Below are 71,942 nucleotides of genomic sequence, written 5' to 3'. Positions count from 1 at the left end.
TTTGAAAGATGGACGAAAAACAAAATAACTTAATAGTTGAGGGACTAAAAACATATTTAATCCCAAAATATATTGTTAGATTGGTCTTCATTAAAATATCTGTGAATTAGACTCCTATGAACTCTAAAAAATGACGATCAATTTTCACTAAATCACATTAAATAAGGTTTTAAACCAGAATTTACAAGGATTGTGATAAGATAAAATTGTGAAAAATATATGATTTATAACATATTAAATGAAATATGAGAAAAGAGAGAAACACGGTTTATACTAACTCTCTATAAGAAAAGAGTTATATCTAATTACTCAATCATTGTTACCAAGTCACAACTTTCAAGCTTTTACTACACTCGGAAAAATAATAAAGAAAACATATAAAAAACAATATCTTCAACCCTACAAAATCTTATCACAAGAATAATTTCATCACCCTGTAATCAAGCACAAACACAATATATGAACAATATAGAGATGTTCTTGTATAAAAGAGTTACATGTTTATTGCATTTTTTTTAAACACTCAAGATAGAGATACTATTATTATACATTTGTTATTATATAAAAAATAAAAAACAAAATAGAATGTCATTATTTAAATGTTGATTATAAGATTGTTATATACAATGTTCTTGTCAAATATTTTTATTGGCTATTCAATCTTCTATGCAAGGATATTTATGAAGCCAATAACGTGTTAAATTATTGGAATTATCCATAAAAACTCTAAAAGAATGTCAACACAAAGTCCTACTTGCTGACTCCTTAAAGGGATGCTTATAAACAATATATATATATTAGAGTGACTAATTGATGAAAAGTATTTAATGATACATTTAATTCTTCAACAAGCATTTTATCTCTCAGTTTAAAAGATTAAAATACCAAATTAGTTCTATAAAAGAATAATACTCTTCTGTAAATATCTTCATTTGTTTGATAAGATGTAAACCAAATACATAGAATAATTTAGCTGAAACACGAAAAGTCATTATTATGTTGTCTACTAAAACTACTGCTTAGAACAAGTCAAAATATAACTTCTAATTTATTGTTATATACAAATATTATTTCAAATTTTTTTGGCTGAAAGTTTATTTTTACATGTTAAACTATATTTTTTTAATGTTTGAGTTATTTACATTATTTGATTTTTTTTAATTTAAATGTCAATCTAAAACATATTTAATACATAAAAAAGTTGAATTAAAAAAATTATATTTATTTATTTTTAAAATTTAAGACAAAAATGTTGGACAAATTTTAATTTTTTTTTTCAAAGATTTAGATATTAAAAACGTATTTAACATGAAAGTAAAATAGTTATATTTTCATTTTATCCTTTAAATGTTAATTTAAATTTAATTGTTTTAATAATTATTTCTTCAAATTTAAATAATTATTTACAATAAAAAGAATTAACAATAAAAATTGTACAAATTATTTTGTAGTTTAGTAAATTTTTACAAGAATAAAAATAAAGTGGACATGTGTTTGCACTATTAAGCTATAATTACCACTAATTGTTTATCAAAATCTGTATGGTAAAGTGGCTCGTGGTATTGTTTTTTATTATTGTTTAGGTTAACTAACCTCGTCAAACATTTAAATTCTGTAAAGGTTTTTAGAATAAAATATTTTGTATATATTATTTTTAAAAAATTCTTTTTTTTTGGGAACATGTGAAGCTAGTACCATAAAAAAATTAAAAGAAAAGTTTGATATTTTATATTATGTTATAATTACATTCTACTATTAAATGTTATTTTTACTTAATATTAAATTGATAAAATTTGTTAGATATTTTATATTACTATAATTTTAATGTTCCTTATGTAATATCACAGTATATTATAACATATATAAAATAAACTTCTATACCTATGTATTAAAATATTGGCCAGACTATAAATTTGATCAATCCAACCCAATTTAAAATCCAACTCAGTTTAACTATATTTCAATCAATTATGAGTTTAGTTTGTATTTATTTCAATTAAAGATTATAGTTATGTTTAGTATCATATTCATCATTTCCAAAATTAATAATAATTATTTTTATATTCTCTCTCTCTCTCTCTCTCTCTCTCTCTCTCTCTCTCTCTATATATATATATATATATATATATATATATATATATATATATATATATATATATATATATATATATATATATATATATATATATATATATATATATATATATATATATATATATATATATATAACCCTAGCTCAAACCTTAAACTAGGTTCTTTGATAGCAAACATTGATTATTTCTTATCATTTGTGCTCATTCTATATCATTGTTTATTGTTGCTATTGATTAAACATAATCATTTATCTAATTAGGTATCATAGCCCATTAGTTCAACTAGTCTACACTTCCTTTTTTTCTTTATTATGCTCTTCCCCTTTCCTTCATTTTCCATTTTTAATATTTCATTATCTATTATTCATGTTTATCGTGCATTTAAAGTAATTATTAACTTTGTGTGATACATGTAATAAGTCATCGTGGACATGTGTTGTGTTTTTCTTTTTTAAATGATAGTATTGATTATAGAAAAATAATTCTACCCGACTGAATTAAACCCTTAAATTGTATATAATTTTATATTCATATTTAGTCTAAATTAATAAATAGAGAATCATGTGTTGCATTAAGTTTGGATTAAGATATTTATAGAAGTAGTTTTGGAATTGAGAAAGGAAAAATAATAATGTAGATGACGTAAGTGTATCCAAATAAAGAAGAATAAATAAAATGGGAATAACATGTGGATATTGAATATTGAATATGCATCATATCATCATCAATATTATAGATTGTACAGAATACTGCTAAATGTTAAGACACAGCAGGGTCCAAGCGTGAGCGTCCCTGTCAAATCTTACGTATTCTCTCTCTCTCCTCTCTCTTCCTCTCTTTCTCTCTCTTCACTTCTCAGAGAGAAGAATTCATACGACAGCCTTCGCTCCAGAGATTCCATTCAAGCTTCGATCTTTATCACTCTCTCTCTCTGGGTCTACCTCGTTTTCTTCTTTCAATCTCACCCAAAAGAAAAAAATATGTTTCGGTTTACCAAGGTAAGATTTTAGAATGATAATGTTGTCGCTAACATTACTCTTAATAAACTACGCAATAATTTGACTGGTAGAACTTTTACTATATTGCAACAAAAAAAAGGTGAATTTTGCTCTCCGCTCGCTTTTGGGTCGCGCATTGATTTTACGAGCTTCGTGTTTTTCATGTTTCGCTGTTGTTTTTCTTCTTTCTCGTCGAAGGTTGGAGATGCGTTTGAGCTTGGAATCATTAAACTCGGTTTTTGTTTTTTTGTTTTTTTTAAATTTGTTGTCCTTCGATTTCTGTGACCAGATGTTATACTGCTGCAGGTTATCCCAGTACGGATGGAACATTTAAATTTAAGTTTTGACGTCAATTGGAGATTGTTAAACGGGGTTTTGGTTTGGTTTGATTTGGTTTGGTTTTATTCAATGTATGTGCGAGTTGGCCGAATTTGGTCAATTATCTTTGGCATCTTGGACGGTTGCTTCTTTTGTTTTTGTTTTTCGTAATTTTGTTTAGAAAAGGTTAATGATGTTGTCTGTGTAGCAGTACCTTCATAGCCTCATATTATCATCTACAATGCATCATTGACTGATTTTTTTTAGTTTTTGTTTTTGGGTCTTTGAGCTTTGGGTAGCTGTTTCCTGAGTACAATATAAAAAAGTTCCCTTTTATGGAAATGGGATCTGCTTTTTCCCAACTCAAAAAAATAAGAATAAAACTGATTATTGGAACCTATAATAACAGTAACAATATGCTAATAGTCTGATTCCTCTGGAAAAGGAACTCATGGAGGTCATGATTTCTCCTACACTGCTTGTTGTCTCATCTGCCCAAATGCCATAAACAATTCCAAAATTAGTCATGTTTGTCTTTCTGTTGTGGTTAGTGCAGGCCGTTGCAGATAGGGGATATGATTATTAGTATGGATAAATTCATTAAAAAATGACTATGGTGTATTATTTTTATGTATACTAATAGGACTTTCTCACCCTTTGTTATATCTTCTCATCTCAGTTTGCACATAATGCAGGCCTGGTTCTGACCTGAATTTACTTCTTGCGATTCAAAGAGAGGAATGGAGGGTGACACATTCTCTGGCCTTGGCAATGGTGCTCAGATTGATGCCAACATCATGCAGACATTTCACAAGAGCTTTGTTCAAGTTCAGAGCATCTTTGATCAGAACAGGCTACTCATCAATGAGATAAACCAGAACCACGAGTCCAAGGTCCCTGATAACCTCACCAGGAATGTAGGTCTCATTAGGGAGCTCAACAACAATATCAGAAGAGTGTATGACCTATATGCTGATCTTTCAAGTTCCTTTACCAAATCCATGGAAGTTACTTCAGAGGGGGATTCCAGTGGTGGTGTGAAATCAGATGGGAAGGCAGGCCACAAGAGACACAGGCCTGTGTAGAAACTTTGTTTCCCTGTGATTCTTTTGCTTGATGGAGAAGTACAAGAAGTGTTGAAGGGTAGAACACAAGGTTAGAAGATTCAGTAGTTGAAGAAGCTCTATTGTGTTACAGGACTGCTAGCACATCACTTGTTCCTTATATTCCAAATAAAAAATTATATATTGATTTTTATCTACAATTCTCTCATTGTAATTTGTAACCATGTAATTTGGGATCTAATAGAAATCTAGCATGATTGTGCAACTAATTCAATCATGCTACTGTTGTTTAAAGTGGAAATAAGAGAGTCTTTCATTTTTTTAACTCTTTTTTTTTTCTTTGATCCTGTCATGGTAATGTAATTTAGTGATGAGCTTGATTTTATGAGCCTATGAGGTATACCTTTCAGCTTCCGTTAACTTTTTCTCTCTGTCAAATGGAGCAAGAGGGTCTTCTTAAATCTTTGTTCATCATTCCTTTTGATGGGAACCTGTCATCATACCTTTATTCCCTTTGCAAGTTCAACCCAAAATGTTGATCCAGTTCTCACTTTGGCTAATAGCTGAAATTGAGAACCGGTGGTAGATACTGTTTTAGGTTCATTCCCATGTAACCACAGCTTCTTTACTGAAAAATACTGTTCCTGATTTTAATATTCCTTTGTGTCCTTGTGGGTGTAAGACAGGGAAGAGTACACAGATACATACGTACATACACGAATACATGTGCGCGAAGATGCCCTGAAACAGTGTGAAAAAAGCAGCTTTAGTCTATCTTTTTGGTTCCCAATCACACACCACCACAGGAACAGAATCTCAGATAAGAAACGATGTGCTTTTGACATAAATTTTTAATCTTTATACCAAATGAATGGTATTGGCTGTGAACTTAAAGTATTATATATGGACAGTGATGTATCAACGCCCATCTGTTAATAAATATTCATAGATACAAAGAATTAGGAGAAATAAGTATCTACATGATATGATCAAGAAATATAAATTAAGGTGTCAACTGTTGAATTATCTGAAAATTATTATTCAAACTGAGCTCTACAGTGCTTTGAATCAGATATATGTAAAGAATAATGATCACAACCCTTGGATATACCCCAAGTGGTACCAGAGAAAATATCATATGATGTGATGAGAAAGAAAATGAAAATGAAAAGCGGTGAATAATGAAAGTTGAAATTGGAATGTAAAAAAGCCAGAGTTGATACGGAAATACAAATAGTGGCCCCAACAACAAGACAAGGGACCCAAAGGTTCTCTTTTTTTGGGATGAAACTGAACTTCTCCATGCTTATCTCTTTATTCTGAGCTACATACTCTTTTACTATTCAATTATTTCCCTTCTTCCTTTCTATTCAGCAATTGTTTTTGTACAATGCATAAACTGATAAGATGCATGACAAAAGAAAGAAAAATACAAGGCTTATCACTGACACTGTAATTTCTGTTTTCATTTCTATGTAAAATGTTTAGGTGAGTTATCCTTCAGAAACAAATAATGCTGAGTTATCCTTCAGAAACAAATAATGCTATGCAAACACCCAGTAAGCAAAAAAACATCTAAAAGATTCTTAATGATGTGATTTATGATACATATTTTTATCACCAAATAAAAACTGAGCAAAGAAAAATGTTTTTTAATGGAAGTTTGTGCTTTAAAAGGTGTCTATGTACTTTTTCTTAACGTAGAGACTCATCATTCTAATTAGCAAAATTCTTGAATCTAACTGAAATTGAAGCTTAAGTTATGTAGAATATGAGCATAACATTCTCCTACTATACCAAATTTTGTTAGTATTTGCTCTTTTTATACCACTGATGCAAAAAAAAATGTCCTTAGGGACAAACCTCATGGTTGGTAATTCTCTGGCTTGGATTTCTCTCTCTCTCTCTCTCCCTGATTGAGCAGATGTCTGTGTTGGAGGACCCTGTGAGTGGCAGCCTAATTTCCTGATCTCAGTAAATTGGCCCACATGAGTGATTGCTCAAAATGGCCTGTTTCTGGTTTAGATTTTGCACATACAAAAAATAGTACCTTTTCCTTATCTACAAAATTGATCCCTCTGTCCGTACCCCATATTCACAATCAATTTACTTGGACATCAAACTATAATTGTTCCACCATCATCATCATCATCATGATGTGTGTGTCCATACTCTCCATTTCTTGGCATTGCACTCAAGAAATCCAGTCTTAACATATCATATCATATACACAAATCATAAAATATATAGAAATAATATTATGGTCTTTTATATAAATTTGTTCTGATACCGAACCTTCGTGTGTCTTCCATAAAAAAACTTCAAATCATAAGCCTTTCATATGCTATACTTATCATCACTTCACTTTCTCTCAAAACCTCACATGTGAAATTTTCATTTCCTTGTTACATACTGGTTTGTCTGACTAGTTTTTTCATAGTATGAGGATCAAATCAAAATTTTCCTGCTTATCTTAACCTATAGACTGATTATTACAGTACAAAATTTACCAGTTTCTTGAGAAAAGGAGGGAGAATGATTATATGAGTAAAAACACATCTTGGGTGACATAGCTCTATGCAGATGTGTTAATGATTAACCTATATATATATATTAAAGAGAGGAAATTAAAAAGGGTTGGGGGAGGTTTTGGGAACTGTGCCAAAAAAATGCATAAGCATGCTAAGTTTGAGGTAGTGATGAAGGGGTGTGGAAAAATGAGATATATAAAAAATGGTTTGGTCCCTACACAGGCGAAGACAAATTAAACATTGTCTAGTACATAACATGTGCAGTGGGAATCTACTTTTCCCTTTCTTTCCCTTTGTTCCTTGCATTTCCAGCAAATAGGTTGGAAAGGAGGCCATCTCTAGTTTGCCCTAATAAAGCCGTTTCATAATAATAATGCAACCCATTGATATCTACATCATTGGTTGGACCAATCATACTTATTCCACTATAATAATCCATGCCCCATGCCGCAAAGGTGTTTGATTATATGACTAAATGACACTAACAATAATTTCATAGTTTTAGTAACTTTTATATCCTCTTTTTAAATCAAAACTGAACTACATTTAGTTTATGGTTCCAGAAGACACCGATTTATCAAATTTGAATACTTTTAAGAATATTAATAAACTTTATGACGTTGACCTCCCGTGGTCATCCTCAAAGGTTCCCAAATTATGTTATTAGGGTTTTATATTCGACCGTCTTCTGCAATCATGTCTTAGCACACTTTCAAGGAAGAATATATATATATGAATATGTTTGCGTAGCTAAAATAAATAAATAATATGTTTACAGTTATACATGTTTCATTTTCTTTATTTCTTAAAAATTGAAAGCGTAATTTTTTTTAAAACAATTATGCTTAGAAAAAAATAATAGAGTAAACAATTATTTTTTATTATTATACGACTAATTATATATTTTACTCCCTTTTTGACTTATCCAGTTAAACAGGAAGACACATCTCAATTTTTCCTTTATTTTTATTCAACCAAACAACATGTGTTATTTATATTTTATTTTTCTTGTATTTTCATTATTCATAATTTGTTTATCTTAATTTCATTTATAACCAAGCAGATCATTTAGAAAAAAAATTCACTCTTTGGCATGGGATGCTTCATCCATGCTCTTTATAATTTTTTTTTCCTTTTCCCTTTGACCAAAGGGAAAAAGTTGCTCACTCTCTTAAATTTTTTTTCCATCACTTCTTTATTTTAACCAAACTCATTAAAGCATCACGTTTACAATACAGAACTAATATAATTTTATTATAATTGTTGAAGATTTATATTAATTAACAATTTGATCAAAATAAAATATATAATAAAAAGATATTCGCTCGTATCTTTAATATAGGACATTTTATAAAAAAAAATACGAGAATAATTTAGTTAAATTTTCTTAAAACATATTATCAATATACTAAATTAATCCCCTTTAAAAATTCTCACTACTTGTTAATATAAAACACAAAACTCATAATATTTAATGAAAAATATATAAAATACTTTATAAAATGACCAATAACTTTTTAAAGTGTGTCCAACAGAGAGAGTATTTTTCTTTTAAATTAAACGAAACATACCACCACCACATTCTTGTGTGACGATAATTGCGTGTCGAATGCTTAATTAAACCTCAAATCGTAAATTATATTTGGGGTGTTGCTTCCTCCGCCATCATTCTATACTTTCTTCACCTCCCCACATTATTTTAAATATAATTATATCCTTCTTAAGTTAAAAAGGTTTTTACTTTTATCCTATTTTAAATAATTTGAAACTCTAATTTTACTTTCCTAGCACCCACCCACGGAACTCTTTTCTCCTTTCCCCATTTTCGTTTCACCTCCCCACCTCCCGCACTTCCATTCCTTTTTCTTTCCAGTTTTTTTTTGGTTCGAAAGCTTCCATTGCCGCCGTGGTGTGAAGGAGCGTCACCGCCGTGGTGTGGAGGAACATCGAGGAGCGTCCAAAGCATCAATCAGCGTGAGGAAGTATACATCAACTGTTGTGACATCCTTCAACGGATGTCCCCTAATAAAACAAACTCTAAAATAAAAAACGTAACCTTTAAACGGAAGTGTCATCTTCAACAGATGTTAACATCCGTTTAAGGTAAAACGGATGTCGACATCCGTTTTTCCTTAAACAGATGTTGACATCCGTTGAAGGATGTCACCTCCGTTTAAAGGTTACATTTTTTATTTTAGGGTTTTATTTCATGAAATACCATTAACTCTATGTGTGTTATCGATATCTCTATGTGTGCTTCGTTGAGACAGAAATTTTTTGATACTCTTTCCTATAAGCCTCTCCTTATATTTAATATTTAAAGTACAAAAAGAATCTATAAAGAATATATCTATATTCTTTTCGCATTTGGATTGAATAATTGAATCAGATAGTTATATGAGTGCAATAAAACAGCTTTTATTGAATATAATTTATAGAATACATACTCTATTACTGATAGAGAAAGTATGATTATTTCAAATTGCAGTAAACATATTGAGTCTAATTTTCTATGTATAAGAATAAGGTGAAAAAATCAATGAAATTCTAGAATTAGATTCTATAAGGTTTATTCGAATACGAGGAAGCACGACACGCACTGCACCACTCCATGCACTACACCACGAGAGCGACACTGCACCACGAGAGGGAGACTGCTTGATAATTCTTTCCACCACCACCAACCTTTGCAACTTGTAGTATCTCACAACGACGAAAGAAAAAGAGGAAGAAATATAATGTTAAAATGAAAGAAAAGTATTTTACTCATGTACGGAACTATAATAGGTTATTAGTGAAATAAGTTGTGAATGGATAATATCTGAGGAACAAAATAGTAAAGAGGAGATGGAGGAAGAAAGGTGTGGTGGTGGAAGGAGCAACACCCTTATATTTGCTTACTTTTTTTTCCATAAAAGATTTCTCTTGAAACTTCAATCTGGGCTGGCCTAATTCCATTAATAGGTCCAATTAAGTTATTCTTACTTTTGACTTTTGGTATTTTAGAGAATATTACTTCTTCAAATATAATATTTTAAGAGATTTTATTTATATATTTATTTGTTATTTTAAATTTAAAGATAATATCTTTTTGTTTATATATTTTTATCCTTTATTTAATATTTAATTAGTTCACATATATTAGAATAAAGTAATGATATAAGATAAATGATTAAATATTTTTTTATTCTCTCAATTTTAAGTGAAAATTAGAATTAGTTTTTTTTTTAAATTTTGACTTAATTAGTCTCTCAACTTTAGAAACATATAAATTTAGTATGTTTGACTAAATTTTGTTAAGTTTATTTGATATATCAATCACCATTGAAGTAAAAATATGTCAAATGATATAAACAATTCAAATGTTATCATGAAACATGTTTGAAACATCAAATAAATTTAAAAAAAAATACTTAAAAAGAACTAAATCTACGTATTTATAAAGTTAGAAGATTAAATTTAATCAAAATTTTAATGAAAGACTAATTTCATTTTTCACTTAAAGGAATAAAACATATTTAATCCTAAAATAAAATATGTATATGTATAATGACGGAGTTGTAATCAATATTTATGTATTTTTGAAAAATATTTATATGATTGAACTTTTCTTCAACGAGGTTTTTCCTTTTTGTGTTATTTGGTTTCATGCTTAATTTCAAAAACTAGAATTTTTTTAACAATTGATACCAACTTGTATAATGCAGTCGGATTTATTGGCTATGAAAAATGCTAGTGATAATGCTCAAGAAATGAAGGATGTTGAAGAACGTATATTGATGCTAGATTATTTTACATTTTATTAAGTTTCTCCTGTCAATACTTTATCTGTTATGCGATTTCTTTCTCGTTCTTGATCTACTTCGTTCTCGTTCATTCGTTCTCTAGTTAGCATTGTTCTTGTTCACTCATTCCAGGGTTGCCATTGTTCTCGTGTACTCGTTCAGTCGTTCCATCATTGAATGTCGTTGAGGAGGTTGTTGTAGTTGAGGTGGTTGGGTGAAGATGTTCTTCAGCGTCACTGGTGGCCATTGTTGAAGTTGTTTGTAATGTGGTTTCTTTCTTTCTTGCATCATTCTCTTCACTTCTCTCTTTGCATTGAAGTTTTTATTTCACTTTGGGAGCAAATGTTCACTTTGCGTTCCTCTTCAGCGTTCTGTACTGGCATTTTCAAGACCAGACACGTCAACACCAACGTTTGCAGCGATTCGCGTTTGCGGACCTGTTCTCTCCCCTACAGTCGACAACGCCTGCGGCGGACCATCGTATAGGGAAACGATGGATTTTGTGACGGTGAGGTATTTTTTTATTGTTAAGGTTTTCATATTTCATATATGAAAGAAATGGTTGATTGAAGTTTGCGTTGTATTAACGATTTGGGAATTGTTTATCTTTTCATGAATTTAATAAATTTTAAAGGAAACTATGAGTGGTGACTTACCTACTCTGGAAATGAAACGAAAACAATGGGAGGAGAAAGAGGTAGTGCAGATTTGAGACTATCACTTTCTACGGTGTGTCTCTGTTCTGAAGTTTGTAAGTTTAATTTTATAGTATATTTCCTCCTATTTGTTTGTATAAAACTATTTTGTGATTACAGATTGAAAATTTAGCAGGAGATGCACAGAAAAATTATAGACAGAATGAATGGTCGGACGAAAGAGGTCAGCCCTTCATAAATTAATAAAGTAAGTTTCTATGATTTTTACCCTTCTTTACACAACTTGCATTTGAATAATGTTTCCATTTTCTTTCACACCATTCATTATAAAATTGATGTTGTAGTGTACATATGTTAGAATCCTATAAAGAAGCAGGGATTGGATTTGGAGCTAATGTTCAATAACTTACCCCTTGGTACGGTTCTTTTCTTACACATTTGATACTTGACTGGATTCAAGAATTGTAATGCTTCTTCTGATCTTATCATGTATGGTTCTTTACCAGGTTCTCTCTGTCGTTTGGCTTCTTCAAGATGAAGTTGATCCTATGGTCTCTGTCATGAAGGTTGAAGGCACATTGGTGGTTTAGATGCCCAGATACAGGAAATTAAAGAAGCAGTTGAGCTTCCATTGACACATCCTGAACTGTATGAAGACATTGGTATCAAGCCTCCTAAGGGAGTCATTTTATATGGAGAACTTGGAACTGGGAAGACATTACTTGCAAAGGTGTGCTTTTTTTAAGTTCTAGGAATTAAGGGAGGAAATTGAGAGAATCGAAACTGAATAATTTTCCAAGTATTTTGATGTATTATGTTACAAGATATGAAACACTGGCATGTTTTTGTCTAGATCATAATCCTAGGTAAACGAGGAAATAAATTATAAGGTAAGTCTAATAAGGAAATATGGAAACTAATCCTAAAGATATAAAGTACGTTTTTTCATTCAAAAAATGGTCACTTTTTAAACGTTTTTTTATTAGGATAAAGTTAAATTGATAGTGTTAGAATTTAACAGTCCTATGTCAAATTCTTTATTCTTTGTTGCGTCAAACATCATTTAATTAAATCAAAAGTTGGTTAATAAGTAGCAGCTTGCTGTTCGCATATGGAAACAGCAACTGACAAAACTTGGAGTAAATTTTATCTATTAAATATTTGATGTTTTGCATAGTGTTTACTGTAATTATAGTTTTATCAGTATGAAATTATTGTTTTCATCTTTCACTATCTATTGTTTTCATTGATGAAATTGATGCTGCTGGTACAAAGAGGTAAGTTATTTAACATTAGCTTCAGGAATCACTACTGATGCATTGTACGAGGTGATTTTATTGTTTACGAGTGATTAATACAATATGGTATTTAATTGTGTATTATCTATAATTCAAGCTAAATATATTTAATATTATGAAATATTTCTTTGAAACATAAATTATTTTTAATATAAAATAACTCTCTATTTCTATAATTCATTATTTAAAATTCAGGATCTTAATTTTATTGTCATACCAACATACTCTGATATTTCAAATTTTTAAGAATCACGCCTTATGACTTGATATAATTCCTGCAAATGCATCCTTATATTCGTATAATTAAATTGATTTAATAAGCTATAACTTGATATATCCAATCCTTATAAGTTTAAGTTGGATTTAGTGTAGACTATAAATTTTAATTAAGATATCTTAATGTTTATTTTGATTTTGAAATTCTTTATTATGTAGTTTATTAAAAAATTTTGAAATATATAGTTTATTATGGAAAATTTGTTTTAATTACACACTTTGTTGTTTTTATTAGTAATATTAATGTTTTATAAGTTTTTAAATATGTATATCAGATTGAGGGTGGAGAGGAAGATGGGAATGAATAGCCGCCAAAAGCAAAAGTTGCCAAATTCTATTTAAGGGACTTCAAGTTCTTGATGTTTAAGTCCTTCTTATCAAACCTTTTTTTTTCAAAGATTATGCAATCATTCATTATGAGTAGCAATACTTTGAGAAAAAAAATATTCATAAAGAATAAAATCATCTCTTAACCTAATAAAATTTATAATTATGTTGATAATTTTTTAACTCCTAAGAGTTAAGATAAACTAAATCTCATCTCTGAAATTTTAAAGAAAATTTAAGTTCCCAAATTTAAAATATAATTTTAATTTTAAATATTAAGCTTAAAAAATTAAAATATTTTTTAAAAAGTATTTTGAATCCTTCAAATTTAATATTTTGAGAATAAAATCATATATTTTTAAACTTAAAACACTAAAATAAATTACTTTTAATATGATATTGAAACCAAACTAATCTAACATTTTTTTGGAACTAGAAGAACCATAACTAAATTTAGATAAATAATTGTACAATTGATATTAATAAATTTTATTTTTAGCACAAAAAAAGAAGAATCTTAATACAAAACATTTAATTTAATTTATTTGTGTTTAAAAAATTGAATATGTATTTCACTTTTAGTAATTAACCCATATATTTACTAAAATAAAATTAACCTTAATTAAAACCTTTTCTTATAAATTCAAAATCGTTAACTATTCTTTCATTATTAATTATATAATAATATTAATTATTTTCGTTAATTATTTTTTTCTCTTAATAATTAACGCCGTTGTTTGTACGAATTTAACAGAAAAAATTTCATTGATACAAATTTTATTAAGTGAGGAAGTAATTGACGTATTTTTTTAAAAGATGGAGTAATTTTACATTTTCGAACTGGGAATAAAATAGAATATTAAGCCATAATTTAATTATATTAATTATTAATAAAATTAAAATAAAAGTAACAAAAAAAATGAAAGACCCGGTCTGATTTTTCCTCCGCTTCCCTTCTTTCATATCGACTCGAATTCTCTATTTACTCCTTCCGTTTTGGAGTTGAGTTTGTTCGGGAAATCCACAATTGGAGGGAGAATGTCAGTGAATCTCACCGAAAACGCGATTCCGGCGATAATTAATGGCGACGTCGACGCCAAACCGCTTGTTCAGGTTTTGGACGTTACCTTAGTCTCCAACAGCAACAACTCGCAGCAGCAGAGATACCGTCTCCTGATTTCCGACGCCGTTTCGTCTCACCACGCGATGCTCGCCACTCAGCTCAACGACCGAATCCGGACCGGTCGAGTTCGGAAGGGTTCGGTTGTTCAGCTTCTCGATTATATATGCACTCCTTTCAAGAACCGCAAGTCTCTCTCTTCTATACAAATCTAATTTTGGATTTAAGTCATTTCTCTAGTTATGCTGAAAGTAGTGTTGTTGCGATTGCTAATATAATAATGTCCATGTGATTTCACTTTTTATGTTATTCAAATTTAAATATGGTTCAGATTTCACTTCTTAAAGCAAACTGTAATATAACCTTATTTGTCATGTTATGCATTTGCAAACCCTGATAATTCGAATTAAAAGAAGAAGCGGTTGAATTTTTTGTTGAATGAATTTTATCTATGATTGGTTAGAGTGTGAATAAAGAAAAGCAATGCAACCTACTTAGAGATTTGCAAAACCTTAGCATTTAGTTGTTAGGCTTAATGTGTCTGTGTATAGATGGATTCTAAGGAATAAAGAACATGTTGCTGATTGAATCTTGCTTCTTCAACTTTAGTTTTATCCTGTAAAATTAGTTTATATACTTATGTGTTTTTCTTTGCACAGGATTATTATGGTTCTAAACATGGAAACTATAATAGCTGATTTTGATATCATTGGGAATCCGAAGCCACCCTTGGATTCAGATTTACCAAGTGTGAGGGCTATAGCAGATAACACTGTGGAGAGTTTGGCCAGGAGTAATAATACTAGTAATACTATTAGTAACTCTGCTGCTCAAAATGCAAGTCATGATAAAGCCCAGAGTTTCAGGCCAACAATTCAACCTCCATACCAACCGCCTCCTGTTTACAAAGGCCGTGGTGCAGTTATGAAAAATGAGGCGCCAGCACGCATCATTCCTATAGCTGCTTTAAATCCTTATCAAGGTCGGTGGGCTATCAAGGCAAGGGTAACTGCTAAAGGTGATCTGCGCCGCTACAATAATGCACGTGGTGATGGGAAAGTCTTCTCATTTGATCTCCTGGATTCTGATGGAGGTGAAATACGAGTAACATGCTTTAATGCTGTTGTTGATCGATTCTATAGTGTAATTGAGGTTGGTAAAGTTTACATGATATCGAAAGGTAGCTTAAAACCTGCACAGAAGAATTTCAACCATTTGAAGAATGAATGGGAAATTTTTTTGGAATCAACTTCAACAGTAGAGTTGTGCCCGGATGAAGATGATTCTATACCTAGACAGCAGTTCTCATTCCGACCTATCAGTGACATTGAGAATGTTGACAATAACTCCATCCTTGATGTTATTGGGGTTGTGACATCTGTGAACCCTTCTGTTCCCATCTTGAGGAAGAATGGAATGGAAACCCAGAGAAGAGTTTTGAGTCTAAAAGACACTTCTGGCAAGAGTGTTGAACTTACCCTGTGGGGAGAATTTTGCAATAGGGAAGGGCAACAGTTGCAAGAGATGGTAGATTCTGGGTTTTTCCCTATTTTAGCTGTCAAAGCGGGGAAGGTGAATGATTTTAGTGGAAAGTCGATAGGCTCTATTTCTACCACACAGCTTTTCATAAATCCTGAGTTCCCTGAGGCCAATAGCTTAAGACAATGGTTTGATCTAGTTGGAAAAGATTCTGCTTCCCTTTCAATTTCTAGGGACGTTATTCCTGGAGGAACGAAGAATGAGGTTCGTAAAACTGTATCTCAAATCAAGGATGAAGGTCTGGGACGATCAGACAAGCCAGACTGGATAACAATAAGGGCAACCATAGCATTCATCAAGACTGATACATTTTGTTACACAGCTTGCCCTCTGATGATTGGAGATCGACAATGCAATAAAAAAGTGACTAGGTCAGGAAACACAAGATGGCAATGTGATAGATGCAATCAAGAATTTGAGGAGTGTGATTACCGATACCTTCTCCAAGCTCAAATTCTGGATGGCACTGGATTAACTTGGGTAACTGCTTTTCAGGAAGCAGGTGAAGAGATTATGGAGTATTCAGCGAAAGATCTGTACTTGTTGAAGCATGAACAACAGGATGATGAGAGGTTTGCAGAAGTACTCAAGAGCCGACTCTTCAAACAGTTTATGTTTAGGCTGAAAATCAAAGAGGAATTATATGGCGATGAACAGAAGGTCAAGATTACTGTAGTTAAGGTAGATAAGGTGAATTATTCTTCAGAGAGTCAATACATGCTTGATTCGATTTCCAAGTTTTGTAGGACGTGATTGTAGCTTGGTTTCAGCTTCTTTTAGTATTATTGAGAACCATACATGTAGTGTTAGTATTCAAGCTTTGCAAAGAATTAATCATTAGTCATTACTGACTGAGTTACTACGTCATTTGTATGCCCATTGCAGAGACATAGATTTAGATAGTATCAATTCGTGTTTGAATTTCCTGTTTCTTCTTTTTTGTGTGTGGATGTGCCTTTATATCACGCAGGATATATTCATTGCTCCTTGTATTACCTCGTATGACCGTGTAATCCCACTATTTTCGAATTATTAATCATCAAGTATCCTACTATCTGATTCATTCTAATTTAATCTCAGTCACATCTGTAGTTAATGTTATATAATCGTTCCTTAAAGTTGGATATTTTCAATATGTAATGTATCATCAGTCTGCCAGTTATTCCATTCTTATGCAGCAAAATGACGCAATCAACAAAAAAATTCGTTTTAAGAATTGAAGGGCTTCTGCCCAAGTAGAGAATAATAAAGGTCACATATTACACAACAGAGGGTTCACTTCATTTCTGAAGAAAAATACATTACAGATGCTGCATATCATTATAAGAGTTAAAAAAAAAAATAGAACACAGTGCCTCAGAACTTCATCAGCTTCGTTTGACGGGATCGAAATTGGCAACACCAATTACAGCACCAATAATGGCCACAACAACAACTCCACCGGCGGCGATGCTGAGCAAAAAGTTCTTGAGAGAAGGTGAGACAGCAGCCTCAGCCACATCAGGAGCCATCATTGAAGCCGTCAATGCAGCTGCTGTGAGCCCTGTGACAACTTTCTCCTTCATGGAGGCTCTCACTTGAAACCTTCCATTGGGATTTGATGCTGTCAGTGCCTTTGAAGACCGTAGAGGCAGTGGCTTGAAGAAGGCATCAGAGGTAGGAACGACCTTCTTGTGGCTGGCACAAGTTACCGGCATAGCCATTGAAAGTGCAGAAGTGGAAGCCATTTCTTCTCTGTAGTTTCTTTCTTTCTTCCCCTGCTAAGTCTTTCTTTACTAGCTAGAAGTTGGTGCGAACAGTGAGGAAATGGGTTGATTATATGTTAACGTGCTTTGAGAGAAATGGTGGTGGAGGCAGAAGTGGAATGAGAGGTCCAAATTTTGGGCATATTTGCCTCTATCTGACGTGGCAGCTTTCCTATTGGAAATTGATGGATAAGGTTATCTTATCTGTCCTATCATTACCCTTTGCGTTTTCAATTCTCTATTTATGCTTCTTCTTGTAGTAGTAGCTACCATTTGAGCCCTAATAAACACAACATGATTTTGATTGGCGAAGCTTAATTTATGTGTTGGATTTACTTTCAATTATCGAAATCTACAGTGAAATATCAATTAATATGATTTTAAAGTAGATGATTACTGTGTGATTAAGAAGAATTTATTATAAATCAAAAATAGGCTTTGAATTAAAAAAAATATTAGTAGTTTTTATATTGGATAAAAATTTAAACTAAATTGTGTTTTAACTTTCGCAGTAAAAACATTATAACATAAATTGGTGTACTTTAAAATTATTTTTATTAAAAATCAATTTTGTAAATATTTATCCATACAGTTACTAATCTTCTGAGTAACCTGTGAGTTATTACATATTCTTTCCTTTCTAGGAAAACCTCGTCTTTTATACCCTATCTTTAAAATTTATGTATGGATGTTTGTGTTCATGGTGCGGTTTTTGTAATTATACGTGATTTAGTTTGAATATCAAAATTTTAAATTAAATCTCATTCGTGTTTAATCTTTTCAATAAATTCTTTTAAAAAGATTCATTGGTGGTACGAGAATACCTTATAAGAAATAATATTCATAAACTCGGTATTTTAAAATTTTAGATTGAAGAAATGATTCTCTATCCATTACATTTTATCATTGATTATATCTCATTTGATACGAGCATGGAGGTTTATCATCATAACCATTCTTTTTACACTTAAACTTCATATTAGGCCATTTAGATAGAAATACCAAGATTTTTTTTTTATGTTGAACTCTCTTCTTACTCTTTTCTCTGCTTTCAATTTTGTATGGTGTTTGTGGTGGACATTTATTAATTGATGATAATATTTCATGGACTTTTGTAAATATTATTAGAATGTCGCTGTTTGATTTTCATTTAAGATGTCGTTGGAACTAAATACAAAAAAAAGTCAGAATTAATTTGATTCAATTTTAATTTAATATAAAACTTTAACCAAATTAAACTATAGTAGTATACATTGGATTGACTTCAACAGATTTTATTATCATAAAATTATTAATTTTTTTATAAAAAAACTATTAATCGTTGTATAATAAAAATTTTCAAATAAAAATCCATTATTTCTTATAATTATTCTCGTATGTATAATTCCAGTTTTCTCACATAGGCACAAATAAACTATGTAATTATATAATTAAAAAATACAGTGTAAATTTATTATTTTGTCAGAATAAAATTAAATATATTATAAATACAATATAAACAAATCGTAAAAGAATATAGTATTATATTAAATAAAATCAGTTGAATTTTGTTTTTTTTATTTTCAGTAATTTGATAAATAAAAAACTAAATCCAAAATAATAAAAAAAATAAATTGATTTTATTCAATTTTGGATCTTTTGAATTCTTTTTGAATTGATTAACTTTCAATACTGCTACCAATTACTATCAAATTTGAATAATAAATGAATCTATAACATATATTTTCATATGAAAACTATAAAATGTAGATAAAAACTTATGATTTTGATAAAAAATTATCATTTACATAGTTAATTTACGATGATAAGAGAACAAAAAGGATTAGTCTTTTTAAATAATATGTACCATTTACCAATATTTCTGTCTCCTTCGGATAATTGGATTGTGAGGAAAAAATTATCTTATATTTATGTGTGTTGGGGTTGACTGGATTTGTCATAGATTAGATGTGGGGTGTTGCTCCCTCCACCACCACAGCCTTCTCCCTCCACCTCCCCTTTACTATTTTGCCCCTCAGTAAAATTTTAATTTTAGAATTATTGTTTTTTAATTTTACTCATTTATAACATATTTCACTGATAACCTACGTAGTTCCTTGTATGAGTAAAATATTTTTCTACAAAGCTCAGTGATCGTGAAAAGAATTATCAAGCAATCTTCCTCTTGCTTTCGGTGCAGTACGTGGTGCAGTGCGTTTGTGGTGTAATGTGCTTGTCGTGGTTCCTCTCCAGGTACGTAGTCATAATCCTTCCAATAATCCTAAACCCTAAACCCTTCCAATAATCCTTCCAATAATCTTTCCAATAATCCTTTAACCCTAAAACGTAAAATGAAAACGAAGCCTAAATGGAACGGATGTTGACATCCGTTGAAGGATGTCATCCGTTTAAGCTTTGTTTTAATTTTATGTTTCTGTTATTATTTTATTAGATATTTTAATATTTTGATTTATTATTTTTGAATATCTTTTTAATGTATTTTAATAATGTATATTTATATTAGTTTATATTTAAATATTAAAATATTAAAATAATAAAATAATAAAAATAAAAAATTTTAACTTTAAGGATATAATTGGAATTAAAGATAATTGGGGAGGTGGAGGGAGAAGGCTGTGAAGGTGGAGGGAGCAACACCCTTAGATGTGTTGTGTTTATTTTTGGATTGTTTGCCCTCTTTTGCTTCTATATCTTGCTTTTAAGTCTTCAAGACACATGAAGCGTACATAATTACTTAAAAGATAAGATATTTTGATATCAAAGTCAGTAATATAAGATTATATATTAAAATTAATTTAACATTCTTTTTAATTATACTTATTTTAGTGTTAAGTATTTTCTTATCTTTAATATATAATTATTTGTGTATAATATATTTGGAGTACGAATAAAATGTTGTGAATATGATTAAGAATCCAACCATTCGTTTTTTTTTAGATTATTCAGACAATTTTCGTAAATAAAGATTTCTTTGTTCTTTTTTACGATGAGGCTTTTAAGAATAAAATAGCCGTTGAGTTTGAGTAGCTTTTTCTTTTTTCAAAACCTTTGAAAAGGAAAGTAAAAGTAGCAATCTATTCTTGCACGTGCTGATTTTACTATTCTGATAATATTAAAACCATTATTTTAAATGTCAGAATCAACGTGCCTGATCAATCAAAATTATGAACCAATCATCTCAGAATCAAAATTCTAAACCATTCAAAACTCAATGCCGAAAAAAAAATCATTTTTTAGTGTTCATTTAATCCAAAGTACTTTTTCAGATAAATATAAGGTTTAATTCAACATTTTACCAAACTATCATTATTTTTTGTAAATTTTATCACCCAAGCATAAATGTCTTGACTGAAAGATCTGTCATGACAATGGATGCTGTTATGAACACAACACAGATCACAAAAAAGAGACAACATAACTCATCTCACATGGTACAAAATAGTACAACATTAACACCAAAAATCATCATACTTAAACGTGTCTCTGGCTCTTACGTATAATAATAAAAGGAAAAAATATAAATAATGTGATTTGATCTTCTCCAATTCCTTTTCTTTATTATTTGACAACTTGGCATTCTTTGAGCAATTTGAAACTTCACACAAAGTGTGTTCTTTTTAAGCAAGAGCCCTTGGAGTGATCTTCCTCAGAACAATGCCATTGACCATCATCTTGGCCTCAGCTAATTCATTAGGAAATACAGTGTTCAAACCAATTTCACTTCTTATCATGAAATTTGTCACACCACCTGTGATCTCAAACTAGATACTCTATGGAGAGAATCATTAGGGTAGAACAAATTTAACAGCAAAACAACAATGTGCTACACACTTGCACCCTATGAAAGTACAAGATATCTTCAAAATGTCTGTGCTGTTGAGTCTTGTGACCTTACATAACTGAGATGAACTTCTTGTGGGAGCAGATGATATTTAATATTAAGATCTTCAAAAATTTTCTTTAACTCCAGGACTAATTCGGATCTTCGGTTGTTCTTCTCCCCGTAGTTTTGAAAATTTATGGTGTGAGTAACATATAGAGCTATTTTCAACTTATTCACATTCTCAATATCCTTAACCACTACATTGTGATTGGGACGCCAATGTTGAGGTCTACTCTCCAAATATCTGCAAATTTTGTCCAAACATATAAAGTGACTTGAAACAGACAGATAACTGAGACAATGTGTAAAGAAATCAACAATCTCTAGCTTAAACAACACTATGGAAAACTTTAAAAGTACTATACTATATCAGAAAAGTAAAAGTTGAAGTTAAACCCTTTGCTCATCACACCGATGGAAGGAAAAGAACAGTGGATTCAGACTTGTCTTACTTATAGCTATAACCCCTTTAATACTATAGGTAATCTTCGGGTGAACAAAAATCTAACATTAACATTTTTAGATGGAACATAGTAAAAACGTACACTTTTAACTTTGCCTTCAAAGCTCCAATACTTTCAACAGAAGTAGAAACATCAACAACAAATTCAACAGAATCACTCATTTCTGGACTCCTGTAGAAGTTACCGATTGGCTTGGTTGCCAGAACCGAATTTGGATAGAAAATCTTTTCATTGTCATATCTCAGAAAGACGGTAGTTAGTATGTTCATCTCTTCCACAATCATCTGGGAACCATAATAAATTTGTCAGTCAGGTATGTTTTCATGAATGAATGTTGAGAGTTTAGAGTTGAAAACTACCTGAACTCCATCAATAACACAACGATCACCAACATCAAAAGGGTGCATCACAAAAACAAATATAATGGCTTCAAATACAGTCTTAGCTGTGTTGCCAAACATGAAAACCACAAGTAAAAGCTGGGATGAAATAAAGACAAGAACTTCAGTTGTCAAGAAGCCCATTATAAGAAGCCACACAATAAGGATCACAATAAGCACAAGGAAAGAAGCAAGCATATTCAAGTCATCAACAGCTGTGTTGGTATCATTTAGTGAATGTACGAGCGACCGGCGTTCAAAGTAGACTTTTACCTGCAAATAAGAATAATATGTGACCATCATGCTTGTGGCATTGGAATGAGTTTTAACTTGATAACTTAACAAATATATAAGTGAGCATCAACTATATACATTCCACAAGTTTAGTGCAGCAAAATTGAAAGAAATTGGACCTCATATATTGTTCAACCAATTCATAGGATAAGACAACAATGTTAAAGGAAATTATCTGACAAAGGAAACATTTTGGAAATTGGAACTTTGTAAATGCTCTCAGTAAACATTATATAGACTATATGAAGTGACTTCACCAGCCAGTTCTTGAGAGACTTCCTCTTAATTCTTCTAGTCTCAACTGCACCTTCAAATAGTGGAAGCAAGTTTTCCACTTCTTCATTTTTCATGAATCGCAAGAGGTCATCCTTATCAATATAACTGAAATATTTGAGGGTGAAATGAGAACAAGAGGCAATTCCAGAGAAACTGAATCAGAAAAGAAAAAAAAAAGTTGCAGAGTTTTCAAAGGGTAACAATGTTACATGTGTCCTGGCTTGGCTACGTTCCCGAAAATTCTGTATGCAGCTGCCTTTGCTTCCCACTCGCTATTAATTTCATTATCTTTCTGGTCATTCTCATCTTCGTCTGGTGCATAGGAGATGGTAGACAACCCAGAACTCTTTATCACATTAATCAAACCTTTCATAGTCCAAGCAGAAACTTTTTCTGGTTTCATTTTCTTGAGCTTGTCTACATCAATGACTTGTTCTTTCTCCCCTTCATTCTCATTATTCATGGTCTTAAAACTGAGTTGCTGACTATTTGAAATCCAACCTACATTTTCAGCCACCTCCCTCAAGGGAGGACCTGAAAGAGTCTTGAGAATGTATTGATGAAAGATTGATTCTTGCACCCTGTCAAAAAATCTAGTAGATTGAAATTTTGAAGCTAAAAGTTTTATCAACAATGTTTTGACCAACCATATAGCTGCTCCAAGAAGACAAGAAGCAAGGGCCCTAGTAATGTAATTAAGAATCTTAGTAACCTTTCTGGTTCTCTCCACTCCATGGTTGAAAAGCAGTCCCCATGTCAGAAGAACCAAACTTAGCCATATAAAGCCCTGAACACTCTTCTTCACACCATAGACAAAATACAAAACCTTCTTCTTAAACAAAAAGTTCCTCTCAATCAAGAAAACCAAAATATTGATAAACCACTCAGTGACCAGTCTACCACAGAGGACAACCAAAGCCAATACACACCATTTCCACAGTTCCAATCCCCAAATCAACCTTTTTTTCAATTCATTCACAGTCAAGCATGCAACAAAAAACCCCACGATGCAAGCAAAAGCAAACAACTCTACAACTCTCCACTTCTTACCAGATCTCTTGCTCACTTCAACATTTGCAGTCTTGTACACTTCTTCGTCATCATCTTCTTCTTCCCCTGGTGTCCCAAGGAAGGGGCTTCTTGGGGTGACAACAGTAGCGTCAGGAACTTTCTTGTTAGGAGAATTCCTTGCAGGTGAACTTGTCTTTTGAGCCTTTTCTTCGACAAAGTTTGCATCTTTTGGACACGTTGGTTCCACCATTCTGGACTTTGGTTTTGAAAACTCCGACCGACCCATCAACCTCTTTGTAGTTGTCACCAACTCTGCGGATACTTGACCATTGCACTCTGTGATTTCACCATGAGAATCTGTAAACCCTTTACCTATCTGAGTATTATGCTGAGGAGAAAGGGAACTGTTTTCAGCTACTGGGAAGCTTCTGGAAACCCTTTGCTCCTTTGTATTAATGGCTTCTTCAGTGTCTGAAATTCGTAGAACCACCTCGTTCTTTGTCTTTTTCTTGTCTGCCACGTCTCCTTCTTCTTCCATGTCAAGGTGACAACTTTTTAGTTTCTGACTTCTCCAAAAAGCAGGTCTTAGATTTCTAGGAGTGCAACAACCGTTTTCTGCAACATTGAAGCTGAAACTTGGAGAAGGTTCAACTGGGGTTGGTGAAGTCAGAAAGAAATGTTCAGGAAGGTTTGAAACTCCCTTATTTTGGGAATATAGAGGGAAATGGAGGAATAGAAAATTAAAAAAATATAAAAACCATCAAAAAGTGAGATTGTTTAAGTTAAATACAAAAAATACAAAAATAAATAAGATGTGAAATAAGTTTATGTATTATTAATAGTTTTATTTCTTATTTAGTATGATTTTTTATTACTTTTATAATAAAAAATTGTAAATATATTGATAAATTATTTATGATAGAATTATATATAGTAAATATTCATAACATATAATGGAATGCTATATAATTAGAAAGATAAAATCTATTATAGTAACTTTTCATTTTCACAACTTGATGTTCTTTTTTCTGTAAATTGTAATTTTTATTGCTTATATTTTCTACGTATAATAGTTCATTGAATTTTTTCCCCTAAATTAAGAATTTGTTTTTTTAAATTTAACGTAATTTTAATTTAATTATGTATTAAAGTTTAATGTTTTATTTTTATGTGCATTTGTATACTATTATATTTTTTTCTATTTCTTACCTTAACTAATTTTTAGATTAATTAAATTAAGGAAAATTATGAAAAAAAACTTATTGTTTTAACGTTACCAAAAAAAAGTTATTAGTATTTTGTTTGAATACGATGAGAAGTAAAGGAGTAAAAAAATGAAAGAGAGAAAGAGAAAAAATATGAAAGTAAAATGGTTTATGTGAAAAGAAATAAAGTGAAAATATAGGAAAAGTAAAATGTATTTATTTATTATTACAGTATTATTATTTTTATTATAATAAAAAACAATAAATATGGTAAAATTATAAACATAAATATAATAAAATTTTAAACATAAATACAATAAAATGTTAAATACATAAACAATTTCCTAAATTTCCATAAAATTTTAATGTTAACACAGAAAGTTTCTTATTTTTTGTGTTTCTTATTTATTCATCCAAGAAATTTTGAAACCTTGAAACCAACATGCTTTCAAGGCGTCGAAGACGGGACATTTATAAAAATGTAATAGGAAAAAACAAACAACTATAAAGATGCGCATCTTTCCGCTTTTTTTCTTCTTATTTTTCTCAAAAGAAAATTACTCGTTAAAAGGTGATAAACTTATTTTTAATGGAATAAAATTTAATTTAAAATAAGTTTTTTTATCTAAACTATTTTTTTTCTCAAGATTTTGGTCGTATATGCAACTAAATTACAATCCAACCGATTATTGGAAAATATTATTATTCTAACTAATTTATTTTTATTAATTTGATGATATTTTATTAGCTTTATTCTAATATTTTTGTACTTTTAACATTTATTTGTTATATATATAACTATTGTACAAATAAAGCTATTTTAAGATGAATGTTTGATATTGAAATTATTAATCTTATTTTTTATATGTTTGATTTATATTGAGTAGTATTAGTGGTAAATTTGAGTTATAGCTACATTAAATAAATTATTATGTTATATTGTACCAACTCTTTCTTATACATAGAATTGTCTCCATGGAAACAATGTCACAACACCAAGTAAAATTTCGAAAATCATAATACAAGTGTCGATTATTTATTAATTTATTAATATAAACAAATAAGGGGAGGAGGGTGATGTGACAAAGTAAAGCATTTATAATGATGCTGTGTAAAAGCCGAAAGTGTCAGAATTAGTCAAGATATTTATATTCTTGTACAACAACTTCTTTGACTTTTTTCACTTGACCATTTAAAATTCTTATTTTCAAATATTGCATTTTATTTATGTTTTTATTATTTAGTGACTTTAATTCTTCTTTCATTTTTGTTGGATTTTTCTTCTCTTTAAAAAACTTGAAAGAAATTTAATACTTTTTTTAGAATTTGCTCAATCTTTATTTTGATGATCAGTTATACATTTTATTTAATTTTATGCTTTAAAGACCAAATACTATCTTTAAAAATTACCATAATAATATTCTTTGTAAAATTCAAGGATTTACCTTCTTTTTATGTTTAAAAATTTAAACTGAAAATAAAAAATCTTAGATTTTTAACTCAAATAAAATAAGTGTAGAAACCAAAATCACCAGTTTCCAAGAACCAACTAAATCATACATTTGTCACACCATTTCTTATTTCAAATTAGAAAAAAAGAGTATGTGGAGACAATCAGTCTAGAACCAAGATAATAACAGCACAGAAACTCTGCTACAGACTTGCACCTCTGAAAACGATAAAGGAAATTCAAACTGCTTGCAATGTTGAGTCTGGTGACCTTACATAATTGACATGAACTTCTTGTGGCAGCAGATGATATTTAATATTAAGATCTTGAAGAATTTTCTTTAACTCCAGGACTAATTCCGATCTTCGGCAGCTCCTATCCCAATAGTTCTGAAAATTTATGGTGTGAGTAACATACACAGCCATTTTCATCTTATTCACATTCTCAATATCATTAACCAATACGTCGTGTTCGGTATGCCAGTGTTGAGGCCTACTCTCCAAATATCTGTAAATTTTGTCCAAAAATATCAACTGACTTGAAACACAAAGTGTGACCAGTTTAAATTTTCTGCAGACTTTTTTTTCTGAGCATTCAAAATATCCGATAGTATCTATCAGTATTTTGGAAGCACAGAAGAAAAAATCAGTGTCTATCAATATATTTTAGATTTATGACCACTTTTTGCTAAAACTCAAGCAGAGGATAGACACAGATTACAGAACTATTGCATTAAGCTCATGTTTTAAGGAACATGTTTAACTAGTATCTAAGATTAAAATCTATAGCTGGAGAATAGTAAAACACGTACACTTTTAACTTTGCCTTTAAAGCTCCAATACTTTCAATAGAAGTAGAAACATCAACAACAAATTCAACAGAATCACTCATTTCTGGGCTCCTGTTGAAGTTACTGATTGGCTTGTTTGAGAGAACTGAATTTGGATAGAAAATCTTTTCATTGTCATATCTCAGAAAGACGGTAGTTAGTATGTTCATCTCTTCCACAACCATCTGGGAACCATAGTAAATGTGTCAGTCAGGTATGTTTTCATGAATGAATGTTGAGAGAGTTCAGAGTTGAAAACTACCTGAACACCATCAATGACGCATCGATCACCAACATCAAAAGGGTGCACCACAAAAACAAATATAATAGCTTCAAACACAGTTTTAGCAGTGTTGCCAAACATGAAACCCACAAGTAAAAGCTGGGATGATATAAAGACAAGAACTTCAGTTGTTAAGACACCCGTTAAAAGAAGCCACACAATAAGGGTCACAATAACCACAACAGCAGAAGCAAGTATATTCAAGTCATCGACAGCTGTGTTGGTATCATTTAGTGAATGTATGAGCGATTTGCGTCCAAGGTAGACTTTCACCTGGAAACAAGAATGATATATAAACATGTTGAGAATAATTCAACTGAGTCTTTATTCCACTTTAGGTAAAAGTGACAGTGAAAAATACATAAGAAAAAAGACTCATAAACTTATTGTCTCAGATTTTGGATTTAAAGTGGTATTAGTTCCTTCTAAAATGAACTTATGTCACATATTGATAATTTGAGAATCCCTATTGAAGGACAACTTTACATGCATAGTAGGGGATTGTGAAGTTATCAAATACAAGTGAGCAGCAACTATATATAGAAGTTTCAGTGCACAGCAAAATTTAGAGATACTGGATTATGATATATTAAACATGTGTTGGGCTAATGATATTAATGCAATATAGACTATATGAAGCACTTTACCAGCCAGTTCTTGAGAGACTTCCTCTTAATTCTTCTAGTCTCAACTGCACCTTCAAATAGTGGAAGCAAGTTTTCCACTTCTTCAATTTTCATGAATCGCAAGAGGTCATCTATCTCAATGTACCTAAAATATTTGAGGGTGAAATGAGAAGAGGCAATTCAAGAGAAACTGAATCAGAAAAAAAAAATTGCAGAGCTTTGAGAGGGTAACAGATGTTACTTGTGTCCTGGCTTGGCCACGTTCATAAAAATTCTATAAGCAGCTGCCTTTGCTTCCCACCCGCTATTAATTTCATTATCTTTCTGTTCATTCTCATCATCATCCTGTGCATAGGAGATGGTAGACAACCCAGAACTCCTTATCACATTAATCAACCCTTTCATAGTCAAAGGAGAAACTTTCTTTTGTGTCATTTTCTTGAGCTTTTCTGCATCAATTACCTGTCCTTTCTCCCCTTCCTTCTTATTAAGCATGGTCTTATAACTAAGTTGGTCAGTATTTGAAGTTGTACCAACCTTTTCAGCCATCTCCATCAAGGGAGGGCCTGAAAGAGTCTTGAGAATGTATTGATGAAAGATTGATTCGTGCACCCTGTCAAAGAATCTTGTAGATTGAAAACTTGAAGCTAGAAGCTTTATCAACAATGTTTTGGCTAACCACAAAGCTGCTCCAATAAGACAAGAAGCAAGGGTCAGAGCAATGTAATCAAGAATCCTACCAACCTTACTGGTTTTCTCCACTTCAGGGCTGAAAAGCATATCCCATGTCAGAAGAACCAAACTCAGCCATATAAAGCCCTGAACACTCTTCTTCACACCATATACAAAATACAAAACCTTCTTCTTAAACAAAAAGTTCCTCTCAATCAAGAAAACCAAAACATTGATAAACCACTCAGTGACCAGTCTACCACAGAGGATAGCCAATATAAATACACACCATTTCCACATCTTCAAACCCCAAAGCTCTCTTTTTTGCAACGGAGTAAGAGACAAACTTGCAATAAAAAACCCCATGATGAAAGCAAATGCAAACAACTCAAAAACTCTCCACTTCCTACCAGATCTCTTGGCCACTTCAAAATTTGCAATCATGTACACCTCTTCATCGTCATCTTCTTCTTCAGCGGGAGTCCCAAGCAAGGGGGTTCTTGGATTGTCTGTAGTTGCTTCGGAAACATTCCTGTTACGAGAATTCCATGCAAATGAACTTGTCATTCGAACCTTTTCTTCGACAAATTTTGCAAATCTTGGACACGGTGGATCCACCATTCTGGACTTTGGCTTCGAAAATTCCGACTGACCGATCAGCCTCTTTGTAGTTGTCATCCACTTTGTGGAAACTTGATCCTTGTTTCTCAGAGGCTCTGTGATTTCACCACCAGAATCTTTAAACCTTTTACTTATCTGGGTCTTGTGCTGAGGAGAAAGGGAGCTGCTTCCAGCTACTGGAAAACTTCCAGAATCTTTTATTTCTGCATTCATGGCTCCTTCTGAGTCTGAAATTCGTAGAACCACCTCGTTCTTTGCCACTTTCTTGTCTGCCACGCTTCTTTCTTCTTCCATGTCAAGGTGACTGCTTTCTCCTTTCTACCTTCTCCAAAGGCAGCTGTTAGATTTCGATCAACACAACAACCAGCAGTAGGGGAGTTCAACTGGGGATAGTGAAGTTGAAAAATTTCCGCCAAAGTTTGAAACTTTCTGAAAATGACCGTGGAAATGGGACAGTTGAGTGCTGTTGTTGGGAATCTATTCTGTTCTAACATTTTTTTTGTCGAAAGAATAAAGAGTTAGAAAACGCAAATGTGGAATCAGACAGTAGTGTGAAACATGGTTGTGATTTGCATGGCGGAGGCGAAAAGAAATAATGCTAAAGCTAATATTATGAGAATTTTCACTGTTAGAGAATAATTTTTATTCAAAATTTCACAAATACAAAAATAAATAAGTAGTTTTATATAAAAAAAAAAATCGAGTTTGAAAAATCGATATAATATTTTTAATTTTTTTATTTTATTTTATGAACCATACTTTAACTCAGGAAGTTTAAAGAAAAATATTTTTTTTAAATTACTAATCTTTTTAATAAATTAATTTTTTTATTAATAAATTAATTTTTATAAGAAAAAATAAAAATTATATGAGGAAGTGTTAATTCCAATACAAATTTGAATGCAAACATTAAACATCAGTATAACAAGATTTACGAATTAAAAAAACATTAATTTATACATTAAATCAATTCGACATCAATTTTTTTAATATTTCGTTTTACTATAATAAATTTGGTTAATGAATACTGAAATCTTCCCATCAACAATAAAATACTATGAAATATTGATTTGTAAATAATATTTAAACAAATTTAAATATGTACATAAATAATTAGTATACAATATTTACAAATAAAAAGACATTAATATATACATTTAAATTAAATCAATTTGACATTAATATTTTTAATATTCAGTTTCTACTCCAATGAATTTGGTTGATGAATATTGAAATTTTCTTATTAACAATAAAATAAGATAAAATATTGATTTTTAAATAATATTTAACAATTTCTTATTAATTAAAAACTTGTGATTTTAAAAGTTTTGAAGTTTAAAATAAATATCATATATATATATATATAGGGGTTTGCTAGCGCGTACGCCTGTTTTTCAGAATGTGTACCGGGTGTTTTAGTAGACAAAAATATCCTTATATATCATGGATTCTAAGTTTTAAGGTTAAGGGTATTTTAATAATTTTCATTCTCAAAACTAAAAAAAAAAAAAAGAAACCCTTACTCACCTCTCTCATTCCTCTCAAATATTACAATTGAAAAAATTAGAAACACTTGCTGTTAAACAATCTTACAAAAAAAAATGATTTTATAATGAGTTTTCATCTTATAATTTTTGTCTTATCTAATTTTATCCAATCTTCACAAGCATAAAGGAATTGGTAATTGACCTGGAAAAAATCAGAAATACTCGCTGTTAAACAATTTCTTACAAAAAATGATTTTATAATGAGTTTTTATTTTATAATTTTTGTCTTATCTAATTTTCACAAGTATAATGACATCAAAGGAATTGGTAATTGGCCTGGAAAAAAATCAGAAACACTCAGTTGTTAAACAATTTCTTACAAAAAATGACTTTATAATGAGTTTTCATTTTATAATTTTTGTCGTATATAATTTTATCTAATTTTCACAAGCATAATGACATCCGAAAGAATTGGTAATGGGCCTGGAGGGTTTTTTTAGAGATGATGATTCAACAAATACAGATGATGAAATTAGAGAGGTTAGTGAAAATGATGAAATTGAAGAGATCTTGAATGAATGAAGGTGAATATGTCAATGACTCAACTCTTTACAAAGAAAGGCATGTGTTTCTGATTTTTTTCAATTGGGGCTACAGTAGGGATGACAGAGAAAAGGTTGGAGTGAGAGAGATGAGAGAGAAAGGATTGAGAGGAATGAGAGAGGTGAGTAAGGGTTTGGGAGTTTCTTTTTTTTTTTAAGTTTTGAGAATGAAAATTATTAAAATACCCTTAACCTTAAAACTTGGAATCCATAATATATAAGGATATTTTTGTCTACTAAAATCCGGTACACATTGCTAAAATGTACCAACTGAAAAACAGGCGCGCGTTAGCAAACCCCATATATATATATATATATATATATATATATATATATATATATATATATATATATATGACTGCATAACAAATTCTTAGATTAAATTTGTGTTTGTTACTTGTATTTTTTGTCAAACTTCGTCTTGGTTCTTATGTTTTTAAAATGTTACTAAACATTACATTTACGTGTAAAAACTTATGTTAATCTAGTGTACCTGTTAGCTTTTGTAATAGTAAAATAAATTTTAAATACTAAATTTATACATAAAATAGCTAAAATCATATATATTCGAAATTTTAAGGAATAAATTCAATCATTTAAGGACTAAATATATTTAAAAAGAAAGTATAAAAAGTTTTTTTTCTAGATCTATGTACCCCACGCTTTTTCAATCCGAATAAGAGGCTTTCACGAATAGTAATATGATTTTTATGGAAGAATAATAGGGTACGATTTTCAAATGTTTATTAGGTTAAATTAATATTTGTGTTTTTTAAATTGAATTTGGAACTTTGATTCTTTTAAAAGATTGATGTGTGGTCATTTCCTTATTGATTTGGAAATTTAAAGAAAAATGAAAGGTTTTATGATTTATATATTCTTTGCGTAAAAATAATATTAATGTTAAATCGTTTCCCTTTTTTTTAGGAATTACAAAGTAATTTTTTTAATTAATTTTTTTTAGGAAACCATTCGCAACGTTAGTCGTGTTGAATCTGTTTTTCAATTTTACCAATCGTATGACTATAAGGCCTATGTCTACCGTTTGAATTTTATAACACTAGATTTTCTAAGGTTTTGTTGATGGATTTGGGTGAATGGGTTTTACTGAATTTAACGATAAAGTTTTTATGTTTTTTTTTAAAGGATTATGTTTTTTTTAAAAGAATTTGTAAGTGAGTAAATTTAAAAGTTAAATTTATGAAAGTTTGTGATGTGATAGATAAAAAATAAAGTTTTAATAAATCATGAAAAAAAATCATCAAAATGTTTTTGATGATAAAAGCAATATGAAATTATTTTTGGATGCGTGAAAATACTTTTTTCTTAAAAAAAATTCAATAAATTTGAGAAAAAAATTAATAAATGTAATAAATAAAGAATACATGTCATTTTTGGTATAAAAAAGTTAAATATTTAGAAATTAATTATTATTGTGAATAAAAAGTTTGTTGACATTTTGCATTCATGACCTTTATGCTTTTTTTTCTATTTATATAATGTATTATTATTGTTAAACATCAAATATTATTGTTGCAATTAATTTAAATAAAATTTTGAAAAATAACAAATATCATTAATAATTATTGTTCTATCCCACTTAGAACTGATTGCATTTTTCTTTATGTTCCATCCACCCATAATAAATTTTCACATTGTCCAAAACTCAATCAAGCATTCTTTGCTTGAACTTGTGATTTGAATGAAAATAAATTAGTCATTGCAATATTATTACCTTCAAATTTCCTAATTGATGCAAAGATTAAAATAGCGCTGCATTTTGCAAATTCATTTCTTCACAAATAACTAAAAACGAATAAGAAAAATATCTGTAAATCCACAACTCAGGTTTTTAGGTACCACAATTGCATAACTAATTTTTAATTTGATTTTTTATATATTTATTTTTAAAATTTTATAGATTTATTTTTAATTTGATTTTTTAGTTTATGAAGAAAAAAAATTAGTCATTTCCTGAAGTTGGAAAATTTTCACCAAAGTTTGAAACTTTTTGAAGTGGAGTTGATGTACTTGAGAACCTATTCCGTTCTATGAATTTTTGTCAAAAGAAGAAAGAATTAGTGTGATTTGCATGGGGGAAGTGGGAAGGAATAATGCTAAAGCTAATATGACGGCGAATTTTTACTGTTGAGAATAACTTTCATTTGAAATTTCACAAATACAAAAAGTTTAAATTATGTTTTACTGGTTTTATATAAAATAACTTTTTGCTTGAAATTTTTCATTTTGTTCAGCCATACTTTATAATTCACGGAATTTTAATTTAAAAAAAGTGTACTAAAACATGATTATTATCGTTTAAATAAATTATGTTTTGTTAGAAAAAAATAAAAATTACATGTGTAAGTGTTAATTACAACCACAAACTTGAATATATACATGAAAAATTCTCCCGTCAACAATAAAATACGACAAAATATTGATTGATACATAATATCTAAATAAATTTTTTGTTAACTAAAAAATTGTGATTTTAAAAGTTCAAAAAGCTTAAAATATAAATAGAATATTTAATTTAACATAAAGATTGCGTTTATTTTATTTAATAAATATTAAAACTTAATTAAATTGAAAACACCAAAATGAAATGAAAAAAATCAGACGGTAACATTTTAGTATAAAATTATTAAATAAAAGATCATATATCTTATAATTATTAAACAGAGAAAATATTAACATATAACTATTTTATTACCGTCATCCACGTAAGATATACCAAATAAAGTTAGTTTCATAAACTATGCTAACGAAATATAGGTTTTTGGAAAGGATCTATTTACAACAAATTCTAAGCAAAAAGCTAAGTGGTTGTATCATCTTTATCTAAGACTAACCTAATTCCTGCTTACTCGTTTGCTTACACCATTTAAGATATCATTGAAAAAATAAACACTAGACAAAAACACAAGAAATTAATAAGTTAATGTGTAAAAGACATTTTCTTATAACAATAATAAAATTAATAATTCATACAATTCATTCGTACAAACAAACATATCATAAACAAATAGTTAAACATGATTCAATTATTTGAATACATGCATTGATATTTGACAACTTATGCAATTGTGGTGACTTCCATTATTTTACAAAGTCATTATTAATGAGTTTCACCCTACCCTGTAAAAGGTTATAGTCCGTTAACATTTTAAGTCAAGGTAAAGTCTCATACCTATTATTTCTCTCACCAAATACTTTATCATTCCTCTACATGAGACGGAATGATTATTAGAGCATAACACAATTTCTAATACTTAATCCTTATATCAATGTATGCACTAAGAAAACTCTATCTTAATCTTCTTTGGACTAGCACCAAGCATCATAAGCATGACAATGGATCATGTGTGACATAGATAATGTATGTTTGCTATCTGACCCACAAAAAAAATAATTGTTCGTTACTCATCGGATACCCGTTTAAAAAATATTCACGGATAAATATTCGTGAATACCTGCTGATATTTAAAAAAATATTTTAAATATTTTTAAAATAAAATTACAAAAAATATATAATATAATAAGTTAAATTAAATAAAAATAAAAAATGATTTTTAATTAAATTTAACCAGATAAAATATAAAATATAAAATAAATTTAATTTTAATTAAATTTAACTTAATAAAATATAAATTAAATTATAACTATAATTTTTATTTTTTACGGGTAATCGATATCTAGATATACAAATAGTATGATTTCTGAACTCGATCAGTTATCCACCTCCCGCGAGTAATAAATACCGGTGAGTATCAACTTTTTATGGAATTTATCTCCATATATCCGCGGACACGAGTACTTTTGTCATCCAAAAATCATCCTTGTACATGTTATGCACAAATAATTCATTTAACAACTTATAATATTTCATCAAACAGACAAAAATAACGAACATGAAAATGACTGAAAGTTTTATTAGTTTCACTAAGCAAGAGTATCCATGAGTGAATAATGCCTAAAAGTTCACTCGTCTAGTTATTACACATCTCACCTAGTAACTGTTTTTTAAACATCATTTTAATGCTTTGAACAACTACTTGTTGTATAAAATATTTTAAAAATTATTAAAAGAAATTGGTATTCTAATCAAATATTTTCTATACATCGATACTTATTATTATTTTTTGTTGTTTAGAAATGATATTTTTTATAAAAAGTCGTAAAAACGTTTAAATTACAAATAAACAGATTTGTACTTATTCTAATAAAGCCCATTTTTTTTATGAACATATCGCTTCATATTTGTAAACAAATTTAATAGTGTCTAAAGTAATATTAGCCAGGAAAAAAAGGCCATGAGAATGGATATTATATTTTATCTAGAGTTCATTTTTTTTTCGTCTTGTTAGTAAAAAAGAATCATGCATTTTTTAATCAATTATAAATTTACGTTAGAAGTGAAAGAAATAGTTATTATGAAACATAATATTTTATTAAATACTCTATAGCTAAATAATAATATTGAAAAATGTTATATTATGTATGGATTTATCTTGCAGTTTTCTTTCTAGTCTATCTATCTTATAACTTTTTCTTATAGTTATTTATACCTACACGTTTGGTTAATTTTTTTTTAAAATAGCTAATTAAACAGCTTCTGTAAAAAATGTTCATTTTGCTTGTCTTTGAATCACCGATTATGAACTTCTCTAGGAATTTTAATAAAAAATGCTGTTTGTTAAATATTTTTTATCAATTATACGATCCACTAAAATTATTTTCTTTAAGGGTGTTTCTTCCTGTACTCACTTTTTTCTTTAAGGGTTTTTAATATTATTTAATCGAGGGACAAAATGGAGAATAAATAATTTATGGGGATGCAGAAGAAAAAAAAACGGAATACAGGAAGTAGCAGCATGTTTTCGAAAGCAAGACGGACTGGTCCATGTGCTATTCATAAGCCCAAAATTTGAACACAGGCCTTAAAATTAAATGATATTTAATATAGGTTTAAATCCTCATATGTTTCTTATATTTGTATGAGAATTTCAGTTGGGTCCTCATATTTAAAATTGTCTCAATTTGGTCATAATATTTGTAAAATTGAGCCAATTTTACTTATTCGTTAAGTTGTCCCAGACGGCGTTAAGTTAAGCTGACGTGGTGCACACTTTAAATGCTGAAAAGCAGTGTTATATTACGTGGAAAATTTTTTAGGTGAACAGTTTATGATATGGCACAAAATGTAATTAAAAATGTTAGAGATTCAGAGTCTTCATCGTCCTCCGTCGTCTTCATCTTTCCTTTTAAGCCTTAGTTATTCTCTATCATTTTTCCTTCTCGTTTTGGGTGACGGAGGCATAACTTCGGTGTCTGCTCAGGTTAATCCTCAAGGTTCTTTGTCACACCAGGGTGAGTTTTCTCTCATTCTCCATTCCAGAGGGGTTGCATGGGGCCAGGTTTAATTGGATCTTAAACAATGCTACTATAAGAAAAATCAATTTGTATCAATTGAGGTAGTTTACTTGATTTTCCTTCAACCCTGCGAGTCGTGCAGAGCAACGACTTTTGCTGGGGTCTTTCACTTTGTTCTTCTCTTTTTGGGAGCAATGGCTTAAGTGGGTCTTCCTTGTCAGAACCTGGATGTCAAACACAGAAAAAAAAGGGATTTGTAGTTTTTTTAGTCAGAAAAGCCGACGCTTTTTGGGTTCAATTTATATCTATTTGATGGGGTTATCTGATGGGGTTATCGGAAATTAGAGTTGTTGGGAGGGGATGCAGTAAAAAGGAGCTGAAGACCTTTCTATAGCAATAATGGATGCTTGGCCAGAAGAACTACATCCTTCACCACTTAAATTAGATATTAGGTCACAGCTAACCCGTGGCTTACCAATGTGAACAAAAATAGGTAATATATGCAATCTAACTAATAAATTTGACTTGGATCCACCATCTTTAGATATATCTAGATTCAATTCCTTGATCTCAACTGTAGATTTTGGAGTCTGCAATGTTCAATAGAGATTCCCAGTGAACAAAAAAGTTATAATAAGATTCAAATGGAAACAATAATAGAATCAAGTTTAAATTTAAAAGTAGCCGATGTGAAACCTATTTTATTTATACAACTTTATGGAGATGAACACCTTCAGAACCAGATCAGTCACACAAACTGATAAATATCTTGCAATATTGCCCACAATCATCCACTTCCCCTTGCCTGAAGCACGAGATTTCCTAGTTTTCTTCTTCCTTGGAGTTTTATCTGGAGGCCTCAAAACAACTTCTAGGTCACATATTAACACTTGTAGCTTGGGATCCTAAGACATGAAACCCACACCAAGTTTAACCAGGGATTGGCGTAAGCTGAGTTTAATTTCACCAATAGAAACAGATTCAACAGCACCCTGTACTTCTCGGGATTCATCACTTCACCTACACCATTACAATGAAGATTCATATTAGATTATTATGATGGAGTCAGCAAACACGTTGACGGTGGTGATTTATTTTCTCAGTCTCCTTTCTCAACCTCTGCGGCTCCAAAAATTCCAAGGCGTAAATGAACGGGGCAGCGGGGTTGCAGGTGGCGCCCTGGTAACACAATGAAAAATAAAACATTAGAGAAATTTGAACGCTTTGAGAAAAATAAAAAGGAAAAAATGAATTGAATCGGAAAATTGAAGAAAAATAAGAAAGAGATTGATAAGATATGGAAATTAAGAAATGGAAAAGAGAGATTCTGAAATGGAAAAGGGAAAAGATGAATCTGAATTAAGAGACTAACTGCTCCATCGCTTTCAGCTATATGGTTCTGCTTTTGTTAGACCCTTCACCACCTTCCTCGTTTAGCTTCTTGGTGTTGGGTGTTGTAGTATGGAATGGATTGGGGCTGGTTTGATTTTCGTGTTTTGCAGGTTTCGGTGGAGGTGCTACGCAGTGGCTACCAAGGTTCTGATGGTTGGGTCATGTTCCTGTGTTCGTCTTCTCTCGTGTGTCATGTCAACCACTTTTAATTTAAATAAAAAATTCCATGTAATATAACAGATTTACATTAGAAAAAAAATGTGTACCACATCAGTTCAAGTTAACGTCGTATGGAACAACTTGACGGATATGGTAAAATGGACTCAATTTTATAAATATTATAACCCAATTAAGACAGTTTCAAATATGAGGACCCAACTGAGATTTCCATACAAATATGAGATCCTCCGAAGATTTAAACTATAAATATTCATTACAGTAAATAAATAATCACGTCAATTTATCAAATATGTTATATTTTATCACATAAAATAAAAATAAAAAAGTATAAACTTTCTCCAATAACATTTTTTATTTCCTTCAGTCAAATAATAACATTAATTGACAATCATGACCTAGTGACTTCTTGTGTGATCCCGAGTTTAACGAAACGATAGCATATAGTTGCTTTAGGAAAACTACTTTTTAACACAGCAAAATGGATTTTCCTATATATGTTCTTAAATTTAGATTTATTCTTACTTTATTTGTATCTTTACTTCTGTTTAAATAACAGTTGCACATTTATATAAGTAATTATAAAATAAACAATTATATTTAATTAAAATTTTATGACAATTATAACTCTTTAAATGTTGAGAGAGAAAATATTTTAAAATTTGAGTGAACTCGATAAAGACCACAGGAGTTAAACCATTGATACATACCATGAAAATTTGTGCTCAGAAAGAAAATATATTTATATCAAATAAAAAGAAAGAGGAAATAAATTTCTTATATCACCTGGTAAACTAAGAGTTTATATTATTGAATACTTAAAATTCATAAATATTCTCAACTTACAATAAATAAAATATTAAAAAAACATAAATAATCAAATAAATAATTTAATTCATAGAACTGATGTTACGTTTACTAAAATCTACTAAAATGCAATACATTATTATGAATGAAACCTAAAAAATGTAATTGAAATTATGATAAAAAAGAAAATACCTTAAAGAATCTAAATAAATTTTATATGTATTAAATAAATTGAACAATTGAGAGAATAAAATATTGTGTAGCAAAAGAAAAATCTTTTAAATTGAATAAAATGAAAAACCAAATAAGATGGTCAAAATAAGTTTCTTAATTTAACTAATAAATTAAATATAGTTTAGTAATTTAAAATGAAGATAAGTGTTGGGATAAGTGTGAGGTAAGTGAATAAACACGTTCACCCTTCTTCATTCTCATATTCTATTTAAAAAACTAAATATTATCATTATACATATCCATATTTAATTGAATGTGAATTTCGCATAAAAAATTGGAATAAATTTAAATAATATTTGTGTATTCGAATTGATTTGTGTGTCATATGTTAAAATCTAGTTAATTTTCTATCTTAGAATCCTTTGGGTTTTCTTTTCCCTCCACCCTTCTCTACCTCCCTCTACCTTCCTCTACCTTCCTCTATCATGCAAAATATAATATATATTTTGCACCATTTTTAAAGCATAAAGCACTATCGCATTAAAAAGATTATCTTATTTACGCAATTTCAAAAATAAAATTCTCACAAAAACATAATTTTATACGATAACTTTAAAATCTCATTTTTATTTTCTCAGTTATACTTTGTCGAGAAAGGTAGTGGAGAATAGATAAAGATACAAGAAAAAAATGAGAAAAATTCAACGATAGAAGATAATTTATATTTTAATTAGAAATATTAAATTGACTCTATTTAACAAATTTTGAAACTCAGTTAAATAAAATAAATATAAAAGCTAACATAAATCATAAATATAAATATAAAAAATAAATTACTAACTAAACTTGATTATTATCTCTGCTTTATGTCCATGTCAATTGATCAAGTTGTACCATTTCACAAATCACACCACTTGTCCACTATTATATTGTTAGTGTAGTTGATTTGCTATTATTTTAAATGGTTATACTTGACTATACAAATAAAAATACCAATGAAAACATACAATTATTCAATATTTCTTATGACAATCTAAATATAATAAGGTAAACGTTTGATAAATAACCAAAAACTTTAAAATTATACTTTATATAAAGTTATCGACGAAGTAAAAAGAATATATAAAAATTTATTTCACTACAAATCTAAAAATATAAAAACACCACAATAATTAGATTTAAAACAAATTTTAATATTTAATTATTACATGTTAATTTTGATATATCGCAAGTATAATAAACTACTAATTCACTAAAAATCAGTCTTTCACTTTTAAATTGATTACCATAATGGATAATAATATCGTTATGTTTATTAAGTTCCATAGAGCATTGATTGATCGAACATTATATATAGTTTATAGGTATGGTGTCATTCTTTTACTTAACACGAGTAGTAAAATATCGTAATTTGATTATACTTTAACTCAATTCAATTCATTTCACTTTTATTTATGACACTTAAACCTTGATAATTGAATTATAAGTAGAAATAAAGTCGTAAATATAAGATATAAACTTTTGAGTTAATGATAAACATAACGTCTAACAATATAAAATAGTAATTTAAAATAATTAGTGTATGAAAAAGTATTGAAAACAGTAGAAGTAATAGTGAAAGGCCATTAGTAATGATGATGAAGAAGAGAAAAATTGAAAGTACTAGGAAGGAGTTTGGGTTTTGATGCGCTTTCAAAATCAAGGGTCCATGTGCACCAAAAACGAAATCTTGGTCCATTTAGAAAATGCAAAGTGGTTCAAAAATTCATAATGCAAGGTCATTTTCAGTGTTTATTGGATGGAGCAAGTGGCAAGTGGATTTGTTTTGAATAAGACCATGCTTCACCCAAATATTTAATAATTCAATAAACTATATCTTTATATAATGCATTTATGGACATAAATTTTTGTATGATAAAAATTATATTTGGTAGAAAAGAGAGATAGTAATGATATAAATAATAGTATGGAATAAAAGTTTATTGATAGCATAATGGAGAGACACGAATATGAAATAGTTTTGAAGAAAATAGTCATAGTTTTGACTAGCACTAGATTTTGTAATGATATTAAGAGAGTAACATATCCCAAATGGATAGCCAAATTATTCAACTTTTATATAATTGTGGGAGGTTTCACCGCTGTACGTCACTAAAAAAGGAATTGTACGGTTACGTTTTTTTTTATGATTTTTTAAAATTGTAATAATAGATAAATAACTGTTTTTTATAAGACATAATTAACCTATTCATATTTAACTCGAACAAATTAAGAAGATATTAATCGGTAGAAGTTTAATTATCTTATTATATCTTTAAATAATATAAAACAAAAATATTGAGTGACATTTAATATCTTGGATAACATGATACAAACAAAGTTTCATATAAAATAAAATAAGAGATAAATATGAGTTTATAAATACATAATTTATTTTGAATGAGATAAGTTATTCAACTTGTCTATCTAAGCAATTTTAACTCTTTCTTAATTTAAAATATTTTGTTTAGTTCAAAATAACCCTTGAGTAACTAAATCTAAAAGTTAAACCAATGAAAGACAAACTCAAAAAATTAGAGAAAAAACAAAAACAAAATCTAAAAAAATCTATAAAGAAACAATGACTTTTAGAAAATAAAATTTGATTAACCTAAAATTTATTTATAACTAAACTTTTTATAAATGAAATAATTAAATATCATCATTAAAACAAGTATTCTTAAACTATTTTGTAAGTCCTTCGAATTATAATATTAAACAATAAAATACATGAATATAGGCACGTAATATAATGTAAAGTTCAAAATGTAAATAAATCGATAAAATATTAAATAGTTCAAAATATAAACAAATATATCGTATGTCACTGCATGAAACAGCATACATCACAAAATTGTTTATTTATATTGTAACTCGGCAACCAAAGTTTATTTCAGAATAAATATAAATTTACTAACATTTCAAGAATACTAAATTAATATTCATAATTTTTTGTTTAGGAATAATTATACTTACACCCTTCCTAACTGAAAAAGCATTGACTTTTCTCTTGCATTTTTTAACTGTATTCCATTATATATATATATATATATATATATATATATATATATATATATATATATATATATATATATATATATATATATATATATATATATATATATATATATATATATATATTATGTGTATAATTCATACATAAGAATAGAAGAGGTGCCTAGATTTTTTAATTTCAAAATTTAAGAATAATATATAAACTAAAAATGTGATTATGTGTTTCAATAAAAAAAATAAACCACTAGTGATATGATCAAAATTTGTTTTAGTCGTCAACTTTTCTTTTTTTGTAATTGGTCTTGAAATTTATAAATATAGGTGAAATTGGTCCCACCTTGATTGTGGCAACATTTGTGCTAATGCGAGGAACTGTTAGCATATGGCTTTCACGTGTTATTAATTGTATAAAATAGCATCATAAATTAAAAAGTGATAATTCACACCCATCTTTGGATAAAAAGAAAACATTCCATAGTTATACTCTTATCATATATAGGATATCCCTTGTATTCATATATATATATATATATATATATATATATATATATATATATATATATATATATATATATATATAGGTTTCGCGTACGCCTGTTTTTCAGTTGGTACATTTTAGCAATGTGTACCGGATTTTAGTAGACAAAAATACCCTTATATATCATGGATTCTAAGTTTTAAGGTTAATGGTATTTTAATAATTTTCATTCTCAAAACTAAAAAAAAACTCTAAACCCTTACTCACCTCTCTCATTCCTCTCAACCCTTTTCTTTTTCATCTCTCTCCCTCCAACCCTTTCTCTGTCATCCATATTGTAGCCCCAATTGAAAAAATTAGAAACATTTGCCGTTAAACAAGAGTTGAGTCATTGACATATTCAGCTTCAGGCAAAGGTTCATTCAAGATCTTTTCAATTTCACCATCTTCACTAACCTCTCTAATTTCATTATCTGCATATGTTGAATCATCATCTCTAAAAAAAGGTCAATTATCAATTCCTTCGGATGTTATTATGCTTGTGAAAATTAGATAAAATTATATACGACAAAAATTATAAAATGAAAATTCATTATAAAATCACTTTTTGGAAGAAATTGTTTAACGAGTGTTTCTGATTTTTTTTAGGCTAATTGCCAATTCCTTTGATGTCATTATGCTTGTGAAAATTAGATAAAATTAGATAGACAAAAATTATAAAATGAAAACTTATTATAAAATCATTTTTTTTAAGAAATTGTTTAACAACGAGTATTTCTGATTTTTTCCAGGTCAATTACGAATTTTTTTATGCTTGTGAAAATTGGATAAAATTAGATAAGACAAATTATAAAATGAAAACTCATTATAAAATCATTTTTGTAAGATTGTTTAACAATCAATGTTTCTGAGGGTTTCTTTTTTAGTGTTGAGAATGAAAATTATTAAAATTGTAAAACTTAGAATCCATGATATATAAGGATATTTTTGTTTACTAAAATCTGATACACATTGCTAAAATGTATCAACTGACGTACGCGCGTTAGCAAATCCCATATATATATATATATATATATATATATATATATATATATATATATATATATATATATATATATATATATATATATATCCATCAAACATTTTTATAAATGGTGCTATTAAGTTAAAGTAGGTGTATGAAGAAAATTAATGAGGGATCCATTTATTCACTCTGAAAATTATATGGTAATTTCAAAATATGTCGGTAATTAAAATTATCAATAATATAAAAATAGTTGTTAAAAAAATTATTGATAAATTTTATTAATCAATAAAATATTTATTAGTAATTATTGATGTTAAAAAATTTGTCAATAATTATTAATAAAAAAATAGTTGATAAATATTTGTGATAATTAACAATAAATTTGTCTGGTGATAAAATTTATTGGTATAACTTGTTAATAAATATTGTGATTTAGTTTCTTCTTTTTTCTTTTTCATTTTTTTTTTTCTTTTCTACTTCTTTCTTCGACAAAGTTGTCATCACCATAATTGGTTCCTTCGACTTCGTTTATGTTGGCTCTTTCGACTTCGTCTTCACTAGCTCTTTCGACTTCGTTTTCACGGGCTCTTTCTACTATTTTTTTCTCCCACTTTTTCTTTTTTATCTTGCTACCACCACATCCACTGTTATCATCATTCAACTGCCTCCATTGCACGATTTTCAATGCACCGTTGTTGTCATTACTGCATCGCCTCTAACTCATCTATTTCTTCTCCTCCACCACCTTCTTCTTCTCTTTCTTTTTTTGTCCTTTTTTTTTCTCACACGTCTTTAATTAATTTATAAATGTCAAGAAATTTGTCACTTAATTCATCTACAATTCTTTTTGTTTGGTAATCAAAGTTTTATTTTACCGAATGATTTTACCAACACATTTTAATCAATTTAGCTACCAATAATTTTACCATGAAATAATCAAATTTCAAAACAAAAATGTAGCACCATTTTATCAACTAAACTTACTGACATAAAAATTTGTTGATAGTAATAATTATAGATTATTGATAAAATTTATCGGCAAAATATACGGACAAATATTTATTGATGGATATTTCTATTAGAAATTCAAATTCTAATTTACTAATGGATATTATCACATATTTATTTCTATTGGTAAAAAAATTTCGATAAAATTTGTTAGAAAATTCTTTTTTATCAATTGATTTATTTTTGTTGGTAAAAATACATTGATAGTTAAAGAATTTATTGTAACGTTTCAAATAAGAAGATTAACACACAAAAAGCAAATATTTGATCTAAAGATTGAGGGAAGAAAACGAGTTTTTGAAGAAGAAAAGGAAAATGTATATTCTGTTTTGTAGATAATGTAAAACTTTACTCTAAATGTTGAGTTTGAGATAAAAACGATTCATTTAAATCCAATACGACAATTGTATAATCTAGGATTTACCTATACAAACAATTCACATTAATTGAGCTTATTTTATACACTTATTTCGTTAAAGATTCACAGGTGTGTATATCATGTAAATATGGCAAAATTGACATTAGGATAAAAAATTCATAAACTTATTATTTTAAAGTTTTGAGTGAAAAGCATATAATCAATTTTTTGGATTCGTGTCTTATGTTATATTTTTTTAAATGAATTTTAAAAAAAAACTTATCCACTATTAAAAATATAATTCGTCTTAGTAATCAATTCAGACGAGTTATATTCACCATTAAAAAAAGAGTATTAATAATTGAAGTGTAAATTTCATAAATTCATTATTTTAAAAGAAATATTTTTTTACGGTAATTTTGTTTTTCTTTACAGAAAAATATTAACAATATTTTTCTTTGTCTAATCCAAAGAAAAATATTTGTTTTTATTTCTACATTAACTTGCATTAGTAATTTTGAGAGGCTGAAATTAAAAGCAAACATTTATGGTTGCTACTATTTTCGTACTCAAGCGAACAATTATTGCTGGAATGTTTGGCTCTTGGATCAAACAGACAAGGTACCAAAAATCTTGGGATGTAGAGTATACGCAGCGCAAGTTATATCTTATAATGAACAAGGTTGGAAATGGTATACATGAATATTAAGGTTGTAAATTAATTTTATTTTTAATTAATTCATATCTTGTTTGAGCAGCAGCAATAAAGGTGACAGAATAACCGAAGAAGTAAAAGATTTGTAGGCTCTGAAAGGAAATAAAGATACCTTGTTGGTCGAGTGGATATTTTTCTTTTTTAAAATAATGCTGATTCTACGAGAACAAAATCTTGTACAGTAGAAAACAGAAATATTCCTTTTTATCGAAATTAATTTTGAATGATGAGAGAAAAATTGGAAGTGTCCACTGCTGTTTTCCTTACTATTTTCAAACTCTGTAGTGCCCCTCCTTCTCACCATTGATGATGGCAAGAGTCCTTTCTAACAACTCAAATTGCACTAATTCCCAACCCCTCATTTCAATATAATAATGGAAATACTCATAATTATTATCTGGATTAAATATTTTTTACTCAAACTAAAATTCATTTGTTTCTGAAATTTTAATACATTTTAACATTCAAATTTTAAAAATAAATAAATATATTTTTTTAAATTTAATTAAAATATATATGTGTAATATAAAACAATTTAACATCTAAAAAAATTGCATAAACGAATTTTAGTGAAAATTTAGAGAATAAAAGCATGTTAAATCTTATTATTCTCACCTAAACGAATTTAGTGGTAGTAAATAATAAATTTGCAAAAATATAATTTAGGTTTTACCCTAAAAGAGGCATGGAAAAAGGGGAGGCAAAGAGAGAAACAGAACGTGCAAGAGAGACAGGACACTTATCTACAAATTCCTGGTCACTGCCCCCCTCATAGTACACTCCCTTGTCTCTCCTCTTAGTCTTCTCTAAAATAGTTAATATTCCATCACGACATTATGCTACTCGACTCCACAAAAAAGAAAAATATATAAAAATAATACCATGCTTAACATTATTTTAATAAATAAAATAAAAAAAAACCTTCTTCGAGTACATTCAAAATAAGTCTCTTTCTACTTTGAAATAGTCATAAAAATATAATAATACTAGTATGACACGTGTTTATATTTATTTAATAGGTATTATAGAAATTAAATAGTCAATGATAAATGATAACGAAAATTTTTAATTTTTTTATGGAAAAATTATGTTTGTTAATGCTTGTATTATTATTATATTAATAAGAATAATAGGTGAAATGGGATATATAAAGTTGGAAAGTAGGTAAAGAAAAAACTCAATAATCACATCTCCTAAATTAGAAGGCTATATTGGGTAGATAAGGGTGTACAGTGAGTTAGTTGATTAGTTGTCTACAAAATAATATTCTCCAACCAGTGATCTCTCTTTCTCTTTCTCTTTCTTTCTCTCTCAATCTCTCACCAAAACCCTATCTATCATCATCGTAACATGGGTGATGTTCTAAGCCCTTTCACAGTTTCATCTCCTCCTCCACCCTCTTCCTCTTCCGACAACAACAACAGCATGCCCATGTTGTACTACGGTCTTGTGGTGGTGGGAACCGCCGCCATAGTGCTGGCCGTGTACAACGTCTTCCTCCTGAAACGCAGCCACTCGCGGTCGCAGCCTCCGGGGTCGAGTCCCAATGGTGTGGGAACAACAATTGAAGGGGTTTCGGAGATAACGAGGAGCTTGGAGAACCGACAGAGACAGTTGCTGTCGAGCTTCAAGTACAAGAGAGAAGAGGTGGCAAAAGAAAAAGAAGAGTTGGAAGATTTTGAGTGCCCCGTTTGCTTATCGGTTTACGAGGAAGGAGAAGAAGTGAGGAAGCTTCCACAGTGCAAACACTATTTCCACGTTCTTTGCATAGACATGTGGCTCTATTCTCACTTCGATTGCCCCATTTGTAGAACACCCGTTGTCGTCGGCCACCTCTCTCCGATCGATGCCTTCATTGAATCCGGCGGCATCTCGTAGTTCTTCGGATCACAAAAAATTATTACATGCCACACTCAGTTCATTTTTCACCTCAATTTTTTACTAAATATATCATGTCATGTCAAAATTAATTAGGACTTTCATGGTTTATTTAATAATTTATCGTGGGTGGGTCCTTTTTCCCTTTGGTGGGACACTGAAGTCAGTGAGAGTGAGTGAACTACAACTTGAACAGCACCAGATTAGGGTCATTAGTCCTTCGGAGCAGTTCCCAGGATCGATTTTTACCTCTTTTCATTTCTTCAACATTCAATATGTGTAAACCATTTTTCAGAGATTAATACTGTAATTTTTTATACACTTTACCCTCTACTTTTTATATATATTTATCACAACTAATCCACATAATCATGTATGAAAATATTATTAATTAGTTTATAAAAATAATATTTTCTGTTCACAGCACAAAATTCTCTTCTTTAATATCGGTACTGAAATGAAACTTTGATCTTTAATCCTTATATTTACTTTTACCCTGATATTAAGTTTGGTTCTTTAAATAATAATAATTTTTATCACTTTTAAATTTTGTATAATAATCAGAAAGTTTTTCCATGATTAATCTTCATCACCTGATTCACTATATTTAGTATATTTATCTTTTTTGTTATTTTTTCCCACACACAAAGTTTGAATTTGAGTTACAGGAATTGAGTTATATGTTGTTGGTTAGGTTGCTGAATTATATATTGTTTTTTTAGTTAGTTAATGTGAAAAATATGTTTAAAATACGTGAGATATTTTAAAAAAATCTTGTAAATTGCGTAATTTGAGAAATGAAAAAAATGAAGGCTTTAAGGGCGGCTTTTGTAGGTACGTTTGATTGGTTGGGCATATACCATTGGATTTGGTCCACATAAGTCCACATCTTTCAACATTCATCTTTTCCTAATTCATTTATTCATTATTGCTAAACATATTACTACTTTTTAAATTCATAACCATTTTTTTTTATAAACCCTAAGATAAGAAAATGTTTACTACAGCCTACCAGAAAGGTTAAATAAATCTATTTGCAAAAATATCTATTTTTATTGATGTTCACTAAAAATATTTGGATGGAATATAAGTATAGATGTCTAAACCTTTTAAATTAAGCATAATATATATATATATATATATATATATATATATATATATATATATATATATATATATATATTAGTCTTTGTTAAGCTTATTATTAAAAATGATAGACTTAAATTCTAATTTAGTCCCTATTTTTATTGAGTTTATTAAATTTAATTTTAATTTTGTTTTTTTAATCATGTTCTAACTTTAAATTTTATCAATTTAATTATTTTGTGTAACATCATTTAAATAGTTAACAACATAGTGAGCACATAGTTTGTCTAGTATGACCTACTTTATCTAATGTGGAGAAGAGCTTCATTTTATTTAATATGTCAAATAAACCTGATTGTGTCATTTGTTTAATATGATGTTAAATATTTAAATGACATTACTAAAAACGATTAAATTGACAAAAAATAGGACTTGAAAAAAATATCAAATTCAACAAAAATAGGGATTGAATTAGTATTTAAGTCAAAATTATAAGATGTTTTTAATTTATTTGACGTTATATTTTTAAATTTATATAATTACAATTTTTTTTATCTAGCATTAGGAAGAAAAAAGAGAGGATGGGTATTATTTTACATTGAGTTCTCAATGGGTAGTATTTGATGAGTATTTAGATGGGTGTGAATATATTTGTTATAAGATAAAAACATACATAGATATAAAAAAATTCATATTCGTATGATATATTATGAAAGAAAATAAGTTTTAATTTCTACATCATTAACACAGATGAATATAATCAAACAAACACTCATCTCATTCCGTTGTTGTTTCTAATTCGACTTATTAATATCTTCATTAAGGTGTTATTATTATTATTATTATGATTAATAATATCCATGCATTTATCCTTGGATTTTTAAAATCCAAAACTAAAATTGTAAATTGAATAGAAAAAAAAATAAATTTTCAGTTTCTAACTTTAAAATGTAGTTCTGTTCAGAATAATTAAATGTAGTTCTGTTCAGAATAATTAAATTATTTATCGATTTTAGCGTGTAGCTATTGAACTGCATTTATATCAGTTGTCCTCAATGAAACAAACGAGTCAAAATAAGAAGTGGTAGCCTCTTCAACTTCAATTTGGCTCTATTTGGAAGATAATGTTCGCAAGGAACAAAAACGATGTAACATAAACGAAAACGAATACGTAAATTCTTTTTTCGTTTTCTTTTTCTTTTCATCTTTCACGAATTTTTATTAATTTACAACGAATATAGAGGTGTGGCTTTAGATTCGTTTGAAGTTGGAGAATAGAGGATAAAAAAACAATGGGTCAATTTGCCATGAAATCAAAGTGGAATTCTTATGTCATGGATGATTTTTCTATAAATATTTTTAGGAGAAAGAGAAAAACAAGGTTTCTCTATAAACTGAAACAAAATTATGAATAAGTTAAAGTAAAAATCATATGAAATTTTATTCTAGAAATTAATGTATATATAAGTTAATTTTAATCTGTGGAAGTTATTTTAGTTAGATTTTAATGTAATATAAAATTCGAATTAATTCAAATTAATGTTTTATGGTTGAATTTGGATCGACTTATGTAGTTTTTATTATTATAAAATTAGTAAACATTTTGAATAAATTGTAAATTTTTCAAACTTGTAGTTTTTTTTATATAATTACTGTCATATTCATAAATAAATTATGTAAACTTATAATTAAATCTAAAATTCATATTAATGAATATAAATATATTATAAATATAATACAAGTAAACCTCTTACTAAACCAACTTTCGATAAAATTCTCGTATGTGTTTATTGGTTATTAATTAAGTTTCAACATATAATATTATATTTAAATACAATAAATGTATTCCTACGTGAATGTAAAGTGGTATCACTGAATGAATTATTAGAAATTTAAAAAGAAAGTTTCTTTAATGATTATTTTAGCAAGAGAAATACAATTCTTAATGTAAAAAAGGAATTATAAGTGAGAGATCCTCTCCCTTTGGTTGTAAAACTTTTATGTTAATAATATAATAATCTTTCACGCTTTGACGATCTATAGAATTTAGCTAAATTATATAATTTAGCTAGAGATCCTCAAATTAGAAGCCAAATAATGGATAATAGACGAGTATCAAACAGAGGTACACTTCTAAAAACCTTTTCAATATTCAAATCAATACAAAAATATAAATCATATTGATAATATAATAAGTGACATGAAAAAAATCTTACATGTTCGTTAAAGATATTTTTTATATAAATAATTCACTTTGGAATAATAAAGTAAAAAAAACAAAAAAAACATGTGTTTAGTTATTCTTTCACACACACACACACACAGATATATATATATATATATATATATATATATATATATATATATATATATATATATATATATATATATATATATATATATATAATTATGTAAAACGTTATTTTACATTTACAAAATAATAATAAAATTAAAATATATGATTAATAATAGCATATTAATTAACTTTGATTTATAACATACGAGTATTTTCATAGGTATAAATTAGTTGGATTTAACCTTTTTAATTTTAATTTAAAATACACATAAATCGATATGCTGAAAAAATTAAATCCATACAAATCTATAAAAGAAATGAATGTTAACATATTCTCAATTTTTTAATCAAATTTTGATATTTTTTATTTGGTTTAGTTTTAACATTCTAATTATAAATAATATAGACTAATCTTACTTACGAAAATGAGAGAACAAAGAAGAACAATGAAAAGGAAAAAGGAAAAAGGAAAAAGGCTAAAAAGGTCTTTTAAGAAAATGTTACCCGTGATTTGAGAGGACCTTGGACTCCAGTCTACGGGACGCGTGTGTCCAGATATCTTACAAAAGTCTTTCAATCATTCATCCACTGAGAAATGTGAAAATGTACTAACAGCCCACCTTGAATTTCTCGGAAAACAGCTTCCACACATGCTTGGCGGAGAGAGCAATATCGATGTGGGAGTCGGAGTAAAATTCAGAGCAGAGATCGTCTACTTAGAGACATGATAAATGCAATATCCGGACAATTTATTGGAGGAGGATCGCTCACAGTCACTCGGAAGAGATCGTCACTCAAAACGGTATATTTGATTGAGAAAAGGAGGAGAATCATGTTTCCCGACCACTTCGGAGATAAAAACTTCTTCAAAGTTTTTCATTTCAGTTAGACAATCACATATCGATAACGGTTGAGATTGCATATTACGATATCGGCAAAGTGTTAATTGATAAGAGTGCTTATTCAATATTTTGTATTGAAAATCATTAAGAGTTTTTTCACTTGAATGAATTTTGGAAAGAGTGATTGAATAAATTTGAAAGAATTTGAAGATAAATTTTATTTTGTTTATTTGAGTGAATTTGGAGGTAAGTGAAAGTGGATTTGAAAGTAAATTTTTTTAATTTATCACATCAATCAAATCCTTTACTAATTCTCACAGACTTTACTTCTAAATTCACCTTCACTTACCTCCAAATCCACTCAAATAAATCTTAATGTTTTATATTAAAAATAATAACAATATCTTATGTAAATATGTTCATGTTTTATTGGTATTATATTTCTGTAACAAATATTCCTAAAAAAATCAATTATTAATTCTCTTATTTTAAATAACCAATATAAATGATTTGAAACATTAAAGAAACACTTAATAGAAATACTTGATGTGTTGTCGTTGTTTTGATAGATCAAAATCTTTAAAATATGATGGAAAAGTTTGATAAGCTATTTTATTTAAATTTTAAGTTGCATAATTTTACTTTAAATTGATGGTTTAATTCAAATTCTGAAATTTGGAAGAAGGTAAAAGAGAGAAAAAAAAGAGAATTTTGATAATAGACATGTGAGGTGTGTATTCCGTGAGGTTCTTCGTTGGTAAACATTTCACATATAGTGTCGGAGATGGTAGCCACCTATATGACACCATAGAAACTAGGGACACACCTTCTCGACGTCTCATGTCACATAAAACGCCACCTAAGTCTGCTTTTTCTTCTTTCAAACACCACTCATGCTACCATATTATCAACTTGGGCACGTGTTTATTCAAATGATAGAAATAAATAGGTTTAAACCCTTCCTTGTTCCTCAAGTTTGTATGAAAATCTCAGTTCGGTCCTCGTTTTTTTATCTGTCTCAATTGGGTCATATTTTTTGTAAAAATGAGCACATTGTACCATAACCGTTAAGTGGTGTGAGACGGCGTTAAATTGATATGAGCTGGTGCACAGAGAATGTGGTGATGTGTGTTGATGACTTACGTGGACTGTTTTGATTAAATAAATAGTGCTAATGTGGCATATCAGAATTAGGGATTTGAAATTGGAATTGGGGATTTAATTTTTTGTACCAGACTTTGTCAGAGATGGAACAACATTTTCTTCATCCAACTTTGTCTCAGTCAAGCTCTCCACTTTCTCCTTCTTCAGTATCTGTGCCATGTCATAAGAGGAATGCAATCCCACAAACAGGTAATACACCAGCAGAATCGCAGTCCAGAATCCAAATCTTCTGAACGAAGCTTTATCCAACGAACCAAGAAGGAAAACGTTGATGCCAATGGAAGCTGATGGCAGGAACAGCACCAGTGGCACACCCCAAACCTTTGGCTTCTTCGTCATCGGAACCGAAAGCCAAATCCCCACTGTTCCCACAAGCCAAAGCGGCACCATGATGGTGTAACCAACCCATTTCGTGGTGTTGGCCCAGTAAACAGCTGATGCAACAGAAGAACCCAATATGAGAGCAATGCAGAGAACGAATTTCACAATGTTGGCTTGTGTAGCCACCCCTCTTGCACAGTAGCGGCGAACCAACAGGGCCAACGCCACAAGGGAGAACAAGAAGAGAGTGGAGATCGAAATTAAATCTCCAATTCCAATTTCAAATCCCTAATTATGATATACCTAAAATGAATAAGGAGTACTTATGCCACATCAGCACTATTTATTTAATCAAAACAGTCCACGTAAGTCATCAACACACATCACCACATTCTCTGTGCACCAGCTCATATCAATTTAACGCCGTCTCACACCACTTAACGGTTATGGTACAATGTGTTCATTTTTACAAAAAATATGACCCAATTGAGATAGATGAAAAAACGAGGACCGAACTGAGATTTCCATACAAACTTGAGGACCAAGGGAGGGTTTAAACCAAATAAATAATACAAATTATAAGAATATATTTTCTTTTCACATGTTTAAATTATGAAAAATGGTAAATAGTACTAAATTTGGATTAATTTATTGTATTGAAAATTTTCATGTATAAACAATGATTTTATACAAGTAATATTGAGTCATATTAAATTAATTAGTTTTACATATAATTAGTTGATTCTCTACAATAAGATATTTCTCTCATTCTACTTTTTCTACAAAAAGGTCATACTTAAAATTTAAATGTATTCTATTATGTATGATTTCTGTATTCTCATAATTATTTTTCATCATACACATTCTTGTTAAATACTTCCTTCCTTATCTAACTTTTATGTTACGATTTCTCACTTTTATTCTCAAATTCTTGACATTTTTATATTTTTTCTATATATCCTTACTTAAATATATAATAATTGTCATATTTTTTTGTGTTATAATTAAGATTAGTTAATAATTAAAATTGCATATATTAAGTGAGTGTATTTTAGATCAAATGTACATTTGTCAATAAATTAAATGTTTTTAAATATTGTACAATAATTTTAAACATTAAGAGTTTTAGAACGGAAAGAGCATTACTGAATCCAATTATATATATATTTTTTTCAAATATGTGTTTTCTTAAAGTAAATACGAATATATTTTTTAATAAAAATAAATATATTTACCATAGTGAATAATTGCGATATATTTACTAACATTATTTTATAACTAACAGCATTAGCCAGAAGTGTTCTAAACATTTAATTTTGAATTAAAATATTTTATAAATATAATAAATATATGTATTTTTATTATTTATTTATAATTTCATTTGGTCAAAAGATCCAAAATGACAAAAAGAAAACAAATACGTGATAGTCACGGAGAATGCGTCTTCCATTAATTTGCAGGTTCAATTTCTTTACGTCATTATTAATTTTCTGAACCTACCAGCCCAAGTGTCACAAATGAACGAAGAACCAACAAATATTGACATAAACATTCTTTGAAATTGCGAGCATATATATATATATATTTATATACATATAAAACTTGTATTCAGTTAGTATATTTTAACAATGTATATAAATAAAAATACTCTTATATATCATGAATTCTAATTTTTAAGGTTAAGAGTATTTTAATAATTTTCATTCTCAAAACTATAAAAAAAAATCCAAACTTATATATATATATATATATATATACACACACATGTATACTTATTATATCATCTGTATCAATATAGTCAAATTAAGAATGAAATAAATTTTAAGTATTTTTAATTTATTTTGTGAAATTGATTTTAGTCTATATGTAACTTTTTGTATTTTGTTATAACTTGAAAATTTTATATTTTATCTTAATATTTTAAATTTGATTAAGAGAAAACATAATTAATTCATCTTAAGTATTAGTGATATAATTGTAGCACACTAAATAATATAAATACTTTTGAGAACATATTAGGTGAGTAAAAAATCATAAAGCTTCCTCTTTCTTTTTCTTAAATTGTATCTCATACTTTTATCTCTTTCTAATTTTTCTCTCTTTTTTTCTTCTAATATTCTCACCTAAATTTTTATATTTTATAAGATCAAATTTCATCTCTATTAATTTGTGAACTTAAGATTATTCTTAACCATATAAAAATTAAAATAGAGTAATTTTGAAAAACCCTTTTTATTCTTCTATTTATTTGGATCTAATATCAATATTGTTTTTGATAATTGAAAAGAGTCATTATCTCAATTAGTTTAGTCTTTGTTTGAAGTTTGATTGTTTTCTGTTGTGTTGTTTATATCTTTAGAATCTTGAAGTTTTCTCAATTTGTCCTTTTGATTTTTTGAGCTTTAGCATTTAATTTTTCAGGAAGGAAAAGATATCATTATTGGCTTCTCTAAATGACACTTAAATGTTCAAGTTGATACATGATTATCGAAAGTTTATCCTTTAATTGAAATATTAGAATTTAGGAGAAATTTTAATAAGATGCTTTTAAGTTGATTTTTGTACTTTTGTTGAATTGATTGAACAATTATGCATGTGTTATGAAAATTGTTATTGTTGATAATGAAAGTTATGACTCAATAATAGTATTAGTTATGATGAATGTTGGATTAAGTTATAACATTTGAAATTGGGTGTGATAAGTTCACCTTAAAAATTTATTAGTTTGTTTATGGTTGTATAATTGAATTTGGTATAATTAACTTTGATTGAGTTGATATAAACTTTGAAACAATGTTTCATGTAGTTGCTGTTAACCGAGCAAGTAAATGTAAGGATTTTACTTTAGTGATTATATATTTAGAAAATACTTGAATATTGATAGTTTAACTTGTTTAAGGAACCAAGAGAATTATTAAGGTTGAATAATAAACTTTGAATTTTATTCTACTTTTAAATTTGTTTAGAATTGTACAAATGATTTTGTGGTAAAAATGTGAGTGTGATAAAGTTAAAGTTATACAAGTCAAACTTGTTGGATTTGTTAAAAAGAAATAGATAATTTTAAAAGTTCTGCAAAATGATAAATTCTAGATAATTTACAATCCATTTTGATAACCGAAAATGTATTGTTTATTTATTCAAAAAACCATCATATTCAAAATAAATAATTCAAAGGGGGAGCAAAATTAAATTTATTTACTTTAAAAACCGTCATTTTATAATCATGAGTTCATCAAATCCTGGCACAACTTCTCAATTATACTATGGTACATATGAGCATCAATTTTCCCAGAAAAACTGGAGTTTCCTGAATAGAGGATAGACTACATTTTTCTCAAATTGTCTAACCTTGCCTGTAGGTCACTATCTATCCCTCCATCATCATTCCCAGAAGTTTCAACTTGAGCTACCTTGGTCTTTGCAGCTGGGGCAGCAACAGCTGATGATGGTGCATTTACAAGCTGCATATCAAACAAAAACAACTCATCAGGCTTTGTTGTAGAGAATTTCATTCATTTACTTTCAGTTGACAAGAGATGTTGAATGGGAAACCATAATCATATACCTCTTGGTTGATGTCAATTCCAATCTCATCAAGAACTTGGTTCACTAGATCCTCAGTTTCTTCTTCATCTTCTTCTCCTTCCAAAGCATCATCTATTGCATCTCCCATCATCTCAGATGTCAATTCCATCTTCTCATTCTGTCTCTCAAATTCCTGCATGATTTTCTGCAAAGATGGCAAGTTCATCTGCCTATTCATTTGCCCCATGGCCTTTGTCACGCCTTTCATAGCCTCACCCATTGCTTGTGTTGATTTCAAAGTCTGAAAAAGTGAAGCACAACAGAAACTACCTTTTAGCACTTGAATATCATAAAGACGTCTGTTTTAATCAAAATTTTGTGACTGTTGGCCAGTTAATCATATATCAAGAAAAAAAATGCCATGGACCTTGGGGAAGAACCATTACCCTATATTAACAATACATGACAGGAACAAAAATTACAAAACAATAGATACAGTCACCACAATGACATACCTGAATTCGGAGGGATACACCTTGGAGCTGAGATTTTAGCTTATAAAACTTCTCAATCTGATGCCGTGTTCTAACCAGATCTTTTGCCATGACTCTAACAGCTCCCTGAACAACCCACCTTAAAGGTTAAATCAATAGTTAACTATAAACAACAGACATACATATATGCCACTACAGACAAATCTAGATTTGCGGTAAATATCTAATCTTATTGGTTAAAAACATTGAAACCAAACTGAATTCATCAAGGGCAAGTCACTTCCACTATCTTGAAATAATCAAATCGCTAATCATTTCCATATAAATGTCATGCTATTAGACATCTGTGGTAGATAGAAACCGGTATAAACAAGAAAAAGAAAGGGAATATAGAAGTGTTCCTCCAGCAAATTAGAATGAATGTAGCCATTCTAGTTTATCTGAACAATCAGCCTGGCAATCAGTCAATTATTTATTAAGTTTTACAGGTGTGACTACGGCAACTACCTAGCAGAACCTAAGCTATAGAAAACCATGAGTTTCTACTCTATCAGCATCCACTCAAACTCAAGTGGGCTCAACAATTAAAATTGCTCAACCATTATTGAGTTTGCTTCTTCACCATGGAATCTGGTGTTGTCTGTGGCTTGGTAAGTATATTAGAATCCAATCATTAAAGGGTACATACATGACACACAGAGGCTTCTGCTAATATTGATAACCATTTCTCTGACAAAGGAGACACCCAAATGTGTTTGATACGAGAGTGAAGTACTGGATTATGAGCCAGTGACATAGAACCTAGTTAGGTTATCACAGAAGGTAGCAGTGCTAGAATAGGAACGTGAAGTTCTTGAAGAGACCGAATAATAGGATCTTAGCTGTAGCGTCAATGACGTTTGGCCTCTACATGAGTGAGCAACCAAGGTCTGCTTCTTAGACCACCATGAGATCAGATTCGGGCCAAGATAAAATATGCATGTCCCGGATGTTGATCTTTAGCTGTCTGGGTCTAAGGCCAATAGAATGGGCCAATAGTTGGGTTTTCTTGGGATCGGGAGGTTGAAACAGTAATCCATGGTTGACCACACATTGGAAGTATCTAAGAATCTTCCCAATCATTTTCCAATGTATTGATTGACAGACGTAATTCCCTTTTCTGTTGACATGTTGGCTTTGGCAAATAGATCACAAATTTTACCTTTTAGATAAGCAGATGGAACTACAGGGGAGATATTTAATTTCAATTCCCAAGAAGTAATCCAAATTCCCCAATTGTGTGAGGGCTAACACTGAGTTAAGCTCAATCTTAAGCTGCTGAACAAGGATAGAATAATTCCCTGTAATGAAAATGTCATCAACACAGACTAGGATGTAAACACAGTGGCAAAAAGTGGTTAATATGAACAGAGATTAGTCATTTTTGCACAGCTGACAAGACTACGCAGCGTGTTAGCGAACCTCTCAAGTCAGGTCTGTTTTAGGCCAAATAAGGCTTTGGAAGCAAGAGAGTTTTTAACTGCTTCAAATCCTGAAGGCTGGACCATACAGTTTCTTCGTCTAAGGGTATTGAAGTCCAAGTACTATTGGCAAAAAGAGCTGAAAGTTCTTGCACAGCTGAGTGCCAATTGGGGTTTAAGAGAGCTGTGGCATGCATGAGTGCATCTTGTTGCTCCTGTTTCTGGTAAGCTTTATAGGTTTTTCCAAAGTGGACTTCCTGAATGAACTACACATTGATACAAGCAATGATAGCTTCAACTTGCTGTTTAAAGAGAAGAAAACTCTTCCGAGTCACTGAGACAGATTGTGAAAACATCAATGGAGCAGTAGAGAACGTTGATGATAAAGCCCCATGATCAGCTGAGTTGAACAGATTGCAAGTGTGGTCAATGGTCATGGCTCAGGATCATTCGCAAGTTTGTGATACCATAATAGAATTCAGTAGTAAAAACAGAAAGATATAAACTAGAGTGGAAAAAAAAAGTGAAGAGAGGAGAGGAGACTTCCTCAAATGATACAGAATGATTTTATTATGTTGTTCTAAAGCGATGTTATGGTAATTATATACTCATGATTCATAACAATATCGCCAGCCTGGCAATCTGTCAGTTATCAGTTGACTGTTACAGCTGTAACTACTGCAACGACCTAGAACCAAGTTAAATAGCTAAAGTGAGTGCTTCTACTAACACTTACTATCAATACAACCAAAGAGGATGTAGTGGAGTTCCAATTAACGAAAATGGTAGTCCCATTTATTTATCTTATGGATTTTTGAACAATAATTGAAAAATTAAGCACCACAGTTGATCTGCAACAGTAATTAGCAAATGCATTAGAGCAACAGGCATCACATTGAGTCTGCAATAGCGCTAGGGAAGGAGTTGCTCGTGGAAAAAACAGCAACAACAAAAGTTTCATCCCAAAAATCAATGTGAATTTGGTTAATACAAGTGATAACATTTAAGTAGAACAAACTTCCCCAACCACAGGTATCAGTTACAAACAAGACACAGCAAAGAACAAGGAAGTTGTGAGAATTAGAAAAACAATATCATCACAACAGCTAACACATTCATGCCTCTCCCTCCTTCTAGGGAAGAGCAGAAAATTCCATTCCAAATCCTTTACCAAACAGCAGACGTTATGTGTTATAGATTTGCATAATAAAAAGGCTAAACTAACATATTGACAAAAAGATATGTTAACCATATATACCACTAAAAACTAGACAAATAATAGACTTAGGACACAATCACTATACCATCTGGCCTTGTTTAGCACTTTTCTTTATCTCCAAAATCAATTTCTTCTCTTGTGTTTGCAAACCTTGCCGCTCGCGCTCAATTTCTCTAATTGATTTGTCCAGCATCCTCTTATTTTCCCGCAGAAGTTCTGAAAGTCACACACTATATGTTCAGGTACTATGAAATCAATATGCAGTGTTACTGAATGAGACCAAATCAATCAAAGACATGTTAACGCATGTTGGATACTTGCAATAACCCTCTCAAAGACACCTCTCGTTTGAATAAAGTAAACAACTTCACGTGCCCGCCAGTGGATCACTAAAATCATAATTCCAATAGTTCAAAGCATAATTCTAATTGAAATTGAAAAGAAAAGGAATATAAAGTACAAATCTTAAGGAAATCTCTGAATCTTATCAAAACAAGGAGACAAGATAACAAGAGAAAAAAATACAACAGATCGTAGTTAAACATGCAATACAGCAATCACAACAGAAAGAAGAAAAATAAAATCAAATGGTCGGAAAATAATCATCCAAAGAATTTAACTTTGCATAAACGACCGAACAAGTTTTGCAGTGCATCTGCTTTGTTCAATTGAACATAATATTACAAAAGCAAAGATTTTGATGACGAGTGATAACTCTGTAATCAAAAGATAGCAACCCCATTTTGAAAAATCACGGAATTCGATTTTTAAACAGAGAAGGCGATGATTTACAAACCTGCGGGTGTTTTTCTCTTTCCGAAGATGAAACTCATGGTTATGGAGTGGGAAGAACAACCTCAGCAGAGATCCAATGGAAAATCCAAAAGACGAAAGAACAACGTAAAAGCCTCCGATCTCGTTATGTTATGCGCTGGGTTTGGTATTGGGTGATTATGCTTTTGATCGAAGGTTGCTTACGCGGTAAGCGTTGAATGAAGGAATCATCGACGAACGATTATCACCGCCGTTTCCCACACGTGCTGCACTCGGTGTGGGACCCACAGTTGCGTTGTTGTTTAATCAGTTTCTACGAAATAACCGCACAACTTTTCTGCTGTATTGCCAGCGACTTCTCTTCTAATCTTTGCGAAATCAATTTGGAAAGAGGCGAATTTTAAACAGCGGAATTTGTTTCTCTGTGATAGTTTAATAAAGTTTAATATTTCGTGATAGTTTTTGCTTTAATTCGAGTTCATTATCTTTATTTTGGTGAAGTGTATAACAGATAAAATATAACGGTTATCTTATTTTATTATAATATGATTTTATTTCATCAAATATAATATGATAATACTGTCTTATCAAATAAATATAATATATGACTTTTATTTTTTTTTTCAGTTGTATGAAAGTATAAGACTTTGTTTATGGATTTTGAGGAGAGTGATTAAATGGATTTGAAAAGGAATTTGAAAATAAACTTTTTTTGTTATTTATTTGAGTGGATTTAAAGGTAGGTAAGAATGAACTTTGAAATAAATTTTTTTAATTTATCTCATCAATCAAATACTACACTAATTCTTACAAACGTTGCTTCCAAAATCACTCTCACTTACCTCCAAATTCACTCAAATAAATAACAATAAAATTTATCTTTAAATTCACTCCATCACTCAAGTGAACAAAAAGTAAAAGTTCGTAAAATACATTATAAAATTCAAACATGCATGAGAAGATTGGAACATAAAAAAGCAAATATAAATTCAAGTTAGTTATGAATCACTTTATTTTTTGTATTGTGAAAGTCATATTACAAAAAGTTTAAATAAATTAGGTGTAGCAAGATAAGAGAAAAAATATAACAAGCAAAAAAAAAATTATTTAATTAAATAAATTTTTATTCAAAAAGAGATACAAAGAAAATAGAAAAGAAAAAAAGAAAGGAAAAGAGCTCGACTTTTTGTCGGCCTAGCTCTCTCTTTAAAAAAATAATTATTTTACTTTCTGCACCCCTAAATTTACCATTTTGAAATCTCACTTGTTTTTCATTTTTACTCTTTCTTTTTAACGGTAAACTAATTCAATATATTTTTACTGTTTACACCCCTTTGTCAAACCCAACACATTTTTAATAATTACACTTATCCTATATTTCAATTAACCACCCTGATTATCCCACTCATTTTTTTTATCATTTTTTTTTTCATTTTCTCAATCCAATTACCTCACTCATTTTCTATTATTTTTATTTTTATTTTTTCCATCTAATTTTTTCACCTATTTTTCTGTATCATTTTTCTGCATCTAATTATCCCACTCGTTCTTTTTATTATTTTTCTCCAATCATTTTCTTCATTTGATTTCTTCACCCATTTTTCTTTATAATTTTTCTCCATTTAATTATTCCTTTTATTATTTCTCTTCCATCTGATTTCTTCATCACCACCATCTTATTCCCTAAAACTTCCATTCTCACAACACAAGTTCTTCATCCTCTATTGTCTTTTTCACACTCTAGTTATTTTCCTTTTCTTTTTCCGCTTTTATTTTTTGTACCCCCATATTTGTTTCCTTTTCTTTTATTTTTTGTACCTCAATTCTCTTTAATGAGTTCTTACCTTGAGAGTTTTTTTTTGTAGCGTCTACCCTTAGTTTGTGAACTAGTTTGGTGAGTTCTTTATCTTTTCCACCATAACCATTTTTTATTTTCAATTTTACCTTGTTTTATTGTTTACTTTTGTCTTTGGTTAAAAACCATTACTGATCATTCATGAAGTTTTCATGCTATCTCCAAGAGAGACCTACATCAAATTTCATTGCAAATTGTGATTTTTCTAAACTATCATTATGCAACATATAGTCAAATTTTGGAAGAGGTATAAGGTCATAAGGTGGTGTCACTAGTACAAAAACAACTTATAATGTCACGCGTTTAACGTTCAACCACTGAATAGCTAACATTAAAAATGAGTGGTGACATTTTTGTAAATAAATGTAATTATTAAACGTTGTTTAGAATTGTAATTCGACGTCAAAAGGTTAGTGAATTCAATAAAAGTTTGAGCGGGAGATTGAAAATTCATTCACTTTATCTTAGCGCGCGATACCCTCCTCTCTTCTCAAGCTTTTCTCGAACGAAGTTTGACGAGCATCACATGTAATCTTTCTTTCATTTGATACAAATGCATGTTAATTAACTGCTTTATGTATGATTTTTGTTTGTTTTAACCGATTATTTTCGTGCTCTTCTCCTTCATAGGCGCATTATGCTTTCTCTCTCACTAGTGACGAAACTTTATTCCGATGAACCCACCTTTTGAATGTTAGTTTTCGTTTTGAAGAACTTATGAACTTGTTTGTTGTTTCTTTTATGTTGAACTTGTTTGTTGTTGTTGTTTGGTTGAACTTGTTTGTTGTTGTTTGGTTGAACTTGTTTGTTGTTGTTTGGTTGAACTTGTCTGTTGTTGATTATTATTGTTTGTAGTTGATACTACACTACACGTTCATAGTTCATGCTTTATAAAATATCAAACACTGAAATTTGTTTTTTTTTTTTGCTTTTCAGGCCCTAATAGAGTTGTAAAAAAGATCATAATTAATTTAAAAAAAACAAAAAAATTTATTAAGGTCGAATATTGACAAAATTCGACGTTAAGTTAACATCACATATTAACAAAATTCGACGTAAATTTAACATCTCCTGATATGACGTCGTTCGCAAATTCGTCATTAAAAGCCCAAAATATTCGACGTTGTACGCGATTTTTGTACTAGTGTGTCAATGAATTCAATACACGACATTGAGAAAAGAATGATAAATTGTTGTCTTAATCACTCTAATAAATGAAAACTTCATAAGAAAAAAAGTTCTTGTCACTTTCTTAGGTTCTTAAAAAGTTTAGCTTTGTTTAACAACTAATTTGTAGATGACAAAGTGATAATAAAAAGAAGTTTATTTCCAAAATGTTTTTATAAGATCTTCCAAAAGTGACCTAAAGTTTTAATTAAATATCTAATATACATTATTATATTTCCATGAAAACCATACAAGCTAACAACTTTCCTAAATAAGATATTTGAAATATGACATGCATCACCAATAATATGCCATTCAATAAAATCTTTAAAATATATTGTCACCTATAAAGATTCCCTTTATTGACCTTGGGAGCTAAAATTAAATATTTATCCAATCTATGCATTTTTCCTTATCATTTATGTTAGTTTTAAAGGACTAAGTTCGAGAGTAAATAAATTGTACTAACTCCAATTTTATTAAACTTATTAAGTTTTCTAATTTCAATATTTTGTTCTTTCAAATTTATATGTAAAAATAAACCAAACCATGTTAAGAACCGAATGATAAAGAGAGATAACAAAATTTTATATCGATTCACTTTTATCTAAGAGCTACGTCTAATTATTCAATCACATTAACTAAGTTCACACTAAAAGTTTTACGGTGTTTACAAGCATACAAACAAAAAAAATATGAAGTAAACAACTCAAGAAACCAAATCTTGAACCTTAGAATATTTTATTACACTTTGAGTAGCACCATGTATTATACTATAACTGGAAACTCTATATAGAGACAGTATAAAGACTATTGAAAGTCCCACATCGACTAGAGATAAGACCAATTCATAGTTTATAAGTGGGTGCAAACCTCACCTTACAAGCCGGTTTTGTGGGGTTGAGTTAGGCCTAAACTCACTTTCTAATATGGTATTAAAACCAGGTTAGAGCTTATTTACAAGTGAGTGCTAACCTCACCCTTAGAAAAGATTTCAAAAACTTTGATTTTAATCTCATATCAAATGGTTTGGTTTGAAAATGAGAAAGTTATATAAATTTTAATATATTTGTTTTAATGGATTAAAAATATGTTTTAGCTCATTAATGTCACTGAGGAGTCCAAACTCTTCAATGAACTGAGAATATGTTCATGTCTATCAAAATATCTTTCCAGAAAGTTTGTTAGCTATTACTTTAGCCCAAATTATTTTAGTCGTTCTATATTTAAAATTTATAAATCTTCATTGCAGAAGTCATTATAGAAGATCATAAATTTAAGATTTGAGTCTTTTGCATCGAAATATTGACATGACAATAAAACATTAGATCATAAATAATAAACAAATAAATAAAACCTTAGATCATAGGAATGTTTCTTTTTTCAAAGTAGTCTTTATTTCAAAAGAATATCCCATAATAATAAATATTTTAAGTTGAACTGTAAATAATATTATCATTAAACGAGATCTTATTATAAGATCCTTGAATTGAAAAAGAAAAGTATATATACGAAACCTTAAAAGTAATGTGATATAAATAGAAGTCACAAAAAGTAAATTAAGACCTTCTTAGTTAATAGAATAGAGTTACTAATTCAACTTTACTTAAGAGCATTTCGTCATTTTGGACTAATTTAATTGAGTAAACCCACAATTGCTCGTGTTCATATCTTCAATTCTTCTTCTGATACTGCTAATAGTAATATACGACCTTTTATCAATAGCTTTTTCAACCTTCCTTAAGATGTTGTATCTTTGAAGGCAAATTGTAGTTGAACAGTTATAATAAATGTAGAAGTTGCAAGATAAAAAGAGTAGAGTCATTCTTTGTGCCCAATTTAAGATCTATGTGATTTACACTCATTACTTATGAGCATGGAACAAAACAATTGCTACCTGGTTTAAAGAAAACAACTGGAATAGATGACATACATATATAGCAAAAACATATAGATCATCAATAATTAAGAAAATTAAAAAGAGAGATCACCTCCACAACCACCACCCCTTTAATGAATCTCACAAGTACTGTTCATGTATTCTGGCACGGTTCTCTTCCCACCACAGTCTAGCATACACCTCCCCAAACTTTTCTCGACTGCAACAAACAAAACACATAAATTCTTAAGAAGTAGACTTTAAATTCAATTCAACCTCTAAGAACTAACTTATAAAGTAAGATTTGTATTTATATATATACTCTAAATTGATTTTATATCTAGTCAACGTGATACTTATAAATCTTATTAGGATAGGTTATAACCCATGAATTTAACATCATGTTAAGAACTAAACTTTAAGTCTAACTCAATTTTATAAAACTAGTTTATAAGACGAGGTTTGCATAGATCTTTTAAATTGGCCTGTATTGACATTATATGAGTTGAAATGGGACTTTCAACATAAATTTTATAAACTTCTGCATCACAATACAGCAACTGAAATGTCATACCTGAACCTTACTCGTCTGAGCTCCCTTTTGCCACCAGGGAGAGCTCTGATGGTAATGTAAACCCCAGGTTCATCCTGCTCGACCCATTCAGCATCGAGGTCACTGGCATTACTGATTGATAAATCGCCGGAGCGATCAGCTTCCCTAGATGAGCTACTTCTGATAGAAGCATCGGCATCCATTGATGATGAGATATCTGTCTTCGCAGCAGCACTAATGGTCGACACCTTCGGGGTTGAGTTCACACCACTCGGATCATAGTAATGCCGGGATTGCATTGAATGCTGATCGAACGAATCAGAGGATGAGTACCCCATTGCCACCCCTCCTCCTCCTCCACGGAATATATTACACGGTGGCCTTTCCCTGCTCAGCGGAGGTGTCACAGGGATCTCTTCTATTGATTCACGCTTCGAGCTCTGCGTTCAACCCACACACCAAAATAAATCAACAACACTAGTTAAAACTTTCGCCTTGGTAAACTAAGAGAAAATGGAGACAAGTGAGCAGTAATGATTCTAAGAGCTTGTAGGTGTGTAATGATTCTAAGTTCTAACCCAAGTGATTCATGTTATTATACATGCAGATACGTAAGAAATGTATACATTGTAGAATAAAAGTACCTAAAATAATCATTTGGGTGAAGTAACATGATGCAGACAATTACAAAACGGTGAACAACATAGGAGCTCAATAAGTTCATACGATACCTCGTCTTCAGACCTTGGTGGAGTTGGAAGAGGGATAGCTTGCCGGTTAAGCCTTTGAACATTGTAAAGTTCCATCACCTTGTCGTAATTCTCTGCCCACCACCTCTGAGCTTGCCATTTGTTAAATATATCGCGACTACACATGAAAAATAAACCATAATTCAGTTCACGTCCCAGTTTTTAAGGCATCTTATCATACGAACTATAACTGAGAATGAAGCGTTATGACACTTAGCATCAGAATTTTGAAAATTAACAATGCAATATTAATCTAAAAGTAATGACAGAATATCGAAAGTTGAACATTCTTATTTTCTGTTGTTTTGTCTTTATTTGGCCAACTCCATTGTCTTTTTTTTTTTTTGCGATGTTATTCGACCAATATGATTATGTTTTGTTCCGAGTGCATCATTGAATGGAATGGCCCCCTTGAGACTGTATGGTATTGAAGCATCAAACTAGTCACAATTTGCTGCTATATATTATGATTTTGTTAGTTTGTTGACCAAATATTTGATTGACAGTGGTGTATGACACTGTTCTCAATTATGGTAGGTCACTCGAGCAGATGCTTTTTGACAAAGAATTCTCTGATGAATAATTAAAAGCAAACCCGATCATTCAGTGAGGAAAATAAAGTTGTTCTAAGGCCAACATTGACCTTACAGTGAAGTTGTCTAAGCAATCGAAAGCAGGTGGGTCCAAACTTTAGTCTCAACCACATCACTAATCGCACCAAACAAAGAAATGATTTAAATGTTTCACTAGGTTTAAATATTAACTAAAGACCTAAGTATGCTCTTAATTAAATTTCTTAGTTAAAATTCGTCGGGGCAAAAAGAGAGAGAGAGAAAATCATTTCTGCATTGACCCACCCACCAGCACCCCTATGGCCTATCTATACATTGGTTGAGATTGCACCTCAAGTTACCATTTGATGCTTTTATTTCACGATGTGATAAAAGACAAAAATACGAGTTTGGCAAAAATAGGACAACACTATAAGCTATGCTATCTATCTACTATCTACAACTTTACTAGGTCCCCACCTAGTAGATGTTCACATTTTGTCTTGTATATAGTTATGGTGTGAAAGAAGATGTGGGAGCATTCCCCAGCAAAATTGCAGATCAAAAGACAGATACTGTTATTGGAGAGAGAGAAGACAAGAATATATACTATTGTTTGTGAAAAAATATATTTATTATCTGGATATAAAAAACTTGGTATCACAAAAATTATTTAATATTCATATCTTAAAAATGGTATAAAATTTAAAAATATTTTTTTACCTTTTCATCCTTGTAAAATTCGTAAAAATAATGAGTAAGAGCTCCTTCCGACCAAACGACAAGACCCAGTTTTAAAGGTTCCCAAGACAATTAACACTGACCCACATCTACTCTCAAGCCACACTTTATGGATTGCTTTTGGCAAAGGCGTGAAATAGCAGGAGAAGATGGACCCACCAAATATACAGAGAACGATTCATTCAATTTAATCACTTATGGCGTTGAAAAAACATAAGATTTGGACGCTAATCTCGTATATGGAAGAGATGAGTGAGCATAATCAGTAACAATGATCAGAAATAAAGGGGTCAAACTAGATACCTGTTCCAATCTAAGTTTCATTTTCTAACCAAAACAAAAATAGACAAAGGTTTCGATTCGTTGTCGGTCTCTGGTTGTAAAATTTTGATTGCTTTCGGAAAATAAATAGTCTTAAATGTTTTTGGAGGATCACACTCACCTCATGCAAAATCATGCATCACCCACTTAAATGACCTTTTATATCACACTCGCTTCATCAGCAAGAACAAACATATTCAAATGAATTGATGATTAGTTACATATTGTTAAAAAAATTCATATACAAATCTATCTAGACTTGTTCCTTTTTTTTTCATTTTTTTAAAGAGTTCCAGTGTTCTCCTATTAATTTTCTCCTCTTTTATGATAAATTCTATTTATCTCTGAGTACTAAATATATGTCAAAAATATATTTTACCAACGTGAATCAGGTGTCAAAAATATATAAAATAAATTAATTTCTTAAAAACAAGCTTACTTCTAAAAAAAGAACCCTTAATTTAAATTTAAGATTATATATTTTTTCAATTCCATGAAACAATTATTTAAAAAGGTAAAATAAAATAAAACCAACCATCATCCATGTAAACACATCCCTATTAATTTTCATTTTTGGTTTTAAAAAACAACATAGATGAAAATCAAGATCAAACAACAACATAAAAACTAAAATCAATAGTTTCTTAGGTTTGAAATATAACATAAAGTTCTGATAACTTTTAACAAAAATACGTATTAATTGGATTAAATGGAAGCATTAATTAACATTGGTATGCATGAGATAACGAAAGCTAAACAGAGTATCACAATCACAATCAGAATCAGTAGGGCGCTGGACAGAATCAGAGAGACTCGGTCCAGCATGGACCAACCCACACTTCAGGTCCAAACTCTAAACGGCAACCAAATCAACAAAACGACACAGAGTGAGAGTGAGAGTGAGAGTGAAACTGAAAGAGATGCGTATTGCGTACCTGAACCGAATCCGTTTGAGATGGTTCCCGCCACGCGGAAGCGATACGAACGTGATCAAAACGCCAGGCTCCACCTGCGCCACCCACTCCTTCGGCTCCGCCTCCTCTTCCAGCACCACCACCATTCTCCTCCCGCTGGAGCTCGGCGTCCCCTCGCCGCTCGAAATCCCCTTCAACCGAGCCTCCATCTCCTTCCCCCACCGCCGCCGCGACGACTCCGAATCGGACTCGCCACCGCGACTCAGTCGACTCTGCGGCAGCGCGCACGGACCGCACTGCTTGTACGATCCCGAAGCCTTCAGTGCCATCTCCTTCAGCTGACACGTTAGCGATTTGGCGCCCCGCGAACTCGGATCGTCGCTCGCCGAGTCGAGTTTCTTGGAACGTGCTATGCACGTGAGCATTTTTCCTTCCCTGATGGAGTTTGCGAAATTATGTTACGTTCTTCCGCTACCGTTATGTCAGAGATTCTCCGCAGAGAACACCGAAAGAAGAAAAGGTTTAGGGTGTGTTTGGATTGTTCAAATAGATTAATGAGTGTTTGGACGAGGAAAAAGACCAGGTACGAGGGGCGAGAGAAATTGTGCGATGTTGGTGTTTGTTTTACTTACTTTTTGTTGTTTGGTTTTGTAACTTTAGTTTACTGACTTTTGTGCCTGTGTGCGTAAAATTTGTGTGTTGTATGAGAGAGAAGAGGAATCTGCTTTTTTGTTGGGACATGGGATTCCTAATTTCCTTTTCTTTTTGGAATTTATATTATGTATTTTTTATATCAGTACTCCTGATAAGTGAAAAGTTCTTATAACATATAAAAGTTTTGAAATGGTTTATTTAGTTCAGAGATCAAATACATATTACAATGCTACCATTAGAGTGAATAAGCACACGCGATGAAACATCAAAGTGATTGATTGATAACATGAATTGCGTTGGACAAGGCATGACCATGTTAATGTTAGAAATGTATAATGTTTTGTTCTAGTGTGATTTGTGCTATTATGATGATACGGGGAGATCATTTGGAAAGATGATTTTAATGAATCTGAGTGAATTTGAGGATAATTTTTTTGTTGTTTTTTTAGGGGATTTGTGGGTAATTAAAAATAGATTTGAAAATAATGTTTGTCAGAATTAGTGTAAGATTTGATTGATGTGACAGATTTAAAAAATTAATTTAATTGGTAGAAATTAAAGATTACCAAAATATCCCTAGTTATTAAAGTAATATAAAATGATATTTGTTAATGTTATATTTAATTGTAAAAGTGTTTATAAAGAGTAAAAAATTTAAAATAATTATTAAATACACCTCTACTATGTAAACCTTATTCCCTTCTTCATTGTCATACCCTAAATCTATATTCATATAAAATACACCTCTACTAAACTTCATTCTTCTATTTCCTACCAGTAACACTCATGGTCTCCCTTTCTTCCTCAATCTTTATCTCTCATGCACATACTTCTATGCATCCAACATCCACTCACGTCCTTACTCACATCTAGGGGTGGGCAAAGTACATTGTACTGCACTGTAAAAATTTATAATTAACTATAAACCAGTTCAGAAAAATTGCACGAACTAAAAAATAGTTCAAAATAACTGAAATGAACTATTTTTTGGTTCAATTATACTGTAGTACAGTTCAATTAATTAGTTTTTAGTTTATCAGACTACAATTCAATTAACTATATTCCATGTTCAATTAATTCATGACAACTCATCAACA

The 71,942-nt window shown here is 29.9% G+C and overlaps 7 protein-coding genes, 1 long non-coding RNA gene and 2 pseudogenes across 13 annotated transcripts; 4 read left to right on the top strand and 6 right to left on the bottom strand.

Annotated features, from left to right (window-relative positions):
• Positions 1-2,848: 2,848 nt before the first annotated feature.
• Positions 2,849-4,798, top strand: LOC124819847 (protein ELF4-LIKE 3 pseudogene; annotated as a pseudogene). 3 transcript variants are annotated; one of them, XR_015784145.1, is made up of 2 exons: positions 2,849-3,091; positions 4,105-4,798. The product of XR_015784145.1 is annotated as a protein ELF4-LIKE 3 pseudogene, transcript variant X1 (transcript). The 3 variants fall into 3 exon arrangements; XR_015784147.1 differs by lacking the exon at positions 2,849-3,091 and adding an exon at positions 3,092-3,191; XR_015784146.1 differs by lacking the exon at positions 2,849-3,091 and adding an exon at positions 3,150-3,289.
• A 5,871-nt stretch (positions 4,799-10,669) lies between these two features.
• Positions 10,670-12,277, top strand: LOC124819840 (uncharacterized). 2 transcript variants are annotated; one of them, XR_015784017.1, is made up of 5 exons: positions 10,670-11,297; positions 11,424-11,518; positions 11,605-11,692; positions 11,790-11,861; positions 11,952-12,277. It is a non-coding gene; the product is annotated as an uncharacterized LOC124819840 (long non-coding RNA). The 2 variants fall into 2 exon arrangements; XR_007027288.2 differs by having other exon boundaries at positions 10,670-11,302.
• Positions 12,278-14,295: 2,018 nt separating this feature from the next.
• On the top strand, positions 14,296-16,935 carry RPA1A (replication protein A 1A). Its single transcript, XM_047291430.2, has 2 exons — positions 14,296-14,656; positions 15,126-16,935. The coding sequence occupies exons 1-2, from the start codon at positions 14,385-14,387 to the stop codon at positions 16,756-16,758; spliced, it is 1,905 nt and encodes a 634-aa protein (XP_047147386.2). The 5' UTR covers positions 14,296-14,384; the 3' UTR covers positions 16,759-16,935.
• Positions 16,936-17,262: 327 nt separating this feature from the next.
• PSBX (photosystem II subunit X) lies at positions 17,263-17,813 on the bottom strand. The gene has a single exon (XM_047291431.2). It carries the CDS (start codon positions 17,730-17,732, stop codon positions 17,373-17,375), a length of 360 nt encoding a protein of 119 aa, XP_047147387.1. The 5' UTR covers positions 17,733-17,813; the 3' UTR covers positions 17,263-17,372.
• Positions 17,814-21,429: 3,616 nt separating this feature from the next.
• On the bottom strand, positions 21,430-24,762 carry LOC124819846 (mechanosensitive ion channel protein 10-like). The gene is made up of 5 exons (XM_047291436.2): positions 23,257-24,762; positions 23,029-23,152; positions 22,457-22,750; positions 22,179-22,381; positions 21,430-21,877 (listed from the first exon to the last, which is right to left on the bottom strand). The coding sequence occupies exons 1-5, from the start codon at positions 24,594-24,596 to the stop codon at positions 21,610-21,612; spliced, it is 2,229 nt and encodes a 742-aa protein (XP_047147392.2). The 5' UTR covers positions 24,597-24,762; the 3' UTR covers positions 21,430-21,609.
• Positions 24,763-26,800: 2,038 nt separating this feature from the next.
• LOC124819845 (mechanosensitive ion channel protein 10-like) lies at positions 26,801-30,201 on the bottom strand. Of its 2 annotated transcripts, none has more exons than XM_088107919.1 (5): positions 28,693-30,201; positions 28,473-28,596; positions 27,805-28,098; positions 27,525-27,727; positions 26,801-27,102 (listed from the first exon to the last, which is right to left on the bottom strand). In XM_088107919.1, exons 1-5 carry the CDS (start codon positions 30,036-30,038, stop codon positions 27,066-27,068), a joined length of 2,004 nt encoding a protein of 667 aa, XP_087964045.1. In that variant the 5' UTR covers positions 30,039-30,201; the 3' UTR covers positions 26,801-27,065. The 2 variants fall into 2 exon arrangements, with proteins under 2 accessions (XP_087964045.1, XP_047147391.2); XM_047291435.2 differs by having other exon boundaries at positions 26,801-27,220; positions 28,693-30,199.
• A 17,412-nt stretch (positions 30,202-47,613) lies between these two features.
• On the top strand, positions 47,614-48,598 carry LOC124825700 (E3 ubiquitin-protein ligase ATL59-like). The gene has a single exon (XM_047298380.2). The coding sequence runs from the start codon at positions 47,750-47,752 to the stop codon at positions 48,275-48,277; it is 528 nt and encodes a 175-aa protein (XP_047154336.2). The 5' UTR covers positions 47,614-47,749; the 3' UTR covers positions 48,278-48,598.
• Positions 48,599-53,719: 5,121 nt separating this feature from the next.
• LOC148203260 (cationic amino acid transporter 1 pseudogene) lies at positions 53,720-54,397 on the bottom strand (annotated as a pseudogene).
• Positions 54,398-57,164: 2,767 nt separating this feature from the next.
• Positions 57,165-61,844, bottom strand: LOC124825703 (vacuolar protein sorting-associated protein 2 homolog 1). The gene is made up of 5 exons (XM_047298382.2): positions 61,484-61,844; positions 60,773-60,903; positions 58,030-58,134; positions 57,555-57,815; positions 57,165-57,450 (listed from the first exon to the last, which is right to left on the bottom strand). The coding sequence occupies exons 1-5, from the start codon at positions 61,518-61,520 to the stop codon at positions 57,313-57,315; spliced, it is 672 nt and encodes a 223-aa protein (XP_047154338.1). The 5' UTR covers positions 61,521-61,844; the 3' UTR covers positions 57,165-57,312.
• A 4,438-nt stretch (positions 61,845-66,282) lies between these two features.
• Positions 66,283-70,983, bottom strand: LOC124825701 (protein Brevis radix-like 4). The gene is made up of 4 exons (XM_047298381.2): positions 70,213-70,983; positions 67,647-67,782; positions 66,937-67,355; positions 66,283-66,582 (listed from the first exon to the last, which is right to left on the bottom strand). Exons 1-4 carry the CDS (start codon positions 70,614-70,616, stop codon positions 66,504-66,506), a joined length of 1,038 nt encoding a protein of 345 aa, XP_047154337.1. The 5' UTR covers positions 70,617-70,983; the 3' UTR covers positions 66,283-66,503.
• Between the last annotated feature and the right edge of the window lie 959 nt (positions 70,984-71,942).

The sequence above is a fragment of the Vigna umbellata genome, chromosome 2 (assembly GCF_029865625.1).
Source record: "Vigna umbellata cultivar VRB3 chromosome 2, Vumbellata_1.0, whole genome shotgun sequence".
NCBI lineage: Eukaryota > Viridiplantae > Streptophyta > Magnoliopsida > Fabales > Fabaceae > Vigna > Vigna umbellata.
The sequence above is the reverse complement of the archived record's forward strand: the minus strand, read 5'-3'. Positions and strand labels throughout refer to the sequence as shown.

Coding starts and splice junctions, on each gene's coding strand:
- LOC124819846 (XM_047291436.2), bottom strand. CDS start 24,596: ATGGAAGAAGAAGGAGACGTGGCAGACAAGAAAAAGACAAAGAACGAG. Junction 22,751..23,028: donor AGTCTCTCAAGAACTGGCTG/GTGAAGTCACTT, acceptor TCTTATTTGCAG/GTAAAAGTCTACTTTGAACG. Junction 21,878..22,178: donor TTGAAGGCAAAGTTAAAAGT/GTACGTTTTTAC, acceptor CAAAATTTGCAG/ATATTTGGAGAGTAGACCTC.
- LOC124819845 (XM_047291435.2), bottom strand. CDS start 30,038: ATGGAAGAAGAAAGAAGCGTGGCAGACAAGAAAGTGGCAAAGAACGAG. Junction 27,728..27,804: donor GCGTCATTGATGGTGTTCAG/GTAGTTTTCAAC, acceptor TATGGTTCCCAG/ATGGTTGTGGAAGAGATGAA. Junction 27,221..27,524: donor TTAAAGGCAAAGTTAAAAGT/GTACGTGTTTTA, acceptor CAAAATTTACAG/ATATTTGGAGAGTAGGCCTC.
- LOC124825700 (XM_047298380.2), top strand. CDS start 47,750: ATGGGTGATGTTCTAAGCCCTTTCACAGTTTCATCTCCTCCTCCACCC.
- LOC124825703 (XM_047298382.2), bottom strand. CDS start 61,520: ATGAGTTTCATCTTCGGAAAGAGAAAAACACCCGCAG. Junction 60,904..61,483: donor AAAGAGAAAAACACCCGCAG/GTTTGTAAATCA, acceptor TGTGACTTTCAG/AACTTCTGCGGGAAAATAAG. Junction 58,135..60,772: donor GTGCTAAACAAGGCCAGATG/GTATAGTGATTG, acceptor TGGGTTGTTCAG/GGAGCTGTTAGAGTCATGGC.
- RPA1A (XM_047291430.2), top strand. CDS start 14,385: ATGTCAGTGAATCTCACCGAAAACGCGATTCCGGCGATAATTAATGGC. Junction 14,657..15,125: donor ACTCCTTTCAAGAACCGCAA/GTCTCTCTCTTC, acceptor TTCTTTGCACAG/GATTATTATGGTTCTAAACA.
- LOC124825701 (XM_047298381.2), bottom strand. CDS start 70,616: ATGCTCACGTGCATAGCACGTTCCAAGAAACTCGACTCGGCGAGCGAC. Junction 67,783..70,212: donor CTCAAACGGATTCGGTTCAG/GTACGCAATACG, acceptor TTTCATGTGTAG/TCGCGATATATTTAACAAAT. Junction 66,583..66,936: donor CTCAGACGAGTAAGGTTCAG/GTATGACATTTC, acceptor TGTTTGTTGCAG/TCGAGAAAAGTTTGGGGAGG.
- PSBX (XM_047291431.2), bottom strand. CDS start 17,732: ATGGCTTCCACTTCTGCACTTTCAATGGCTATGCCGGTAACTTGTGCC.